Source organism: Metopolophium dirhodum, chromosome 1 (assembly GCF_019925205.1).
Source record: "Metopolophium dirhodum isolate CAU chromosome 1, ASM1992520v1, whole genome shotgun sequence".
Classification (NCBI taxonomy): domain Eukaryota; kingdom Metazoa; phylum Arthropoda; class Insecta; order Hemiptera; family Aphididae; genus Metopolophium; species Metopolophium dirhodum.
Genome location: NC_083560.1, coordinates 75,220,392 through 75,292,480, shown reverse-complemented (window position 1 = coordinate 75,292,480; position 72,089 = coordinate 75,220,392). Strand labels below are relative to the sequence as shown.

General features: G+C 28.9%; 5 protein-coding genes, 1 long non-coding RNA gene and 1 pseudogene across 8 annotated transcripts in view; 4 read left to right on the top strand and 3 right to left on the bottom strand.

The window, feature by feature from the left end:
• Positions 1 to 1,009: 1,009 nt before the first annotated feature.
• LOC132934767 (uncharacterized) lies at positions 1,010 to 4,538 on the bottom strand. Its single transcript, XR_009663078.1, has 4 exons — positions 4,018 to 4,538; positions 3,850 to 3,943; positions 3,710 to 3,787; positions 1,010 to 3,622 (listed from the first exon to the last, which is right to left on the bottom strand). It is a non-coding gene; the product is annotated as an uncharacterized LOC132934767 (long non-coding RNA).
• A 4,953-nt stretch (positions 4,539 to 9,491) lies between these two features.
• On the bottom strand, positions 9,492 to 10,409 carry LOC132941505 (uncharacterized). Its single transcript, XM_061009596.1, has one exon. The coding sequence runs from the start codon at positions 10,407 to 10,409 to the stop codon at positions 9,492 to 9,494; it is 918 nt and encodes a 305-aa protein (XP_060865579.1).
• A 13,310-nt stretch (positions 10,410 to 23,719) lies between these two features.
• LOC132935285 (high mobility group protein 20A-like) lies at positions 23,720 to 31,611 on the top strand. 3 transcript variants are annotated; one of them, XM_061001777.1, is made up of 12 exons: positions 23,723 to 23,996; positions 24,084 to 24,211; positions 24,304 to 24,423; positions 24,516 to 24,640; positions 24,776 to 24,910; positions 25,301 to 25,351; positions 25,479 to 25,529; positions 25,933 to 25,983; positions 26,299 to 26,343; positions 26,776 to 26,869; positions 26,925 to 27,140; positions 31,255 to 31,608. In XM_061001777.1, the coding sequence occupies exons 2-12, from the start codon at positions 24,172 to 24,174 to the stop codon at positions 31,398 to 31,400; spliced, it is 1,074 nt and encodes a 357-aa protein (XP_060857760.1). In that variant the 5' UTR covers positions 23,723 to 23,996; positions 24,084 to 24,171; the 3' UTR covers positions 31,401 to 31,608. The 3 variants fall into 3 exon arrangements, with proteins under 3 accessions (XP_060857761.1, XP_060857760.1, XP_060857759.1); XM_061001776.1 differs by having other exon boundaries at positions 23,723 to 24,012; XM_061001778.1 differs by lacking the exon at positions 25,933 to 25,983 and having other exon boundaries at positions 23,720 to 24,211; positions 31,255 to 31,611.
• Positions 31,612 to 40,805: 9,194 nt separating this feature from the next.
• Positions 40,806 to 48,468, top strand: LOC132941496 (pyruvate dehydrogenase E1 component subunit beta, mitochondrial-like; annotated as a pseudogene).
• A 5,269-nt stretch (positions 48,469 to 53,737) lies between these two features.
• On the top strand, positions 53,738 to 59,540 carry LOC132937185 (ring canal kelch protein-like). Its single transcript, XM_061004009.1, has 5 exons — positions 53,738 to 53,994; positions 56,372 to 56,629; positions 58,850 to 59,028; positions 59,090 to 59,186; positions 59,284 to 59,540. Exons 2-5 carry the CDS (start codon positions 56,606 to 56,608, stop codon positions 59,290 to 59,292), a joined length of 309 nt encoding a protein of 102 aa, XP_060859992.1. The 5' UTR covers positions 53,738 to 53,994; positions 56,372 to 56,605; the 3' UTR covers positions 59,293 to 59,540.
• Positions 59,541 to 64,380: 4,840 nt separating this feature from the next.
• LOC132934239 (uncharacterized) lies at positions 64,381 to 65,454 on the top strand. The gene has a single exon (XM_061000524.1). The coding sequence runs from the start codon at positions 64,381 to 64,383 to the stop codon at positions 65,452 to 65,454; it is 1,074 nt and encodes a 357-aa protein (XP_060856507.1).
• A 5,157-nt stretch (positions 65,455 to 70,611) lies between these two features.
• The window catches only part of LOC132937020 (probable mitochondrial glutathione transporter SLC25A40), a 4,161-nt gene continuing 2,683 nt past the window's right edge, over positions 70,612 to 72,089 (bottom strand). Inside the window, exon 6 of the mRNA XM_061003845.1 lies at positions 70,612 to 70,829. Coding sequence (XP_060859828.1) covers positions 70,612 to 70,829 — 218 coding nt within the window. The remainder of the gene's footprint in view (positions 70,830 to 72,089) is intronic.

Here is a 72,089-nt window from a genome sequence, read left to right as displayed (position 1 = left end):
AAATTTGATAAATGTTGTCAAAATTTGAACTTTAAATGCTTATAAAAAAAAATTGTGCCTATGTATTTTTAATATTTTTCAAATGCTATTATAACGATATCACAGGAGCCTTATATTAAATGTTCACACTTTTTTACCCAACAAATAAAATTTTATTGATATTTATAGAAAAAAAAACTAAAAAAATTGAAAACTAACAATGTCCGTGAACAGCTCAAAAAGAGTCAAAATATTTTCAAAATCTTATGATGCATAGAAACTGCTAATACAAACATTCAGTGAAATTTTAAAGTATCTACAGTCATTCGTTTTTTAATTACAATAAAATAAGAAAATTGTTACATGAGAAATCGAGTGAATATCAAATGTTGTAAAAATATAAATTTCAGACGCTCATAAAAATTTAATTTAAGTTTCTTGTAGACATTTTTTTTTTTGATAAAGGTAAACAAACTTATGAGTGATCTTATATAACATTTTCAAATCTTAGATTTAAAAAAAAATATTTTTATGAATTCTCAACTCAAAATAACTTGCTAATTTTCGTGATTTTTCCGTATTTTGTCAAGATTTGAACTTTAAATGCTTATAAATAAAAACTGTGACTAAGGATTTTTAATTTTTTTCATCTGCCTTTGAAACAATAACCTAGGAGCCTTCTATTACATTTTCAAGCTTTTTTACTCAACAGATAAAATTTTATTGATATTTAAAAAAAAAAAAACTAAAAATATTTAAAACTGACAATGTCCGTAAACAGCTCAAAAAGAGTCAAAATATTTTCAAAATGTTATGGTGTATAGGAAATGCAATTATAAACATTCAGTCAAAATTTCATGTCCCTACGGTCATTCGTTTTAGAGTTACACCAAAAACCAAAATCGATTTTCTCGAAAACAGATTTTGCGTAAAAATTCCCGTTTTTCCTTAATTTTTCTTTTGTTTTTCACGTCGCTTTTGAAAACTACTGGGAAATTTTTACTTTCGACTCCCAAAAGTACCAACTAGATTCACTTTCCTATCAGAAAAGTTACTGTTGAAGAAAATCCAAGCACTTTTACTGTCCTAAAAGGTGATGACAGACACAAAAATAAAAAAAATAAAAAAAAAACACACATCATTGTAAAATCAATACATTCATCGCTTCGCTCAGAATCTAAAAATGTTGAACATACGTTGATAATTTATAATTTAGTATTTATAGGTATTTGTATTTTGTATAAATCGAAGAAAAACTAAATAAATGTTTTTTTACAGAGATAGGTAAGTACAGTATTTTATACGAAGAAGTAGGGGTAGTCCGACAATATTTTCACTATTTATGATTACCTATGCAAATGTATATTATTTGATATTTTTATTATATCTGACATCTATTTATGACAAACGATCGACCGCGACACGGATAAACACGAAATTGACAAAATCAATTTGTGGCCTAATGAGATAATAATTATGTTGTAGGTAAAGATGAAAATATATCAATAATCGTTTACGGGATATCCCACACTACGTATTACTGAATTATAGACGCATAGGTATCAGGTATCTAGTACGAATTGAAACTATTAATGTACGAGTACATAAATACGAACCCACCGGAAATTGCAGCGGACCGTTAAAACATTATAGATTAGTTTCAACATAAGAAATTTATTATATGTGATTTATATTTAGAAATGTGGACTGTTCAACTGTTGTATATTCAACTCGAATTCGAATTCTTTTTCTCATGAAAACATATTTTTACGTATATTAAGCTGACGATACACACTTCACTTTTTAATTATTAAGAAGTTCTCTTCAAACTTTTATGTATAAATATCTTACAACTTTTAAAGTTGAGTTGTTTTATTTTTATCAAAAAATAAAATAGTTTTAATTTATAGTAAATTGAAAAACAGTCCAAAATTAAAACAGAATGCGGAATTTTTCAGAATCATGGCCCCGGTCACACACGCATTATTTTGAATTTATATAGATACCTAAACCTATTACACCTAATTACAGCTATATTATAATACAGATGTGTAGTGTGCGTATATTAGATAGTATTAGATAGATAATATATTATATTAGATACTACCGACTGGAAACGCAATATGAATTGAATAAAAACTAAATACACGATGAAATTAAATAATACAATACATAACTAGGGCTCGAATTTTATTGCTTTAGAAATAGGTAGATATAAATTAATAAGCAGTTAGGTAGGTATACTTAAAAAATCGGAAATATTGAAATTATGCACTTAAAAACATAAAATACAACATAATATTATTTTAGATCATCTAGTAGCCATATAAATTGTTGATTTTGATATAAAAAACATTTTGTTTAATAGGTATTCAGTGTATCGCGTATGTAATTATAAAATTATAAAATATTATAATAAGCAATTAAGTTAACTAGGTATAATATATGACAACTTGCAATAGCACTGAATTGGAAACTGTTATTATATCAAGTAGGTATCTGGTAAATATGATTTATAATACTATACAAAACTCATCAATCTTCTTATATATTGCTGTCTTTTCTCCCCACTATATTAGTATACTTGTACATTTTACCTACAATAATTGTTACACCCATGTGAGAAGTGTGCTGGATTATTCACAGATACGGTATAGACATACATTACTTTTTCTTAGGGGGGGAGGGCCTACATCACCACCAGCTAGTTACCTCCCGATTCAATTAAACATCGATTTGGTACTTAGATTATTAATTAAATAGTACTTAATTTTATAATTTTAATAACTGAGGGAATAATAAAAATTGTATTTAAAAACTTATTTTTCAACCCGAAATGTATTCTCTATAATATACCGAATTAATAATAAAATAAACAAAATCAACAAAATTATATAACAAAAATTGCCTAGATGGTTTACACCCGGTATACTAAAAAAAAAAAAAAATAATAATGATAAAACTAAATTTAAACGTACAATTGTTGAATTTATTATTATAGGGGTCACCAAATAGCTCTCAAGCTTTATCTGGCCTCAACGAGAAATTTACTTTTATATTATTATTTTTGATGGTGAATTAAATGAGGTTTACATTAGTTTTTTGATTTTACCTTTAATTTTTTTGGATAAACGTGTACGTTAAATTGCACGATGGCCCAAGAAAATTTCCCGAAGTCCAACTCCTATTATAGTGTCCCTCCAAAAATATTAACTGGTGATCACTGATACCTATTATATAATATCTATCTAAGCAGTTTTTGGATGGCTTCACAACATACACGTTTCGACACACGCCTTTATATATTTACATCTTATATTATGCTATGAAATAATTTAACCTAAGTTCTCGTAATTACACAATTATTAACAATATAACAATTATTTATTCTTGAAACAGATGTCTTCAGGAGCACATTATTGAGAATAATAGACAACTTTATTATTTCATCGACGTATTATTATTCGATCTGAGCGTTTGTTAATGCTTATTTGCATGGTGTAGTACGCATTTATAAAATTAAACGGTTAATATTTACCTCCAACCAATAGCTGATAGTTTCTTTTTGCATTGTTCCATATTTTCCCTTAACTGAATACGACGACCAAAAAAATAATTGTTGACAACGGACGTAAAATATTACCTAAATAAATTAAAATAAATTAAAATCCATACCAGTTCATTTAAAGTTAAACGGTTAATTTACATCCAATCAATAGCTGATATTTACCTTTTGCATTTTTCCATAATTTCCGTTGACTGAATACGATGACCAAAAAAAATCTTGTGAACCAGCGTAAAAAAATACCTAAGTAAATACAAATAAATTAAATACATACCAATTCATTTAAAATAAAACGGTTAATTTACCTCCAATCTTTAGCTGGTATTTTATTTCACATTGTATAATACTTTCCGTCGACAGAATATGATGATCAAAAGAACAATGGGCGTAAAAAAATATCTAAATAAATAAAAAATTAAATTAATACTTATACCAGAAATTGTAAAACAACGTGTTTAATAATGTATAAATACCTATATTGTAATTTTATTCTTTGAAAATTCATAACGGAACTACTGGACGTCTAAGACGTAGTTATACGTCCTAATATATTATATTTGTTTTAATCACGATTTCACCAGTTATATTATTTAATACAACAAAAAATGGCTTACTGCTTGGATTAACGAAACTTGTGCTTATAGGTGACAAATTCATATTTCACACGCGTCTCGTGTGGCCGCTACTCCAAATCTGACGAAAATAATTGTTTCGTTCTCGCGAACACTGTTACGGACATCGCTTACCGTATATCATGATGTATAGGTAGGTTCCAATATATTATTGTCGTGTAGGTATCAATCATGAAAGTCGACGTTGACAAAGAATAATTAATAATATATTATATTATTGTTATAATTAAATAATATTATTTTCCCCGTGTTGAGACGGCGTCGATCTCACCACCGGAGCAGCTGCGGAAGTAATGTTGCTTGTTCACTGTCGCACGATGATGGCGAATTGTGGAATTTTTTTTTTTTTTTTTTACCACACAATATCGTTCACACCCATATATCAGACAACTATAAACCGGCCTGAAGTTTCCAGTCGTTTATTGAGACATTTTGTTTATCTCCGGCCGCCCGTTGAATATCACACAATATAGGCAATATCATTTATCTTATGTTATGTACATCAGGGCTGCTTATTATATATATATATACATAAGTATAAAGGTTTATAACGTTATATTATGTGCAGCGTTCGATGGCCGTGTAATCTGATGCATGTACAATATAATATGTTCTATATAGATATGTATACTACACACAACTATACTGATAATTGATAAATATTTGGTCATGTTATATATTATTATACCTATAGTTACATTCGGCACGCCGCCTGTATATCAATACAATTACTAATAATAAGGTATAACCTACGAAACATCGCATATCATGTTTTCCTTTGATTATTACCAAATGACAAATATTACCTATATAATATATGATATTACCAGTTTTATATACTGCAGTGAATTCTGAGTACTTATGTCAAAACTCAAAATAAACAGATAACAGTTCAAATTTCGAAATAGTCGAGTTATCGAGTTCTTTATTGCAATGGTAATTATTTCTAAAGGATTTCAAACGAGTTTGAGATTACGTAAAATTCGAGACATCGACGATCATAAAAAATTTAACTAAAAAAGTCCACCATCAACATTTACAAAAGAAATTAGTTGGAAAAAAAATTTGGTACCTACTTAATTTTAATAAAATAAAAAAAATAGTAAAAATTATTAATTTTAATACTACGGAAAAACTAACAAAAATAATCGGAATATTTACGCGACACCAGTATTCTGTTTCATAATATTAATTTAAAGAATAAAGTCCGAAGATATTTAAAAAAAAACCATATTACAATTATCTGAACATGATACAATTTTTAAATTATTTTGGATTATTTTGAGCTGTTTATAGCTATTTTAAATGTTTTTTTTTATTTATGTTGATCAAATTGTTACTGTTGTTGATATAAACAAGATGGCAGCATGTCAAAAGAATTTTTTTAAATTCTTTTTCCTTAGACTATTAGGTATAATATATGCGTAAGGATTTATAATTAATACCTGCAGTTGTAAATTATTAAAGTTTCAATATCACTACATAATTTAATTTTCCTAATATGTATTTTGGTAGGTAACGCTTACAAAATCCGCAATTTACGCATGTGAGTCATTTTAATACCATTATTCATCAATTGTTACTATATAAACACCTGAATAATTTGCAACTAAAATGCCGAAATGTGCCAAATTACAGTATTGGTGTATTAGCTGGTATTTCTCGTATCAGAGATTCTAATAGAGAAGAACAACAACTTTTTTAAATAATTTTTCATTTAATTCATAGTTAATATTTTTTAGGTACAGGTGTATAAATTGTAAATCATAATATATAATTTACTATCATGTATATTTGACATTCCCAAGTTTATTACGGTATAGACTGAAGTGTACCTATTGGCTATTAATATTATATAATTGCCGTCCGTATATCGGTCATATTCATATATCATGGTAGGCGGTGGTCGTTTGGGCAAAGGTAATAATTTTTACCAAAAAATTCATAGTCTATTTAATTAATAGGCGAGTATTATTTATTCCATTTGGACGAGTGAAATTATTTTTACCTTCTCGAGGTAAAAACCTAGATACGGATGACATCGTTGGTACCTAATCATTATTAATCACTATTATTGAAAACAAGATTACGATTCAGACATGCTGTACAAGCTATAATGTGATGTGTTATGATGTGAACCTTATTATAATATTATATTATTATATGACGACATGACGTATTGACATGTTATTTTAATTACTGTAAATGACTATATAATAATATAACTATATCTATATTTATAGAAAAAAAAACAATTTCAAATGTCTATAAATCGCTCTAAATGAGTCAAAATATTTTGAAAATAATAGAATAAACATTTGGTGAAAATTACAAGTATTAAAGTAAGTAATTTGTTTTTTAATTACAAGTTACAACCAAATAAGAAAATGATTCGATAAGAATTTGTTAATTTAAAGCTGAAAATCCAATAATATCAAAAAACATTAAACTTCAAACGCTCATTAAAAATTAGTTTGAATTCCAGTAAACTTTATTTTATGTTAAAAGTAGAAAAACTTATGAACATTTTTTTATTAAATTTTCAAATCTTAGGTATACAATGTAATACTATACATAGAACAATTTGTATGAATTTCTAACTCAAAATAATTTGTAATTTTTCAAAATTTTGACAAATGTTCAGACAATCATAAAAAATTATTGTGGATTTAAGCTCAACTTTTTAGATTCTGAGCGAAGCGATGAATGTATTGATTTTACAATGATGTGTGTTTTTTTTTTTATTTTTGTGTCTGTCATCACCTTTTAGGACAGTAAAAAGTCTTGGAATTTTCTTCAACAGTAACTTTTCTGATAGGAAAGTGAATCTAGTTGGTACTTTGGGGGGTCAAAAGTAAAAATTTCCCAGTAGTTTTCAAAAGCGACGTGAAAAACAAAAGAAAAATTAAGGAAAAACGGGAATTTTTACGCAAAATCGGTTTTCGAGAAAATCGATTTTGGTTTTTGGTGTAACTCTAAAACAAATGACTGTAGGGACATGAAATTTTGACTGAATGTTTATAATTGCATTTCCTATACACCATAACATTTTGAAAATATTTTGACACTTTTTGAGCTGTTTACGGACATTGTCAGTTTTCAATTTTTTTAGTTTTTTTTTCTATAAATATCAATAAAATTTTATCTGTTGAGTAAAAAAGCTTGAAAATTTAATAGAAGGCTCCTAGGTTATTGTTTCAAAGGCAGATGAAAAAAATTAAAAATCCTTAGTCACAGTTTTTATTTATAAGCATTTAAAGTTCAAATTTTGACAAAATACGGAAAAATCACGAAAATTAGCAAATTATTTTGAGTTGAGAATTCATAAAAATTTTTCTTTTTAAATCTAAAGTTTTAAAATGTAATATAAGATTACTCATAAGTTTTTTACCTTTATCAAAAAAAAAAAATGTCTACAAGAAACTTAAATTAAATTTTTATGAGCGTCTGAAATTTATATTTTTACAACATTTGATATTCACTCGATTTCTCATGTAACAATTTTCTTATTTTATTGTAATTAAAAAACGAATGACTGCATATACCTACTTGAAAATTTTACTGAATGTTTGTATTAGCATTTTCTATGCACCATAAGATTTTGAAAATATTTTGACTCGTTTTGAGCTGTTTACGGACATTGTCAGTTTTCAATTTTTTTAGTTTTTTTTTCTATAAATATCAATAAAATTTTATTTGTTGGGTAAAAAAGCGTGAACATTTAATATGAGGCTCCTGAGATATCTTTCTAATAGCAGTTGAAAAATATTAAAAATACATAGGCACAATTTTTTTTTATAAGCATTTAAAGTTCAAATTTTGACAACATTTATCAAATTTATAATTTATTAATTATTTTGTAGTTAAAAATGTATAAAATGTTTAACTTTTATGGCTAATGATTGAAAATTTAAAACAAGGCTCCACGTAAATAGGTTATATATAAATTACTTTATTCGCAATAGTATCATCAAATATACTTGGCAATATCATAGGCTGACTGACTATTTTCGCTCAGAATCGTTTTTCTTATACAATGATATTATATCATTGAATTCAAATTTAACACCATCCATTACAGTAACCCACTTGTAACCTACTGTACAGCAGAGCGACATCCACTTATCCACCTTTTTTTATTTCCATTAAAAAAACTTACGAGAAACCTATTAGACATTTTTTATTGAAAGAGTAATTATTTTTTATAAATATTTTAAGTTCAAGTTTTGACAAAATTCATCAAAATCTTGAAGATTTGCAAATTATTTTGTAGTTTAAAATTATAAAATGTTCAATTTTTATAGCTAAGGATTGAACATTTAAAAGGAGCATTCTCATAGATAGTTCATACTGTTACTAAGAAATATAAAAAATATATTAATATCTACATTTCTTTTTTTACAGACATTTTAAGTTCAAATTTGGACGAAATTACATATTTAAACCAAGAATAACAATTTTAGATATTTTGTTATATTTTAAAAATATTTTTCAGATATATACTTTAAACTTTTAAAGAATATTATTATATTTCATACACACAATGACATTTTTAAATGGAATTTTTTCGGCAAAAATGAATTTATTCTTCTGTAGTACTAGCTAATAGTTAAATAAAATACAATATATTACAATGAGTCACAATCCAGAAAAAATAATTTTAATATATTAATAATATTCAAATATATTATATACATAATAATTATATATATATACATACAATACACCTATTGTTTTTATATTGCATTAATTTCAAATTTGTATTCAGTATAATAAGGCATCTTTTTTTGTTGCTACAGGGCGGCTTATACGGTCCTGCTACCTGTAATGTAAAAAAGTACAATATTTTTAACAGTTAATAATAAATAAAATATAAGTATAACATAATAATGAAATAATAATTTTTATTCTAGTTCTTCAACGTCGTTTTCGCTGTCTCCGTCAGTACCGAAATCACTGTCATCAGATGCAAATGTTAAAATCATTGGCTCCGTCAAACTGTCTCTCAATATTTCCTTTTCGTTATCTTCATCTTGAATCTTCTCAGCATGTTCAACACATTTCTCCCAGTCACTTTTTGATACCGAATCCAACGCCTCGTTTGTAAGTCTTTCGACGTCCACCATTTTAAAAGTGTTATTTTTTTTTGCCACTTCACTTTTGACTTGCGCCCATATGAGTTCGATAGGGTTATACTGGCAGTGATACGGTGGTAGCCGAATTACTTCATGGCCCATCGAACTCGCGATTTCGTCTAACTCGTACCTTTTAAACGATGACGGTATTAACAATTTAAGTCGTTCACGCAATTCAGCTTATGTTTCTAGTGGTGAAAAATTAACGCCCTGATTTTTCAGCCAATTCTGCACATCAGCTTTCCGAGCATTACATTTTGGGTAGTTGTTAATATACGTGGAATGATATGGTGCGTTATCCATAATAATAACGCATGGTTCGGGAAGTAGCTTTAACATATTATCTACAAACCATACTTTAAAAACATCGGCGTTCATTGACGAATGATAATCAATAGAATTTTTCGCTTGACATTTAAAAACTAATTTTAACCCTTCTATGAACCCGTATCGAGATGACCCAGCGTGTGTAATAATTAGACGACCTCCTTTACCGATTGGTACTTTTAACCCTTCTGTTCCTTCGTTATTTTGCCAAATATGAGATCGTGAATGATTCTGATTCACCCAGGTTTCATCTAGGTAAATCACTGGTCGACAATCTTTCATTTGTCGAAGTGTACAAATGTTACGTATAAATTTACAACGTAAAGCAACAATATCATTTCGTTCCAATAGCATTTTTCGACCATCATTACATTTTTTAAATGAAAAATTCAAGTTTTTTAATAGCCTTCTGACTGACCTAACTGATCCCTCATAATTTGGCATTTTTTTTTTAAGTTCGTTTAAGATTAATAAAGCAGTTGGATATTCACCTTTATCGTAAAACGAATGTACCGTTCGACGAACTACGTCAGCATCAAAATCATCCATTTCTGTACATTTCTTTTGACGCTTATATAATTTTCGTGGTGATTTAAAAGATGGTCCTTCCTCAACATCCTGCTCTGTAGATTTTTTGGCTTCTACACATATATGCCTCAGCGTTATATATGAAACGCCACAAGCTTCAGCAGCGACTTTTTGGCTACTTTTGAAGAAGTCTGGTGTCAAATCTTTTTTTCTCCGACAGCATTTTAATAAAATTATAAACATTATAAATTATTTTTTTGCTCTGGCTATGAGTGTCACGATCTTTAAACGATATTTTATATATAAAAAAACGGTTTATCAAATAAAAATATTCACAATTTATAAAAACGTGGCACGTACAAAATATATGTTTAATACAGCACAGTGTACAAACGACAGAACAGACAAAACATTGTACGACTGTACAACTGTGCCTGCAGTTCCCCTCCAATATTTAATGTCTATTTTTTTATAAGGGATATAAGGAATACAAAAGAATTGAAAGAACTACTGCTGGCCTACCCTAAAAAACCGGTTACCGCTCATTATTCGTGCCCGTGAATATACGGCAACGTGATGGTACAAAGTTGAGAACCAATGGCCACATGAGTAGGTACGAACAACGGGTCGCGGGTGCCAACGCTCATTTTTCGTGTCCCCGACTATAAATATTAATAATAATAGTTATTATTATTTGGAGCCGTTTTTACAAGTTATTTAATATGCAATATTTAAAATATTATAAAATTAAAATATTTCAAATGATCGATACATCAGATTATAATACAAAAAATTATCAAACAGTTAAAAAAATAGTTAATGAATGTAGATATCTATTCTTTTAAAATAACCATTAACATATTATTATGTTGTTTCAAATCATGATATAAAACAAAATAATATTATTGTTAATGTTTGAAAATTATTTATTACATATTAATTTTTTAATAATAAGTATAGGTAAGTGCGACCTATATTAGGTATAAATGTATAAGTATTTTTATGCATAGTCATAGTAAGTGTAGGAATTATCATATACAGGATGTATCGTATGTCATTGTATGCGGGGTTTTTTAACGATTATGGATCAATGACATAGAATTTCGTTAAAACGAAAAAAGACGTGTTTCTTTATTTTTAGCAGGAAATTTTTTTATAACAATTTCAAAGTTTTTAAGCACGCAGGTATACCAATAGCAAAATCAGCTTTATTTTTTCAAATGGTAACTACTATATTTTTAATGGATTCTGGTAAAGCTTTTTTTTCTGAAAATGTTGATAATCAAATCATCAATTTTGGTTCGCTAGTTTATTAACTATGTTCCTCTAAAGTTTAGTAAAATATGCATTAATACTTTTAATTGAAATAATTAGTAAAGGTTTAATTTACAAGAGCTAAATAATTTTTTCTTATAACTACCTTTTTATACACTTAAGTAGTTTAATCGGTAATCTAATGACTCTTTCAAAAAAAAAAAAAAACATAAACAACATTGTTGGCAAACAGTTCATTATTTTTATTTCAACATACAATCATCAAAATCAGTATTATTATTTTAATTTGTTATTATAGGTAATCGTAATTAATTACTTCACACTGAAGTTACTTTTCTTACAATATCATAAATTTGTGTTCTTTATTAGGTGGCTAAAGTATTAATGGTAAATTGGTAAATTGTATTCGATTGTTGATAGTATTGTCTTAGGTATGTATGGGTGTTAAAAAAAATTGTGTAATGAAAAAGTGTAATGTTTTGTGGGGCTCTTCTCATAGTGGGATAAACTTGAAATTTGAACCATATAGGTTCCCTATATTGGTAGGTATCGCATGCAAAGTATGAATTTAAGAGTTGAAATACATAACCCTTCATATTTTTAGTTTTGGACATATACATTTTTTTCTTACTTTTCCTATCATACTTTTCTTACAATAGCATTTGTTTGGATTCCTTATTAGGTTGCTAAGGCAGGGCCGTTCAGAGGGGGGGGGGGGCAACGGGAACATTTTGGACCAGGCCCTATTGTTGGAATATTTTTAGGGGGCCCCATAAAGTCTTGATGTATAATAATTAATAATAAAGAACTATCACCGACCACCGTTATTAAGACAAAAATTATCTTCTTTGCGTCATCCACATAATATTATAATGTAATACTTATACAGTCATACCAGTTGCGCAGTCAAAACAATTTCCTCCACCGTTTCTACTTAATAATTTAATATATTAGTATAATGTGTATAGTATATGTGTGTAGACATATTATGTAGTATAATGTGGATAGATTGCGATAACAAGGCTCGATTTGCTACGATAGATGACGGTGCACGCCGCACGTGATATTTTTAGACCAAAAACCTATAACCGATACATTGTAGAATAGACTATTCTGATTTCTGAATAGTAAATCACAGTCTGCACGGCCGCACCAGTCGGTTGCTAATTACTTGACAGTCGACGTATACCATAGTGTCACTGTATTTTTATAATTACTAGCACAGTAAAATATAGCGAATAGCAGTAACACCAATATTAGTAAGTAATAATTGATTAAAATATGTACATATATTCTTTATTTTTAAAAATGATTAATTTTTGATATTTCTATTAGTCTATAAGTAGTATATCTTCGTATTGAGGCATTAAGCTATAGTCTGTATCATAATAACAATATAATATCATAATATCACTTATAGAATAATACTAAAAATTGTAATTATACCTAATACGGTTATACCTATTTACATACATAATTACATGTTAAATTTATTGAAGATATAAATGTTTTTAAATTTTTTTTACATGTTATCTAAATATTATATATCATTTTTTACACACCATAAACTCTTCAACATATTTTGACTTCTTTTGAGCTGTTTACGGACATTTTAAATATTTTCGTTATTTATTCTATACATGTCTATAAAATTGTTTTCTATGATTATCATAGTGATTTACCCCTGGTAAATTAATTAAAAATGGAATGAAATATATCTTATAATAATACCTATTATTTAAAAAATATAAAAACATATTTATTTATACATCGACGCCAAGTTCAAAACTGCAATAACTCAAAAACACTATTATTGAGATATTATGATCTGTAGTTGAATTGTGCTTTTATCATTAATTATGAGTTATGACGTCAACAACTAATAAGTTGGTAAGTTGATAAAGTATAATTAGTATATAAATTATTTATAATTGTTAGTACTTGATGAAGTGCGGTTGTTTTATACAAATAATTTAACTTAGCTTGGAGGTTACTCATAGACCAAAGTATTTACATTAACATTTTGTTATGGTAGTATTATAAAAATACAAGGTTGGGAAGTAAATATTCATGTAAGCCAGTGGTTCCCAAAGTGTGCGCCGCGGCGCCCTCACGCTCTTTATATATTTTGTTTTAGGTTTTCGGGATTCATTTTGGAATATATGTAACAGGAACTTATGTTGTGATCGTGATGCCCGGTGAGCCGCCGCCGACGAAGTGGAAACTGATGAAAGACTACCGTCTACCGAGTAGCAACTAGTCCATACACCCCTGGTACTCGGGATCTCGTCCAGGCAACAAAAAAATACAAAAAAATTCAAGTAAAGAACCATATAATCCAGTCCTTGTTAAATAATATAGGTGGGTTGCTCAATGAATGTGTAGATAGTTAGATAGTATTAATTAAATATTAATTATTAAATAGTTTAATAGTATAGTCATATCATAATACAATTTAACTGCCAGAATTTAATTAAATACATAATAAGTTATATTTTGTCTATTAATATACATAATTTGACTCACCTAAAAACTGTAATATTTTATTATATATTTAATATTTAACCACATAATCGTTTGACATCGCTCGAAACCTACCTATATAGTATAGTCATATCACTCATATCATTATACATTACCTCAACCAATTAACTCACTTGAACTGTAATAAGTACAATAATAATAATAATAATAATACTGTACGTTAGTTATGTTACTATTGTCTATTCGAGTAATTAATTAATTATGTATTAAATAGTTTATTTCATATAATACTCATAATTAAACCTACCTATATAAGTTGTTTCAAATAGTATATAGTCATATAATCATACAATTTAATTTCCAGACCTTAATGAAATACATACATTTTTACTATGTTTATTTATATTGTATTATTTAAAATCTGTAGCATCGTTTGTATTTTACATCAAATGTGACTCACCTAAAAACTGTAGTACTACATAGTATATTATATTTTTAATATTTAATATTTTACCACATATTCGAGCCCATGTCAAACGATTTAGGAGCGTTGCTTTATAAACGTAGATAATAAAAGCAATAGCTGTGTATATTTGTTATTTATTAATTTGATTTTATGCTAATGATTGAACCTATCAAACGATGCTTAATAAATGTAGCTAATTATTTATCAAATAGTTTAATTGATCACTTAATACTCATAACTAAACCTACCTACATAAGTAATATCAAATAGTATAGTAATAATACCTACATAGTATACATGTAGGTAACTTATATTACTATTGTCTAATTCAAGTATAAAAGATCCGTCCCATATATTCCATAAGTTCTATTTTGTTATTGTATTAATATTGTATTATTTAGAATCTGTTGCAGTATATTTTGTATGCTACACTAAATTTATGATTACCAAATTTGACTCACCGAAAAAACTGTAATATATTAAGTACCTACTACATAGTATAGGTATTACATATTTAATATTTAACCACATAATCGAGCCCAATAAATATTGCTCAATAAATGTATAGACAATAAAAGCAATAGCTGTGTATATCAATTGTATTCAATTGAATAGAAAAATGTCTGAACAGATTTTTAAAATGTATTTTGTAATTTTATTTGCATTTAAAGTTTGTGAAAATTGCATGAAATCGGCAAATACAAATATCAAAATAATCTTTTACAGGAATGTTCAGTATAAATGTTTGTTTATACTCATGTTTGTTTTGCTATAGAAAACGATCGACTACTATTGGACAAAAAAAGCATGTGTTTGGTAAAAAAAATTATAAATTTACACCGATAAATAAATTTGTTTATAAATCTGTGATTTACACTTTAAATATGTGTTTTATGCCAAAATAATAAAACCTGGTATACGGTACAGGTACTTACATACCAGACCCCAGACTGTGTGTGTTTTATGTTTGATAAATTGTGTGTGTGCGCTGTATACCGATCACAGTGTATTGCATTCGTTTGTTTACTTACAATGTCATACATAATATATAATTTGAATAAATTCCAAACAAAATGTTAAGTCAATTAAGTATAGGTACCTACGATTGTTATCAGGAACATCTAGGGCAATGCAGCCAGTACGGCCCCACGAAAATTTATATAGGGCCCCCAGTGGCGCAACTTGATAATAAGGGGCCCATGTGAACATTAATTCTAGACCGGGGCCCTTACCTGCTAGCAAGAATTAAATACAGGGTTCTAGGTCACTTTGTACGGTCAAGCATTAAAAGTGCGAAACGTGGACATTTTGTACGGTCGGGTAAAAAGGTACATTGTAGAACGCGGACACTTGATACAGTCGGGTAAAAAGGTACATTGCAGAACGAGGACACTTTGTACGATCGAGTGAAAGTATTCATTTTAATTTTTAGAGCGCGGACACTTTATACTATTATATACATGAAGTATAATATCATAAATATCAGCTATATATTGTTATACAATATTGTTTATTAATAATAATCAAAATGATCAAACAATCAATAATATGATTATAAATCTTAATTGTATTACTTATATGTAATCAAAAGTTATGTTTAAGTAAATTAAAAATGTGTACAATATAAATATGCCAAAATGACAAATAAAATATAATATTGAAAAAATTTTTAAAAACTACATGTATAGTATAATATTGAAATATCTCAAAATCACAAATAGAATATAATAGTACAAAGTGCCCGAATTTTGTAATCTAAAGTTTTACCAGACCGTACAAAGTGTCCGCGTTCTGCCATGTACATTTTTACCCTTCCGTACAAAGTGTCCGCGTTATGCATTTTAAACAATGGACCGTACAAAGTGACCGTTCACCGAAATACAGTCATACCTTATTGTAACTCTGAAAAATATTGTTTTCTCACATGTAATAGTTAATAATTATTAGTTATAAATTATAATATAACATATCTAATTTTACACAGGTTTCTCGCATGGGTGGTACTCGTAATTCGAATTCTCCAATCTTAAAAGAGTAAAGACATTATTATTTAGTGTTGTTATATTAAAAATAATAATATAATTTGACATATTATATGATTTGTATTATATTATAGTAGCTGTCCCGCCCGACGTTGTACAGGCCAACGATTTGTATTTTTAATAAATATATTTGTACAAAATGTATATACCATATTTCATCTATTATTAGAATATTAATATAATATATGACAAATTGTAACCATTTTTTTTTTAGATTAACAAAAAAAATGTCTCTTTTCGTATTCTAAAAAAAATCATGTGTGAACTACCCTTTATATCTACAATCTACAGCCTATATGAGTTGAAAAATCAAGCTATATACACCCTCAAAGTTTCAAGTAATAATCTATTGAAATAACTTTTATTGAACACGGTCATTTTTTGAGGCTATTAACTTCGGATAAACCAACATCCAAATTTAGTTGTACCTATAACCCGGTTTCGCCCACCAAAAAATGAAAAAATATAAAATTTAGATTATATAAGTGTATCTTGGTTTTGGTGTACCTACCTAGGTATCTCAGTTCACAGATAAATTTGGGTAGCTTTGCGAACTAAATCGACCTAGATGGACAATTTATTTGTGGTAGATTGGGTATAGCACTTGGTATAAATCGAACGTGGTTCAAACTACTCTTTAAGCTTTCCCGATATCTCCAAGAACAATTTGAAATTTTCACAAAATGGGTCAAGTAGTTTTTGAGAACCTATATAGTAGCTAAAAGTATACATTCAACTCTCATATTTGTTTTAAGATATAATTTCTTTTTTCGAAACCATAAGCGTGCGGTGATTTTATGGATCCTATTGCCGCATCTGCTTAACTAATGGAAAACATTTAAAATACTAATTTTAGATTCTGAGCGGAGCGATGAATGTATTGATTTTACAATGATGTGTGTTTTTTATTTTTATATTTGTGTCTGTCATCATCTTTTAGGACAATTTAGTGCTTAGATTTTCTTCAACAATATCTTGTTTGATGGGAAAGTGAATATTGTTGGTGCATTGGGAAGGTGAAAATTTAAAATTAGTTTTCAAACGTGCCGGGAAAAACAACATAACAATTAAGGAAAACCGGGAATTTTTACGCAAAATCAGTTTTCCATAAAATCTATTTTGGTTTTTGGCAGTGGTGTATTGGAGGATATACGCGGGTATACGATGTATACGCACGTATACCTTTAAAATTAATCAAAAACTTAAATAAAAGTGCTTGGATTTTATTAAACAGTATTTTTTCTGATAGGAAAGTGAATCTATTTGGTACTTTGAGGGGTCAAAAGTAAAAATTTCCCAGTAGTTTTCAAAAGTGCCGTGAAAAACAAAAGAAAAATTAAGGAAAAACGGGAATTTTTAAGCAAAATCTGTTTTTGAGAAAATAGATTTTAGTTTTTGGTGTAACTCTAAGACAAATTAACGTACATGAAATTTTCACTGGTTATTTATATTTGCAATTTCTACACACGATAAAATTTTAAAAATATTTTGATTTGTTTTGAACTGTTTAGGAACATTTGCAGTTTCCAATTTTATTAGTATTTTTTTCTATGGATGTCAATAAAACTTTATTTGTTGGATAAAAAAAGCTTAAAAATTTAATACAAGGCTCCTACTATATTGTTACAATGATATTTGAAAAATGTTAAAAAATCCTTAGTCACAGTTTTTATTTATAAGCATTTAAAGTTCAAATCTTGACAAAATACAGAAAAATCACGAAAATTATCAAATTATTTTGAGATGAGAATTCATACAATTTTTCTTTTTAAATCTAAGATTTGAAAATATAATGCAAGATTATCCATAAGTTTGTCTACCTTTATTACATTAGGAGGAGAATATGAAATATTCTGTTGTTATGTTAAAGCTTAACATTAGGAGGAGAATATGAAATATATTATGTACATGTGTTTTTTTTACAGTAATTTTGCTAAGCATATGTTTGAGAAAAAATTATGTATGTTTTAGAGTTCTCTTCGTCAAGTGCTTGTTTCATCATTGATGGTTTTCGGAGAATTTGTCTGGAGCTGTTGAACTTGGAGCGTTCTAGTGTGATGTGTTTGATCGTCAGTTTTTTGTCACAAAGTTCACAGGCCAGGCAGTCTTCTTTAGGTATGAGGTGCAAGTGTGTTAGACGGTAGTGTCCAATCCGAGTCCTTGTGATAACTTCTTTCTCATGCCTGGATGGGGATGAGAGGGTTTTCCATGGGTCGATTGATATTTTGATTTCTTTAAGTTTGTTTGTATTTGGAGTCTCCTCCCACGTGTCTTGCCAGTGACTTTTAATAATTAAAATTATTAGATTGTTGATTTTTATGAGTGCGTCTTGATATTTTATTTTGTTTATTCACATTTATATACCTTCTCGCTGGGATGTGTCCTTGTATGTGTGGTTAAATTGGCTACAGTAGAAAACCCCATTTCACAAATATCACATTTATATGCGTTTCTGTGCTATGTGTTTTTGTGACTTTGTATGTGTTGTTAATTGTGATTTCTGAGTAAACAGTCGATTACACAGTGAATCCAATTTTCTGTAAACAAACTTCTATACCATTTGCTTATAAAATAGCTGTTGAAACGGAATTAGACTAGTTAGAAAAAGCTGGTGTAATTAAAAAGAGTGAAGATTGCCAATGGGGAACACCCCTCGTTCCTGTGCTTAAACCAAATGATGAGATAAGGTTCTGCACAGATTATAAAACCACTATAAACAAACATATTCAAGTCATACATTATCCTTTTCCTAAAATCGAGGAACTATTTGTAAGTGTACAAGGTGGTGAAAAGTTTTCTAAATTAGATTTCAAAAATGCATACAATCAAACTACTTCCATTATTAAAAATGTAATTTGCGCCACTTTAAAATAACTAAATAGATAATCAAGTTAATTTTAATAGAAAATCAGTAATATTATAGTTATAAATATACGTACTCTATGTATATTAAATAAATATATTATTAATATTTTTGCGATTAATATAGGACTAACTGTAAATATCATTATACTGTTGAGCAATATTGTTCGATATTTTTACAATTGATAATTTTTATTAGATTAGACGTAATCGATCTCGTTTCTACTTATTTTTAATAGAACACAACAATATTATATCCGGCATGCGTTGGTAATATCGTATTTCCGATGCGATATCAGTAAATTTATCTGCTGGTAAATGCCAACAATTAAAGTTGAAAGTGTGGCGCAGATTACATATTCCATTTCGTTTTCTGTCGTGGCGCAAATTACCAAAACGAATTTTTAGATGTGGTGCAAAATACATGTTTATTTTTTATATTTTGGCGCAAATAACATACGTGTTTGAATGTACCTATTGGTGGCGCAAATTACAAGTAATTAAACTGGCGCAACATACCATCTCCCGTCAGTCTGCATGCGCAACAGAGTATAATTTCTAATGTATGCGTAATGTGTTTCCTAAAAACCACACTATATATAGTGATATACAATAAAACCTCCTTATAACAAACTCCCCTATACGATGAATATATACTTACAAAAGAAAACAAACAGTTCTGTATAACCTATAGCAGGCGTGCCCAACCTTTTTCAACTTACGGGCCACATTTGAAATTTATATTTATTTTATACTGTGGGCCGTATATACTTCATGGTTTTTTTTGTTAATTTCGATAAAATGTACAGTAGATATATTAGGACATTAGGTATATCTATTGTATATTTTATCTGATATAATATTATCTTTGTTCACTTATCGAAATTATCTAGATAAATATTCTTTTATCTTTTATCTCATCTAGATAAATAGAGATTATTAATTTACATAGTTATCTAAGATAAAAATCACCGTTATCTCGATAAATTTCTCCAGATAATTTAATTTATTAAACGGCTTTTACTTATTATAATTTATAGGTAGACAATTAAGTAATTTATTAAGCAGGTAGTACTTACTAATAACCATCGACATTTTCGATAACATACTATTAAGTTATTCTATATTGCTATGAGCTAACAGAGAGTGCCATAAATCAATATAAAAAAAATTATCCCATAATTTAGTTATCTTTATCTAGATAACATTATTATGATTTATCTTTATCTAGAAAATTATATTTATCTCGGCTCAACACTGGTTTTAAGTACTGAATATTTCTAAGTTTGTTAGCACTCGCTAAGTTGGCAAAACACTGCTAGTTTGTTTTCGTCATTCGAAACTGAAGGTTCACATTTTTGTTTGCAAAAAATAATAAATTAAATTTTAATTATTAAAATGTCTCTAAATAAATAGTGTAAAATTGATTCCGAATGCTGTGTTTTCAATGCTAATTAGAGTCTCAGTTATTTTTTTATTGAGTATCATAATAGAGGCATGTGTTTGATATGCTACGAAACAGTCGCGGTCTTAAAAGAATTTAATATTAAAAGACATAGTTGCGGATGGCTCTTTGCTCGTCACACATATATTAATTACGCTCCGCTTAATTGTCATGATTCCGTCTACTTTTCGTATCTGATTGTGTCGTACTTAGTACAAAAAAATCGCAATCGTCTTCCTTATTTAGTTATACAAATTATAAAAACTGGAAGTCCGCCTAAGTGCACTTTTTCTTTAATTATTTAAGTATTTATTTTTTATTTTATTATTATATACATAAAAAAAAAGAAATTTTATTAGTATACTTATGGTAAAATAACAGTATTGTAAATGCATGTTTCCCAACGTTTTAAGAAATAGTACAAACAATTTTGTATCTCAATATAAAGATTAATGAGCCAGAATTCGGATCAGAGTCAAATTCCAGGGGGGCTAACACCGCAAACCCTCTTTCTCGCAACCCTCTCCAAGAATAAGTTTGCCCATATGGGGTGCCAATCCTAATAATCCTGATTCTGAGCGCCCAGTTAATGACATTTCAGTCGACCATTTATTGGTTAGGGAAGCTGATTTAGCCACCACGACCAATAATCTTTTATCAGAAATTAATCAGGAACTATCTAACGTAGACCAGAGTTTAATTCGCTTAGGTCAAGAAACAAGTTTAACCGAAACTCAAGAAAATCCCAACATCTCAATAGAACAATTTAACAACTCAGAAAATCAAGTGAATATCATTAATTGGTAAGCGGATGATTCAATCCCGCAACCGAACTCAAACATTAAGTGGTTTTTGAATCAAAGTTCTATAAAAATAATGGGAGACGATAAAGATCAGGGATCGAGTGGTATCAACAACCAGCAACCAAATACAGGGAGCGTAGACAATCTAGGATTGAACCGATTAATTGATCTTAAGGTCCAAGAGATAATGAGAACTAGGGATAATACTTGTTCAAGATGAAGTGATTCAATGTCGAATGACCAAATTGGATTACAAGATGCAATTAGGTTACTACCAAAATCTTTCGAAAGAAAGAATACTGAAAATGTAGAGATTTTTCTGGAAAAATGTGAATTTGTGAATTTGTGGTATGTTGCGTGGTAGAAAATGCAATACCGTGGTTACTACAAGCGATACAAACAAAGCTAACCGGAAAAGCACGGTAAATAACTAAATTCAAAACCTTTGCTACGTGGGAAGAATTAAGAGAAACACTCAAGACGAGTTGGAACATCAAAGGAGACCACCCAACATTTATTTCTAGAGTTGTATGCCATAAAACAAAAAACGGGGAAGATATTTTTTCTTACTCAATGAGAGTAGGGACACTACAGAACCTCATCGTCGAACAAGAAACCGTAGATCTTTCACCCTAAATAGCCCAGGCTATGGTAAAGTCTATCAATCGATAAGTGATACAAGTCTTTATGGAAGGGCTAGGAAATTTAAAGGTTTTATAAAAGCCAGGAATCTCCCTACTTTAGAGAAAGCCATACAGGCCGCCAGGGAGGAAGAACGGATTAGATCATCCGTAGAAGAATCCAAGAAACTGTACAAGGGCAACTTTGCGAGTACGAAAAAAACAGTTGGTTCTTGTAATATATGTAACCTGGACACTGGGCTTGTGACTGTAGGTCCGCAAAACATAGTTATCAAAACAATCAAAAAAATTCGAGTACGTCATTTGGAACTTCTAGAGGCGTGTACGTTGTTACATGTCAATATTGCAAGTACGTGAATTCGAAAAGAAATGATTCAAACCAACCAGAGAAATCGGAAAACTACGAAGCAAGGAGCACCAGCGGTGGGCGCCCGGCAGCGAGTGTAAAAACAGCCGTTGTTTCGTTTCAAATCGATCAATATTAATTAATTTATTTATTTTGTCGCTACCTACAAATTACAATCTGATTGGTGATTATTAAAATATCAATTATGATTATATTTGTTTATTTATATTATGATAATGATTAGTGTAATAGTGAAGTTTTTGTCCTGGGTCCTGTCCAGTGACCAAATGTCAAATCAGTACAAACTACAAACACTAAAAAAAACTATTTGTAAATATATATTTATTTTTGACTTATTTTACTATAAAAAGTGTAAAAAAAAATATGTAATAATATAGTCTAATGTTTACTTTAATATGATATTTTTTTTTTACATTATATTGTACCTACATTAGATGATTTGAAATTATATTAGGCGGGAAGAAGTTTAGAAACCCGTACCGTAAATCGGCCGGTAGGCGCGTGACGATCGCGCCTACTTTTCGTCGACCGCACTATAGTTTTCAATATGAACATTTTTAAAAATGTAGCGAAAAAGTAGCGCGCTACATCTAAACAATAGCGTTAGAAGCAGCGCGCCACATTTAAAAAAAGTAGCGATAATGGTAGCGAGTTACTTTTTGGGGGAGTAGCTGTAGCGTTAGCGTCCCGACCACTGATCGTATCTTACTAGTTACCGTGTCCGTATTACGTGTAGTTAATCCCTTACGGCGTTATCACAATATACCAAATTGTTGAGGTAACATGGTATCGTAAACTATAACTAGTGAAATCGTTTTACCTTTAACAATATTATTTAATTAGCGAACAAGAAAATTCTGAATACGAACCACACGGTTACGGGGATTACACTGACAGTCCGCGATCCTTTGTTTTTACCATGAACATAATTATATACTAATTAGATAGGTACACAATTATAGTACATATTATATTATACTGGTCCTTTCATTTTATTATCATTGAGTACCTACATTATATTGTAATACTATTTTTTTACTTATATTTTACAATATTATAAAGATATTATACTCTATGATATTATTATTCTCAATAGGTTATCGGTGAACAATACTACAAAGACTACATCGAACGATCGGGGAACAGTTCCCAAAAATTCTTAACAAAAAAAAGATAAGCTAACCGTTGTGAAGATAGGAATGTCGTAAAACGACACTGACCTAACCTCATCTTATTCTACGTAAATACGAATATACGATCACTATGGTCATATTATTATCTACCGACATTTCGGCGATTTCGTGTTAGTGTACAACACTGTGTATGGTGGATCCATAGAGTAAATCTCCGTGTGTGCATCCGCGTGAGCGACGTTCGCAGACAATAGATAACACGTACCACATTATTAGTCATTACTGGTATTTCCAATATTCCGTCGTTTTACGAGTGCGTTAATTCTTAGGTACTTAAAACGTTTAGGTGTTTCACGATTAACATTAACTCATTATCATCCGTTATTTTGAATTTTGTCAGTACGAGAAATGTCGCAAGCCGTTGGCCTGTTTGAATACGCCTGTTTCTACGCTTAGTCTTTATAAGGAAAATAGCTCGATTAAGAACAATGATGAATAATAAAAACACTTGGTGTATGGACAAATCGGGTCGGTACTATTACGCTTATAATTTAGTATTTTAATAATAGCTATGTCGTATGTACCATTGCGTACTTATTGTCTACATTTAAATGTTGCAGGTCAAGATAAGGAAATCGATAAAAATGGCACGTCAAAAAAAAATAATAAAAATAATGTTGAAAGGAAAACACGTAGAACTTATTTACGTGACAAAAGAGCTCCAAAACCGCCATATAGTGGTAATTAATTAATATAATTTGATGTGGTTAAAAAAAAATAAATTATTCAAGAGTATCAAAAATAGATTCATTGTTTATGTCTATATTTACAGGATACATACGGTTTTTAAATGATAGACGTGTACAATTTTCATCTCAAAATCCCAATTTACCATTTTCTGAAATAACTAAAGTATTAGCTACTGAATGGAACCAAATGCCAGCAGAAAAAAAACAAGTACCTAATCATTTCATTATATATTATAAACTATAATCAATAAATACAGATATTAAGATTTAGAAAACAATCTAACAATTATTTATTATTAAGAATTTTAATTATTCTTCTATAGAAATATTTTATTGTTTTTAGATATACCTTTCAGCCGCTGAACAAGAACGAGTAAAATATGATGAAGAATTGGAGGCTTATAAAAAGACTGATGCATATAGAAATTTTCAGATGTTCAAATCGAACAGAAAGAAATATGATATCACTATCAAAAAAGTTAGTTGAAAAATTAAATTACATATATTATTTTCTTAAAAAGTTTATACATTAAAATTAATATAATATTTTTGACCTATAATTGACAGTAAACAAAATATTAACCTTATTATGTTTTAAAAACAATTTTTTTTTTTTTTTTAATGTAAAATATTATTCAAGAAAGTCTTTATTCATTAATCTGTTGCATCAATTCTTTATTTTAAATAATAAATAGTGATTGAACTATACACCAATAATTTCACTATATCAAATTAAAAAAAAAAGTTATATTTTATTTATATTAGAGCTTTATATAAAGATTGTTGCATGAAAAATATATATTACAGATAAAGATTTTTATAAAATTACAAACTCGTTATTAAATATTTGTGTATTTATTTTATTTAGGAACAAAAATTGAATAAAGAAAAACCATCCAATACTGACAAATTTAAAAAGGTTATATTTTATTTATATTGGATCTTTTAATAAATATAGTTGCATGAAAAATATATATTACAAATTAACATTTTCATATAATTACAAATTCATTGTTATTAATTATCTATATATTTATTGTATTTAGGATCAAGAAATAAAAAAAGAAAACCCATCTAATGATAACAAATTTAAAAAGGTTAGATTTTTTTTTATATTGAAGTTTTTAATGAATATAGTTGCATGAAAAATATATACAGTAGAAATCACTATTACGAGCATCGCTTTGAACAACAATCTCATGTGAGCCATCAGCAGTTAATACCGAATTGTGTTCTGATTGGCTTACTAACGTTTGGCCATCCATCTGATCCAATTACTGTGATGATTGAAAGGTTACATCAAACGCTTGTTATAATGCATATAATAAGTTACCAGTTACAACGAGAAAAACAAGTTGGCCCTTAAAACTTGTTATAACCGATTTCTACTATATTTTAGCTTTATATAAAGATTGTTGCATGAAAAATATATATTACAGATAAAGATTTTTATAAAATTACAAACTCGTTATTAAATATTTGTGTATTTATTTTATTTAGGAACAAAAATTGAATAAAGAAAAACCATCCAATACTGACAAATTTAAAAAGGTTATATTATATTTATATTGGATCTTTTAATAAATATAATTGCATGAAAAATATATATTACATATTAACATTTTCATAAAATTACAAATTCATTGTTATTAATTATCTATGTATATATTCTATCTAGGGTCAAGAAATAAAAAAAGAATACTCACATAATGATAACAAAATTAAAAAGGATATATTTTATTTATACTGTAGATTTTAATAACATATATAGTTGCATAAGAAATATGTATTTCAAATTAACATTTTCATAAAATTACAAATTCATTGTTAATAATTATTAACTATCTATATATTTATTCTATTTAGGTTCAAGAATTGGAAAAAAAGAAACCATCTACAACAAACAGTGGCGTAAGTATAATGCAAAAACCTTAAAAAGCTCTTTTTTAATGTAAAAATAAAACTAATTGTATGTCTTTTTAATAATTTTCATTAAATAAATAAATACACTGTGTGTTCGTGGAAACTGGGTACACTCTATAAGTCTTAACAGTTACCTACAATACTTGGTACCCTATACATATTATTTTTGAATTCTGTCTATGGGGGCTGATGATCCAATAGTCTAGTTGTAAGTGCCCGCAAATAGATTTCAAAAATATGTATAGGCTACTGAGTAATATAGGTGATTTAATTATACAGTTTACCCGGTTTGTGCGAAGACGCGGTATAAAGCTTTAAATAAAGATATTAGTTGCATGAAAAATATATATTATAGAACAGATTAAGATTTTTTTAAAACTACAAATTTATTGTTATTAATTATATGTATATACGATTTAGGATCAAGAATTTATGAAAGAAAAACCATCTACATCTAGTGACAACAGTAATGACATACCTATATTTACTGAAGAATTCTTAAACTTTAATAAAGGTTGGTTTTGTTTTATTTTTATTTATTTATATATTATTATTATTATTATTTATAGCTAGAGATAGTGAACTAAGGAACCTTCGTAAAAAGGTAACAGATCAAGAACAAGAAGTATGTGTCTTAGATAAACATATTGAAAACATGCAAAATGTTAGTATCAAATTAGTGGCTAATAATGAACAACTCAATGTTGGATGTTCAAAGTATGAAGAGTATTTAGTTAAACTACGATCTCGACTTCTGGATGCTTTTGCTAATACTGCATTCCCGGGTAAATATTTTAAATTAATTTACTAGTTAACTGATCAATAATGATGAAATTAAATATGCCAATATTTAGATCATTGAAAAATGACAAATTACATCTAAATTCTTTTAGTTTGTCTTGTCATTTATGCAAAAATATTAATGGTTGAGAGTCAAAAGATCGGCTGTCTAAAGTTCTAACTGCTTATAATACTTCTAAAGTTTTGTATTTTTAAGTACCAAAATGTTGACCAATGTACAATACATGTATTTATGTTACCATCCCCATAATTAATAACAGTTGTGGAACAAATGCACATTACCCGGCCATTAACAAATAAAATTTTAAAAATGATTGTGCAAACAAAATTTGCTGATATCATTAGTTTTAATTATTAATAAGACATTATTTAAATACACAACTTTACCCATAAAAAATACACATGGGACCCATTATTAACTTGAAATATAAATAAAATATAAATGTATTTTGAGTTGGAAACAAGTACATCTAGTGGTTAGTACTTATCGCGTCACTCTTCAGCGCTTCTGCTCCGCAAACTGAATACATCACTAGATTTGTACGCCAGAAAGACATAGTTCGCACGGTTAATACCAATTTTTAAATTCTAAATATTCAGATAAATTTTAAGATATTTTTAGGTATTTTTGAATTATTGATAAAACATTTTAGGCTCGCTAAAAGACTTAAAATTTGTATACAAGATCCAACGGTTTTTTTTTATGCAATTTAAAATACATTAGCTATACAAAACACAGCAAATAAAATATATCCAAAATACATAGTCATTATTTTTGTCTAAGCGTTTGAAGTTCAAACTTTGATAAAATTCATGAATATTTGCAAATTTAATAGTTCAAATATAATATAAAAGGTGGACGATTGGGTAAGCTATGAAAGGAAAAACTTTTATGAATTTCTAACTGAAAAATAGATTGATCATTTTTGAATTTTTGATGAATTTGTCATCATTTTAACTTAAAATGTATACTAAAATAATTGGGCCAACGTATCATTAATATTTATGAACTTCCATTAAGGAAACTTATAAGGAACCTAGCATTAAATTTTCAAACTTTTTTACTAGATGAAAAAGTTTTTATCAAGAATAATTAACATTTAGAAAATTTGAAAAATTACTCAAGGCTATAACTAGCTTAAAAAGAGTTAAAATATTTCGAAAATGTTAAAATTTATGGAAAATTCTATTATAAATATCTTATGTAGAATTAAAGAGTATACTCTTATTAGTTTTTGAGTTATACCAAAAATAATAAAATCTATTTTTCCAAAAATTGGTTTTGTGTACAAATTTTCGCTTTTTTCATTATTTTTTTTTAATTTTACTACACTTTCTAAGATAACTAGAAATTTTGGTTTTTGACCTTCCAAAAGTACCAACTAGGTTTACTTATCTATCAGAAAAGATGCTGATCTCGAAAAGTAATTTTTACTACACAAAATGTTGCTGACAGACAAAAAAAACACACATTGTTAAATCAATACATTCTTTCGCTCCGCTCCGCTCAGAATCTAAAATGTTCAATTTATATACTTAAGGCTTGACAATTTGATATAAAGTTCTTCATAAATATTTTAATACCATTTTTTTTATAGACAGTTTGAAAATGACAATTTAAAATTTGGATGTAATTAGATATTTGAACTAAGAATAACGATTCTAGTTATTTTGTTGTACCTAATTAAAAAATTAATATATATAGCGACCACAATTTGAGAAATATTATTAGGTAAGAATGTAGTATATATGAAATAAAATAAAATACATTGTATTTTAAGGTCTTAAAATTTACTGAAAATGTTTGTAATGTACACTGTATAATGCATGCCACAATGATTGTTATTTTGTTTTTTACCCGTTGGTGCCTCTATAATATTGCACATAGTCCACTCGGAGCGCTAGGTGCGCTAACACCAGTTCCCTCAAGTAATTCAAATGTAAAATTATAATTATTTTAATGATCCCTTTATTTTTATTGTTATTATTGAATTTTGTTTATAAGAAATTAATGCAATTTTTGACATAAACTTAACAATAATCTATAATTGTTGTACATTAGGCTATTTTATTTGTATTCCATAATTTAATATTTATTTTAAGACAAATATGTTGCATTGTCACTGTTATCCAGGTCTCTTTTAAGGTGATTAAGTTATTCTACTAAAATAATTAAATTGTACTATTTTTATTTTTGATTCTTAAGCAAAGTAAGGAAGTGTATTGGTTTTATTATTAAATATTATTCTCTTTTTCTGTAAACATTTTTGGGTAACAGTAGTACTACAAAACATTATCATGTATCTCTTTTAAAAATAAGATAATTATAGGTACCGCCAAACAGCCAAACTTGGGCCAGTTTTGAGATTCTATTGTAAATAACTTTAAGATTAATTAATCTAGGCGTTTTTTCAATTTAACTTTTTTTTTTAGTTGAGGTTTGATTTATTGATTTCTGTAGTATTTGAATCATACAAATTATTCCTTCTAAGGTTTTTTTTTATTTTACTGCTTGCCCCACGTTGTACTGAATTTTGGCATTCATGTTTTTCTTATGAAAACCCTATTTTACTACCTATTACTTAAACTAACTCGGGACACTGTTAAATTTTTAGAAAAATACTAGACAATTTTCTAAATTTACCAAATATATTTTGTACCTGGTGAGTATATATTAATATAAAAAATAAAATTTTTCTTGTTGACCAATTAAATAAGTAGATATTATAATATGTAAATTAAATTAAAAAACCAGGGTTGAATAACAGTGGCCCAAGTTGGACTAAATAAGTAAAACCCAATTTACAGAAATGAATGCAGGATTATAATAATTTATAATATAGAGTAGTAATATTTACACACATCCAAACATATTTTTTACTATCAAGTTTTATGTAAAACGTCTAATTCAATGAGTATTAGTGTAAGTTTTCGGACCTTTTCAAAACAATAGATATTAAACATAAAATTAATTAATAAAAATTAATACTTACGTTTACAATGTGATGCTGCAACACTACCAAAGTGATGTTAAATACTGTTAAGATATAACAGCAGAATATGACGGTACCATTTATTTCTTCATATAAAAGAGCCAACTTCCTATTACCTACTTCATTCTGTCTCTGGTTTTTTTTTTTAAATATTTATTATTAATATTCTATTTTACTATTAAACTTAATTATTATTAACAGTCTATAAAAATGAGTATGTACCTTATTTAGATCATCAAAGAATAACAAATTACATCTACATTTTTAATAGTAAATTGGTAGATATCAAAGGATTGGCTACTAAAGTTTCTTACTGTTCATAGTACAGTACTTTAACAGCGGCAAAATATAATAATATTATGTATAGTCATAAACCAACATAAGTCATACGATCTTAGTGTTGGTATTTTTGAACATATAATGTTGAGGTTTTAATAGATTTAAAAATTATTGAAAAGAGCTACGTAATATACTTAGAGATGGAGAATTATTTAAGTAAAAAAAATATCTGTATATTTACCAATAAAGTAATAAAAATGGTAAAATAGAATCTAAAGTTAATAATAACATTTCTTAGAGCTATCTTTTATATTAGTAAATATGATTGTTATTTTTGTTATTGTATTTTTGATAAATTAAGTTCTTTCTATTAATAACAACACAGAACTAAAAATGGATCTGTATAAGTACATATTATGAATATTCATAATACAATTAATAACTAATTTAAATTAAATTATCAAAATTATCAGAGCATTTCCTTTATTTTTTATGTTCAAAAGTCAAAACATTTATATTTATTTACTTTTAACTATTACTTATATACAGTATCGAGAAAATAGAAAATATGATTAGTATAATAATTATTGTATTGGTGTTTATTATCAGTTGATAAAAAATATCTCTCTGCAATTCGGGATAAGCCTTTTTGATTGCATTTTTTAGATGGGCTATGCAACATATTTTTAAGTAAAAAATAACTTACAGGTAAAAAAAAAAATTGGTAAAATGTACAGCACTCACATCTCTAAATATACTATTTTATTTATAATCTAAAGAACCTTGTTTATTATTTCAATAATTAAAGCATAATTTTTTTCTTTAGACAACACTGAGCAACCTACTCACGAGAATATTGACGCATACATGGTTAAATATTTCACATATCAAGCAACTGGTACTGATACTGATCCGTCCTGGATTACATATTTCAAGAAAGCTTTATCTAATTTTGATCCTTCACAGTGTTAAAATTAAATATATTTTAGTGTATTTAACTATAAGTCATAAATTATCCGAATTTGTTTTTTTTTTTATATATATACTATTTAATGTAATATATATTAATGTAAAACAAGGGTTGCAACTTGTGCTTTTGCAAAATGTGTAATGAAAGTTTTAGAAAATAGCACATACCTGTAATAATATGTTGATAGGTACTTAGAAACATTATTAATCAGAGTGATTGATGTATTAAAAAAAAATCATTTTTTAAATCAGATATTTATTTTATTATTTTTAATGTAACACAAGCAGCATTAACTGCATCCATAAATATATTTTTACCTATAAAAATTTAAAATTGTATGCAAGGTCGTATTAAGGGATAATGCGTATGGGGGAGCAAACATAAATATGACTCCCTTAATTCAAAAAATTGTCTTGTTACGCGCTAAGACTTATATATAGCCATATAGGTAGTTAAATAAACAAAATAAAATGCTTGACCACGGTAGCATGGCGCCTGCCGACCGAACTCGGCCAAGACATTGTGTAATAAAATTCTCTGTATGCCGAATGCTGATTTATATTCCTTGTTATGTTTTTCTTCGTTTACACAATTATAGTACATAATACTGTTGATTATAATCATAATATTTATAATCAATGATAATACATGGGCCCTTAGTAATATTACGACAGTATTACTGTGTAATAAATTATTAAGATAAACGTTTATCATAAAATGAGATTGTCTGTTGATACCATTTAATATCAGACTCTACTACTCTTGCACATTGGCGCAACTAGGGGGGGGGCTTAGCCTCCTGACTAAGATTTAGCCCCCCCACAAATATCCCTTATTGATTAAGATATAATCCCCCTATAGGTTATTTTAAATAAATAGTTTTGTTAGCCCCCTCAGAATTTGAACCCTAGTTGTGCCTATGCAGTCTTGCATCATCGCAAAAAAATTATTAATATAAAACAAAATAATATATAATAGTAATTTTACGCGCAACGTGATCCAAAATTATTAATAAGGTGTCACGCATACCTATGCCACAAACGGCACAAACGAAAAATTGGTTCGTGCTCTTAACAGTAGATTGGAATACTGGATATACCGCTGAACAGGCGCGCCTTAAACCCTCTGAATAGGCAACTCTAAGTGGTCTGTGCGCAACACCCGGAATACGCATGACGAACGAGGAGACGACGACGACGGTGATTATAAACAGACTTGATGGCAGGTGCCAAAGGGCGATACAGAGGCACATAATGAGAATTAGATCGAGAAAAGGATTGTTATAGCGGTAAGATAGGAACGTAGGCACAACGTACAAGTTAGTTATAGGGCTGGGATCCACGTTTTTTTTTCAATTTTTACTACCCTATAATATAGCCTTATACAATTATTGAACTATAATATAATAGCTTATGACATTTACAATCGAACGAAAATTAATTATAATTTTAACAAAAATATAGATTCAATTAATAATAATATCCAGTAAAAAAAAACCGATTATTGATCAAAAAATTAGATATATCTGTTAAAATAGATACTATTGTTGACAATTAATCATCATTGTTGATTTAATGTTTAGAGAAATCGATATGTCATTTTCTCTAAAATATTATTCTCTATCTTTTTTTGTAATAAGTGATTTTACTCTAAGATTACTTAAAAACATAGAAAAAACAATTCGCAAATGTGCTTTGTCTATGTTGCGCGTGGGCCTGAGAGAGAAAACAAATAGTACGCTGACATCCTCTTAATTCAAATCACTTTCCAAACGTATACTCGAAAAACTAAGTCTATCAATTTTAAATCCCTTAAGGGGCCTGTGCGTGACCTATTTTTTTTCCCAAAAAGATTCTTAAAAGTAAAAAACTCTCATGACTCGTAAGTCGTAGAGTGATCCAAAATCGATAATTTGTTTTTATTTGTGGAAAGAGAAGCACTTGACAGGGCGTATTGGACGTAGATTTTTAACATTCTATTTTTAAACCATATAAAAAGATTTTGAATATGATACAATTTTTCAAGCTTGATGTGATGGTGGAGCTGTTGACATTTGCCTGTATACAGACATACAACGAGTGCATGCAGCGTGTGCGTAGACAGCCAGGTACAGAGGTTAATTGGATAGCTTTAAGGAGTTAAAAATAAGAAATTTTCATATTGTATGCATGTGGGTCTTGTAAATGTATGCGTAGTAAGTGATTATTAATGTGTACTGTGTGCGTAACGGTGAATACTATAATATTTTATAGCGTTCTGGTTACTCCATATGGCTCGAGCCGTGCTATCACGTACGTGCGCGGCCTTCCACATAACCTATGAAGTCTGTGAATTACCCCCCTCTATACTGCTAATGACGATACCCCTCGACAAACCATGCTATGGGTAGTAGTGCAGTGGATATTTTAACTAATATACTAGGCGACAATGATTTTTTGTAAAAATTTCAATGTTTGAAATTAATATATAATTAAATAATTTTATTTATTGATTATTTATTATGTTTAATTTTGTTATTTATTTATGACGTATATCATTTTGTTTGACAAATTATTATTGAGGATGGAAAACCCATGTGACCGTTCACCGTAGCGTCCGTAGCCCGTAGCCTGTACCTATGCATAGAATAATACAATGCAAGAAAGCAATTTATTTCACGCAGCACGCAAAAATGCGACATGTTTCATCTATAAAAAAAAAATAGTCATCAGTCGTCCCGACAAATATCTACAAATTGATTATTTTTGATTTTTTTTAGTCCTTGTTCCTACCATTTATTTTTTACGTTCATATTGAGTGAACGATACGTGAACGTCACTCGTTTTTTTTTTTAAATATAATGTGAACGTGAACGACGTTTATATATTTAATGCATTTGAACGATTTTTAAGACGTTAAAATGTATTTATTATTTAATAAATATTGATTGATAATACTATTATGATATAATATTATATTATATAATATAATACGAATTATAAAAATTAAATACATGGAATTCCAGTGGGTACGCCTGGACATAAAACATCAATAATATTACGATTTCTACGATTTTGTATTCATATTTAAACAATACATAAAAATAAAATACAATAAATTTAATGAACAACAAAATTAACGCATTCATATTTTTAAAGAACGTGAACGTGTACGTGTTCAATTGAAAAAAATATGAATTTGATCGTGAACTAGTTCCTTTTTTAAGCACTGAACGTGAACGTGAACGTTCATTTTTTTAGTGAACGTTCTGAACACTGACCTACTGGCTACTGTACAGCAGAGCGACAACAACTTCCCCACTTTTTTATATTTTTAAGGTAGGTACTGATAAAACATTTTTTTTTCATCAGTGGAACGCATGTAGTTTGGAATTTTAATTTACGTTGCACGAATAAAAAAAATTAATTGCAGACGAGATTTGAAAAATTTAATAGTTAAATAAAATACCAAAAATTTTGTGGAGGTCGAGTTTTTGTGGACAAATGTGAAGAGACCCTCGATACACATCACAGATCTGTGGAAAGTACCGAAATTTATTGGTATTTATTGTGACGGCTTGTATATTTTGGACTCGGGCCCGGTGTGCCTGGGTCGGTGGGCAGCCGGACAGAGTTTCGACCCAGTTTGGTGTTGATAGTTGTCATACGACTTTTTGGGACATTTGTCACACAACAGACCTCCGATGATGGAGTGGATTACCAGTTGTATATATATAAAGCATTCGGTCCACATCCGAAGTAAGGCAGAACAGAAAACGTCTGTACTAAGTTTAGCGATCATCGGACTATAAGGACGTGCACCGGAACGATAGATGGCGCTACCAGATCCTGTTCGTAAACTTGACTGTTGCCATCGCGCCTGGTCACGATTTCACAAATTCCGTTTACCGGAAAACGCAGGATTATATATGTTAAGGTGAATGACGACATTTGGTGAATGTTGACATTCACTGCTGTTTTTGGTGAATGTCAACATTTTGAATGAATATTAAAAATTTGCCAACAGTCACCGGTGAATGTCAACATTCGCAACGATTATCGGTGAGTGTTGACATTCACAATTGAGTTTTAGTGAATTTTAGACATGTTTAGTTAAAATTGGAGTATAGACGTTATCGTGTCGTACGTTAAGATAGTAAATGTTTATAGATATGATATTGTTCACACAATATTTAATCGAACGGTGTTTAATGATCTATATAATATTATCATAGACATTTAGGCATTTAACGTTACGGTATCTGTCTGTCTGCCTGTACCCACTACCTATCTCTCTCTCTCACACACACTAAGCCTTTGCTTAATCGCATAATTGGCAATACGTCAGTCATCGTACCTAATTTAGTAGGTAGTGATGAAAAATACGTTTATATCGACCAGTGTCAACGTATTTCATTTACCTTGCTTACACGAACGAAAAGGTAGACTGTTGTGACTGATTGAATTTGTGATACGTTCGAGTTACCTACTAATTGTTCACGTGTATAATGGAGAACATACGAGAAGTTTTTTACGAAAAATTTAACGCTATATTAAGTACAAAAAGAGAAGACAACAATTTTTATTTGAGTACTGAAAAATATAACAAATGTGTTGAAGACGTTCTCAAGTTTAAGGGAAAAGAAAGTAAGCAACGCGTGTGCAAGTTATTGAAAAGATATGATGTCGTTAAAATAATGTCTCTCAACCAACTTATTGTTCCATTGAAACCTGGTGAAACAAAAATAATTTACTTCGTGAAAAATGAAGATTTATTCGATATTATCCATGATGCCCATATCAAAACAGGCCACGGAGGACGAACCCGTGTAATTAGTGAATTACATAATGAATTTTACACACTAGGCACAAAAGAGGGTGTATAATAAATCAATTATACGCCCGTAATCAATTTGCTGTATGTAAAGAACAACTATTATCTCCTGAAGAAGTTGCTACAGACCAATCCGTGTCCTTAAGGAAAGCTTGCACTTCAATTTCTCAAACAGGTGAACAGGGGTACATGAAATGCAATTGTAAGGCAAAGTGTGTATCGAAGAAGTGTAGTTGTAGATCCTCAGGCATTTTATGTAACTCAAAATGTCATAACAGTTTATCTTGTTGCAACAAATAATTTTTATAATATAAAATAAAATAACTTATGGTTTGTAAAAATTATTTTATCACTAGGTATTCATCTTTTTTTACAACATGTCAACATTCACCAAATGTCATCATTCACCTTAACATATACACAATTTAAACTTTAAATTAAAAAAAAAAATAATCATGGAAACGTACCTTAAAAATGTTTTAACTACTACTATAACAACTTATGAGGAAAATCGTGTCAAATTTTCAAGCCTTATGACCGATTAAAAAATGTACTATCGTCAATAATTAAAAATAAGCTAATAAAAATTGAAAATTGCTTATGCATAATATAGATTATAAATGTATCAAAAAGTGTCAAAATATTTGAAAATTGTATGAAAATAATAAAATAAATATTTGCTTAAAAGTTAAATATCTACGATTATTCGTATTTGAATTAGAACAAAAAAATAAAATCGTTCAATGATGATTCTTTACCTAGTTTACCGGCGTATATTTTATGTCGAAAAAATTTGTACTTTCATTGGCAATACTAAAAGTTACAAATTCCCATGAATAATATTTTCAAACTACAACAAAATAACTAAATTATACATCGTTTAAAAATCTAATTTCAACAAAATTTGTACTTAAAATATCTATAAAAAAAAATCGGTATTAATACATTTTTAGATTTGTTAGTTACAGTAAGAATTATTTATGAGAAACATTGCATTCAATTTTCAATCCTTTACTATAAAAATTGAACATTTAATACATTTTAAACTACAAAATTATTTGCAAATTTTAATGATTTTGAACTTTAAATGCTTATAAAAATAATCGTGAAAATGTACCTTTAATATTTTTGAACTGCTATTAACAACTTATGCGGAAAATCGTATTACATTTTCAAACCTCATCTTGATCGAGTGAACAATTTGTCTTCGATAATAATTTTAAAAAAAAAACTAATAAAAATTGAAAAATTCTCATGTTTATAGGCTATGCTTATAAGTTATAAATGGATCAAAATGTATCAAAATATATTTTTTAATTGTTTTATGTAAGGAAAATAATAAAATAAATATTTGACTAAAAATTAAATATCCACGGTTATTCGTTTTTGAATTAAGAACAACAAAATAAGAAAAATCGTTCAATGAGAATTCGTAAATTTACGTGTGAATATTTAATGTCAACAAAACTTTTTCTGTACGCGATTGGGGACAGGAAAGAACTGATGCAAATATACTTCGTATTTAATATTTAATTATTATTTTCGTAATTATTTGTTTTAAAATAGCTAACTATTTACGTACATACTCTTAAAAACTTGAATTTTAATAAAGTTGTTATAAACGCATTTAGAAGTATATTGACATGAATCAATTTCATTAATTGATATTTTTATTAAGAATCACTTATAATCTTTTTTAAACTGTTAGTTTTTTGTATTTTATGAAGTTGTCATAACTCAGTTATAAATTATAATATCAATAAAATCCTCCTAGATGCCCTTAATTCACTCTGATTTTAAGAATAACAGAGTAAAATAGATTAATTTTTAACGTAAAATTTGCTATATTGTACGTTTGTAAGACGGAGAGATTAAGAGGATGTGATACCTGCATGTGTTGTCTCCGTCTTACAAGTGTGTAACATAGCAAATTTTACACACAGCAGAACACGTGTAGCTCCGTTAGTTTAAAAATTAGAGCGAGTTGACCTCTTATAAAATCTAAAAGTAAGATTATTATCTGAGGAACCTTATGGGATTTTTGTTATATTTTAATTTTAAAGTGAGTTATAAGTATTTTAAAATTGTAAATTGTTTGTACATCTTAAAATACTCAAATATTGCCGACAGCTGTAGATAATATTATAATATTATGTGTTATGCGTGACAAATTAAATATAATTTGTCATGGTGTTATGTACAAGTACAACTATTGATTATGAGTACTAGTAAACATAATCAATGGTACTACCTATATAATAATCATAATAATACCTAATTATTATTATTAGCTTATTACGCCAAACACAGTATGACATGGTTACAAAAAAGTTATAATAATTAATGATATAGTGATATGATTATAAACATCAAATTATAAGAAATTAATTAATATATAATATAATATACAATAAATAAATAATATAATATAAAATACAAATACAAATAAAAATAATATTATATAATATAAAATTCTCGTATTATATAATATTGATAGAGACACCTTAAACGTGAGGAACGTGGACTAATTAATTAAACTGAATTCGCAGCTCTAAGCATACTATGTACCTATTGTACCTAGTATGTGGTTATGTCCGTACGATGTTTTATGTGTTGGAATGTAGAATTGCGATTTGCGACTGGGTTCTAGATGGTTTGGAATTCTGAATGGTTGAAAGGAGATTAGCACGTCAAGAGAACCATTTAATAGAGCAGATAGGAAATCTAACTCCGCATTATCGCGGCGAGAGGGGGGGGGGGGGGTCGTATAATTCCGGAATTGAAATGTAATTGTACAGACCGTAAAAATCCGGAAAATATAAATAGCTGACCGTAATGAAACAGACCGTTTTTCCTGGAAAATAAAATACGTAAACCGTATTTCTACCGACCATAGATGTCCAGAATGTAAATACTCCGACTGTATTCTATATATAAATAATAATACGCGGACCGTATAATCCCAGAACGTATAATTCCGGAATTTGAAAATTTGAACCGACCGTAAAAACCCGGAAATTCATAAACCGTTTAGTTCTAGACCGTATTTCGGTAGAAAAACATTGTGTACTATGATTACGGAATTTTGTTGTTGTGATCCGTATATAATCCTGTATCTGTATCTAGATCTGTATCTCACTAACGTAGTAACGAAAAATGTTCATGTGGAAATTCATTAAAAATAATAATTCATTTATGAACACTTTAGCATAGGTTGTTATTTGAAAATTAAAAGTTTTATAGTGGTTTAACTAATAAATATAAGGTTGGATAGTTTTAGAAAACATGTATCTTATTTTATTTTTTTTTTTTTGAAGCCAATACTTATTGATAAAATAGGTAGAAGTATACTTAAATAAATACAATTAAGAGGACGTGATACCCGCATGTGTTATCTCCGTCTTACAAGTTCTTAACATACCAAATTTTACGCAAAGCAGAACACGTGTAGCTCCGTTAGTTTAAAAATTAGAGTGAATTATTGACCTCTTATAAAATCTAAAGGTAAGATTATTATCTAGACAACCTCATCAATAAATATTATATTTAAGTGTTGAATGCGTCACGTGTGTATGCATATATATGTTCCCGTGATTTTATCTAAGTATAGAAATTTTATATATTACACAATTATGAAACGGAAAAACGGGAAGTTTACGCAAAACCAGATCGTGTTTCTTTTTGTTTTAAATTAAAATCAAATAACCGTTATACTTAAAATTTCAACCAAATATTTAAATAACCATTTTCTAGACAAGATAATATTTAAAAAATATTTTAGCTTTAATTTTTAACTATTTATAAACACTTGGATTTTAAGACAATCGTGTTAAACTGTTTTAATTTTAAATTTTGACATTTGTGTATGTTTCTATCGTAAAATAACGATTTTACATCAATCGAGTTTTGCTATTTTGTTGTAATTAATTCCAAAGATTATAGAAACTTGAAAAATTCTACTGACATTCTACTTACTTAAATTCTAGGTACATAAATTTACATTTTAATTGTAATGACATTTAAAAAATATTAAGAGTATAAATAATACCTTTTTTATTTACTTGAAATTGAGAGCCGACGGAGGGACTGCTGTTGGCAAGTCCTCCCCCACCGTTTATTTTTGACAAAAAAAAAACAATTATGAACAACAATAGAGTCACATGGATGCGCCCTCATGACCTGGCCTTTGCAGACTTTCCTTAAAAAGTTCTAGTAAGTATATGTCTGCCAAGGAGCCAGCGAGGAGGGCTTGCATTTCAAAGATATGACTTGCTCAAGGTGACAGCTTGAGACGTTGCTGCTACCTGGATTTCTCGACCCAGCTCGCCAGCTAGCTGGTCTCGAATACACGTACCTCCTTCTTCACGAACGGGCTCACCAGCCAGTCAATCTCGAAGTCACGTTCATCGCGTTTATGCTTCGCGACCTGGCTCAGCACCCAACAGTCTCGTTTTCCCGTTCTCCATTCGTATTCTCCGCCCAGCTAAGCCCGCCAGCCTGGAGTGCTCGTATGGGTAGAGGAGGTGACGTCTGTGATAGGTCCCCGTCATTTTCCCTCAGCCACCTGCCTCACTCTCTCTTCAGCTTCAGACACGATGGACTCCACCATCTTGTACAGCAGACGGAAGGTTTCCTCTGCATCCCTAAGGGTATCTGCTTCCTCCGTGGCGGGGAGACCCTTAAACTCTGATCCGCAAGGCTCGGACGACGGCCAAGGCGGGAGACTTTATTGGCCAAATCTTAGTCGCTGTCACAGTGGTGACAGTGCTCGTTGGAAACCCTGCCCATCCGATGCAGATATTGCTGGAAGCTATGTTTCTTATAATAAACTGTTCTTACAGCAATTAAAAATAACGAAACTACATATTATCTCACAATTTTTCTTATAAAAGTTTAACGTTCTTCATGTGATGTTTTTTCTAAATAAACTATGAGTGTTATAAATTATATTTTTCATACAATAGGTGTAAATATGACGAGGTAGGTTTTTAGTGGTAATTTATTGTTTCCTTGAATTTATTGTAATAATTAATAAGTTAATATAATCTAATATATTTGATTTTGTTTTATAAATTATCTATAGGTAACTGAAATTGATTTATTATTAGTTATTACCTATTCAACTATTATGGACTGCGAACTTGACAAACAAAAAGAAATTCAGTAAATAGCAAAGCGATTGATGAATGCCATTTGGAAGATTATAGAATATGGTAGGTACCTATATAATATATATTTTTTCAATATTAAGGCTTCGGCAACTGATGTCATAGCCTGTTAATGTGGGGGAGGGTGTGATTGGTTGGAACACGCGTATGTGTTGCAAAGATTTGTCACTTTAAACCCGGGTAGTTAGGTACACATCCGGGAACTAGTGAAACCAGCCGGTGCGTACACTGAGAACACGTTTCGTGACTGAATGCTAACACATATATATATATATATACATATACATTATATGTGATGGCGTATTCACATATTGGTATTCAAAATAACCAACGGTATAAGTGCTGGGAACTGAGCGCCGCGAATTCAACGTTATTTGAACTGTGTCATTATAACGAGACGTTATCATATGTAAAAAGTTGATTATAATAATAATATTGTAGCTGGAACACGTACCCGAAATACGCACTTGTCGTTCCGATAAACACGTCTCGTTGCGATGCTAGTATCGACATTCAACACACATTTCCCGGGACCCGGATAGGTGACCACCCGGACTTGTAGTGGCAAAAACCTTTCCCCACATGTGTCATACAGTTGTTGCTAATCAGCCGTTTCAACCGCACCAATTTTACCAAACGTACCAACTCTACCAAATGTAATCCCTACAATAGCTAATGGCAATAGTTTTCGGGCTCAAATTAAAATTAAAAAAAGGTGGGCAAGTGGGTGTCGCTCTGCTGTACAGTATATGTGTGCATTGTCCCTGTACATTGTTTTAAATTCGAATTCAACGATATAATATCATTGTATAAGAAAACGATTCTGATCAAAGACGGTCAGTCAGCCTATGATATTACTAAGTATATTTTATGATATTATTGAGAATAAATTAATTTATATATAATACCTATTTACGTGGAACCTTGATTTAAGCTTTCAATCCTTCGATACAAAAGTTGAACAATTAATACATTTTTAACTACTGAATAATTTTCAAATTTTGAATTTCATAAATTTAATAACAATTTGAACTTTAAATGCTTATAAAAATAAACTGCAATCTAAGTACAAACATAATGCACCAAAACAGTCGATTGCAATACGCTTAAACGTATACTTAAATGCTGTGCAGAAGAAAAGCTTATTTAACTGGCTGTTGACAGTAAATAAATTTAAAAACGAGAGTGTGTGAGCCCACCATTACACTCTGAGGAAGTAAAACTTCTTTCATAAGTATTGGAGTCCGTAAAAATATAACTGAATTAAGGAGAGAGTGAGAAAAATCAATACAATAAAAATAAATGTGCACGCCGCCGCGGTCGTGCATGACTTGCAAAATAAATAAATAAACAAACGAGTAAAACAAGAAGTTTTACTTCAAAAAATTGTGCCTTTGTATTTTTAATATTTTTTATCTGATATTGTAACAATATATCGGGAGCTTTGTACTACATTTTTACGATTTTTAGCCCAAGAAATAAAATTTTATAGATATTAATATAAAAAAAAAAACTAAAAAAATTTAAATTTGAAATTGTCCGTTAATAACTCAAAAAGAGTCAAAATTTTATGGTGAAATTCACATTTTCCAAATAATTATATCAGCATTATTGGATTCCGGTGCGTCCATTTCCGCGATCTCAGAACAGGTTTTTGCTAGATTGAAGGTCAAGCTCCCATTCAAAACTCTCTCCGTGACTATTTCCACCGCTATCTAAGGCGAAGTAAGAAGTATATTTACCACTCATTGTTTTTGAATATGAAGCCCTAGAGATTTTTACACAATTTTCGATTATCGGTTGTGTAGTAGGTATATTGTTATTTGATATGCACTATTCACCATCATCATATATATAATACTTTATTATATACTTGGTTATCTCTCCATACAGTTCTGAGGACACTAGAGGATTGTTAAAGGCAACAATCCGAAATCCATATCCAGTTGTATTTTTAGAAAATGAATTATTATATGGTAATCAATATCCAATTACAGATGAAGTATTAGATAAAGATTTCGTACTACCTATTGGAAAAGCAAAGATTGAAAGAAAGGTTAAAACTTAAATTATTATATTTTTTGGTTAGAATTAATATTAGTTTTATTTGTTTTAATTGTATTTAAAGGTAACCATATCACATTTGTGGCACACTCCAAAGGAGTTGAATTAGCTTTAGACGCAGCAAAAGAATTATCTTCAGTTGGGATTGATGCAGAAGTTATAAATTTACATTCATTAAGACCACTTGATATTAGTACAATTATAAAATCAGTGGTTGGAACAAATCATATTATATCTATAGAACAACTATGTCCATTATGTTGGTATTGGATCAGAGATATCTGCTCAAATTACGGAGAGTAAGATATAAAACCACTATTATCATGTTTATATTTTTTTTAAATTTATTTGAACAAAATATTGTTCAGCCTTCAGGTAAGGTTTTGTATCACTTAAACGCACCAACTACAAGTGTGACCGGTGAAGATGTTTCAATGCAATATACCAAATCATTGGAAATTTCTGCATTGCCTCAAATAAATAATATAGTTGATGCTGATAAAAGGTTATTAGGTTATTAAGTGCTTATACTTTACTTAAATCTATTAATGCGTAACAAATCAAATCAAACTGTAAAAAAATATTTTTAAACATACATTTGGTTTGAATAGACTTCTGAGTCTGTTAAAATGTTAGTATAGTGTAGTACTTGTTTAATTAACAATTAATATTAGTATTCACAAGGCCGTATCTGGGGGGGGGGGGGTTTTGGGGGTTCAACCCCCCCCCCCCCCGAAATTGTTCGCGTTATTTTATGTCGTAATAAAATAACTATTTCAGTCTAGAATAATCGATAAACATTGATACGTGCATATACGAATGACAGCTATGGTCTACGTTATAAACTTAAAAATAACAATTTGTACCAGATAAATTCACTTCGGGTATATCAGCCGGATTTCTTGATAATATTATAGGTACATACTGCATAGGTATATATATGTATAATACATTACCACCAGAATGTGTAATCGACAAAGAACTATTCACTAACCATAAAAAAATAATATCTTCGCTGTGCTTTTTACTTCCCAATAAATGTACTAATTCCGAATTAGAAGCAAGTGATTTCGAATTTATTATACTCAGAGTTTTTAGATTTGGATGCACTTTCGAACGAGTTAAGACTTTGGAAAAGAAAATGGTGTGATAAACCAATATTAGAACGATCTCCTGAAATACTTGAAGCATATTCAAATTGTAACAAAAATTTTTTCCCAAATATTTCATTTTTATTAAAAGTTTTGGCAACTTTACCAGTAACTACGGCGACACCGGAAAGAATTTTCGACGCTGAAAAGAATAAAAAATTACCTAAGGAATGCAACTGGAGAAGACCGATTGACTGGCCTAGCATTACTCAGTGTACATAGGAATATCGTTGTAGATCCAGAAGAAGTAATCAATCGTTTTTCAAATGAAAAACAAAGAAATATAGAGTTTGTCATATAAAATATAAACCATTTTTCAAACTAAATGTATAGAATTAAGTTAAATAATCTAATTAATATTAAGTCTAAAAATGTTTTAATGTGAATTTCATTAATAAATACTATTTATAATTCTACAATATTATGAATTTTTAACCATATTTAATTACCTACACAATATTATAATACAATTAGAACACACATTTTTGGATTAAAACCCCCCCCGAAATTAATTTCCAGTTACGGCCTTGAGTATTCAAACCATGTAAACACGCGTGCGTGTACATTGTCGTTTTCTAATAGATACTTATGCAGTGCTATAAGCTATTACTATCACTTTTTATATTATATACGGGATGACCTCAATAATTGTGCATATATATATAGAGTCTTTGATGTATGTAATACTCACTTACACGGCCACCGTCATACGGTGTGTATAGTCACAGATAATTGTCCAAGTTGTACTTTACTTATATATTATACTTATTTTTAATAATACATATTATATAATCATATTGTCGTGTTATTACTTATTATATTACTACCTACTTAAGTCATCAGTTCGTCAAACTTCACTTTCTACAGTACTTACCAAAAAATATTAGTGAACAAACTAGTGTAATACCTAAAATAATTGGGCACCTAACTAGTGTAGTACCTGAGATTTGCACCTAGTACTTAGGACCCAACTCGGGTTAGGTTAGGTTAGCATTACTACATTACTCTTACCTCATTTATTACAGTAAATTTGTTTTCGTCGATCCTAGTCGATCTTCATATTACAGCTGAAGTTGTGTATAGTGTTATTGTAGAAGTTTGAACAATGAATATCAAATGAACTATATGTGTTATATTTCCCGACACGGTTACGAATAATTGTTATTCGTAAATCTCCCTGACGACGCCGGTTACAACGTCGCTTATTAATAGCCAGTGAGTTCATGCTGTATTCTGCTTAATTTTTCAAAACACCGCATTATTATTGATATATTATCTGCGTAAATTATTATTATTTTAATATTAATATGCTACTATATATTATAATATTGTAAAAGTGATATTGTCATTATATTTTTTCATATAGGTATATTTTTATATGTATAATAAATGAATAACAACTTCAATGTTAGTTAAACGCAATAATAAGTGTGATAAAATGTGCAAAATATAATATTATCTATATATATATAAAAATGGAGTGTGAAAAATGTACGTTACCTCATCAATCGAGAACGGCTGGTCCGATTTGGCTCAAATCTTTTTTAAGATGTTCGTAATTGCCACGAGAAGGTTTTTGCAAAAAAAAATTTTAGGAAAATCTACCGGAAAAGTAGGAAATCTGGATATAAAAAATACAACAGTGGTGTAACAGTGTATTATATATTGGTTGCTATTGGTCAATCGGACATGTTTGTTGATTTGTATTATTATTTTTTGTCAATATATATATAATATATATACTAGCGCTGATCCCGCTGGCACTTCGTTGCCCGTTAAATGTACCAATTCTATATGACTCAAACTTTGTTCAATTCGTTATTTAATATTCGGTGTATGGTGTATGGTGTTCAAAATTTATCTTAACGTTTCTGTTGTCCGGAATAAAAATTCTGATTCACAGCAGTATATTAACAGGTACGCAATCTACCTTTGGTAGATTGCGGACCCCGTGCTGTTTGTACGTAAGTGTATGATTTAACTCTAAAGTATCAAAATTGTACCAAGTTTGTCATTTTTACTTAATTCCACCTACGGAGGATTAATATAATCAATTAATACAAAAGCCTAACGCAACCGTACTAATATCCCTTGAATAAAAAAAACAAATTTAACACTTTTTAAATTAGCCTATCATCTGCCCAGAAGTCTAATCTACACACAAACATTCATTTTTATCTATACTAATAAGTCTAATATATAAAATGATAGCGTTTGTTTGTATGTTCGGGATAAACTCTGAAACTACTGAACCGATTTCGAAAATACTTTCACCGATACAAAGCCACATTCTTTATGAGTGTCAGAGGCTAATTTAAAAAGGGAAGTGATCACAATCAAAATTTTTGTTGGTATAAATCTAGTTTATTTTATTTTATGTTAACTGCGTAATCACTGCCCATATTCTATGACATAACTTACCCTGTAACTTACTTAAAGTGGCGTTGCATAGCAAGTCGGGGGATATTTTCGATTTGCGGAGCGTAGCGACGGCGGCGAGGAGTGTACCGACGAGTGCCGCTAGCTGTGTAATCACTGCCCACATTATAAGAGCGTTAAAATAGTGATTTAATTAAAATATATTCTCAATCTAACAATATTATAAAATAATTTGTAACCATAATATTATTTTTATTTTTAGTGATTAATTCTAATTTTTAATTCTAATTCTAATTTTATTTAATTTTTAATTTTATTTCTAATTTAATTTTAATTTATGTTCTTAGCATAACTTAAATTCACTATCTGGATCTGATTCATCTGACGTCTGATTATCTAAAATATGTATATTCATACTCAATTGCGCCTAACGGATTATACAGCTTTCCTGTATAAGTAAAAAATTCTTTCAACGGATCTAATTTTAGAATTTTGCAACTTTGTTTGTGTGAGCCCCAGTATCCGGATTTTTGAACTCGATAGAATGATTTACTGTTAGGTGTTTAAATCCCTCTTCTTCTAAATAGAAAACAAAATTTATTTTTGCACCATCGTTCTAAACTTGTCGAATTACATATGTTGCCGAAAAAATATTTAAAAATTCGTTATTAAGAGCGTTAAAATAGAGCGTTGCGCCGTTGCGCGCATGAGTAAAACACCAAAAATAGCTCCATAACTTCAAAACTAATCATTTCCGCAAATTTATTTTTGCACCATTGCTCTAAACTCGTCGAATTACTTATGTTTCAAAAAAAAAGTCGAAAATTCAAGGAGCCACTAAACTAGATTTGTTCCTTTTTGTTTTTTAATGGTTTCTATGGGTTATATATATAGATAAAAATAAATATAAAGACGTTGTTGTTGTTTTTGGCCATGTCACCAGGTGTGCACTTAAGAGGCCATAACTCCGGAACCACTTATCCCACAGCGTACATACTTCACAAAAACCATCTACATATCAATTTTAATATGTCCTGAAATTTATCGAAATCGGTTTGGTGGATCTTGAGTTATAAAATTTATTCAAAATGTACACTTATTTTTATATATATAAAAATATATATGTATATATATAGTAATATATATATATATATAAATTAATGTTTGTGTGTAAATTAGACCTCTGAAAAGAAGACAGGCTAATTTAAAAATGGTTAAATTTGGTTTTTTTATTTATCTGATATTAGTACGGTTAGGTTATGTTAGAATTTTGTATTAATTGATTATATTAATCCACCATAGGTTGAATACGACAAACTTGGTATAACTTTGATACTTTAGAGTTAAATCATACACTACGTATAAACAGCACGGGGTCCGCGATCTACCGCAGGTAGATTGCCTACCTGATAATATACTGCTGTAAATCAGAATTTTTATCGCCTGCAACGGAAAAGTTAAAATAAATTTTGAACACCATACACAGAATATTAAATATCGAATTGAACAAAGTTTGAGTCATATAGAGTTGGTACATTTAACGGACAACGAAGTGCACGGGATCAGAATATCAGATAGTTATATATATAATTAGCGTGTTGGAAATAAAATACAAATCAAAGTTAAATACGTAAATATTTTCTTTTTTTTAACCATCATTCAATAAATATTGAATAACGAATCGAACCAAATGTGAATAATAATATAAGAAGTGTCGTTTTTTACAAGTATCGGAGTGCTCGAGTACAGCTATTAGTATTATAATATTTTAACTAGGATTCCAGATACAGTAGTCACTCGATAATTCGAAAAATTATTAGAGTATTAAAGTATTTCAAATTGTGTTATACTGGCACTGTTAGGGTAGCCCATACTCGATCATCATCATATTGGTACCTACACCTATTATAGGTATATAACTACTGTACCCATATAACTATTATAGTAATAGTCATTTGTCCGTCGTTCAACATTTTTTTTATTTGAAAATATAGACTGTCTCAGTGCCTCCAACAGCATATTGTACTTTTTTTATTTTCAGCACTAATAAACTAATAATATACACATTAATACCGGCTTCTTTAATTTCTGTCCACTTCTTCATTTTAAAAATATCTATAATCACAGAGTTAGCCAAACTACATTACAAACGCTTCAATTACTTACCGATTATATCATCATCCCAATCCACCTAATCCTCAATTTGCATCCATACCCGTACCTGCTAATCTCCAAAAGAGATAAAAAAAAAGATAGTTTAGTCGTGACCTACTCACATGAGTATATAATTGATTAGCTATTATATATAATTATGTAAAAAAAAATGTAAATGCAAGTGCATATAAGTTCGGTATAACTATCTATTGACGAAGTGCCTCACTAGGTCTGAGGTCTCTTTATTCTGTGTCTCCTGTGTGTATTAATGCTATTATCAATTAAGCTCTAATTTTAGTGTTATACTATTGTAACAGATTGCCTAGTAAAAAGTTATGATAAATAAGTGGATGGTAAAGGATTCTTAATATTTTTCAAATACCATTGTAACAATATAATAGGAGCTTTATATTAAATTTTCAAGCTTTTTACCCAACAAATAAAGTTTTTTTGACATTCATAGAAAAAAAATTAATAAAATTGGAAATAGAAAATGTTCCTAAACAGTTCAAAACAAATCAAAATATTTTTAAAATTTTATCGTGTGTAGAAAATGCAAATATAAACAATCAGTGAAAATTTCATGTATATACGTTCATTTGTTTTGAAGTTACACCAAAAACCAAAACCGATTTTGTATAAAAATTCTCGTTTTTCCTTAATTTTTATGTTGTTTTTCGCGGTACTTTTGAAAACTATTAAGAATTTTAAAATTTTACCTCTTGAATGCACAAATTAGATTCACTTTCCCATCAAACAAGGTACTGTTGAAGAAAATCGAAACAATTTTACTGCCCCAAACCGTAATGACAGACACAAAAAAAAAATTTTTAAAAAAAACCACATATCATTGTAAAATTAATACTCCGCTCAGAATCTAAAAAAGTAATATAAACACTTTTAAATATTATTATGGCAATATAATAATAGTTACAACTTAACAAGGTATTATACAAAATAATATAATATTTTAGTTAATAATTTTTAGTGATAATCTCTACCTATGTCGCATCTTAGTAAAACATAAGTGTTTTTTTCTTCAAAATTCGTGATCAACACTAATCATACATTCATACGATATAGGTAATCTTATGGAAAACATTGCAAAGATTAACCGTATAAACTTATAGAATGAATATACCAAAACGAACATACTTGGGTGTTAAGACTCAAACGCAATTAAAATATATTACGCAATATAAAATAATATTAGGTAACCATACATTCCTTACGATTACCATTTCCTTTCCTACGATTACATTATCATTTAAAAAAACAACACATTTCCACAATAAGCAATTAACATAACGAGACGGACACACACTAAAAGATACCCATATTTGGGAATAAAGAAATAATAAAAATAAAAGAACGTTATGCAACACCAATACATTATTACGCAACCGGCTTTCTATCGCATTAAAAAACAGCATATAATATTTACACCTACATATGCGCACTATACGATATTTGGTCAAACAACCAAATATCAGTGCCAAAACTATGCGCAACAAGAAGAATACAATAGCTCCTAACACACGAAATACTTTTCTCGTACCAATACTGCCAAAAACCAACGACAATGTGCAAAATACAACATAAGATGTACGCATATGCGCATTGTTCGACATTCGGTCAAACAACCAGATATCAATGTCATAACTATGCGCAAAAAGGATAATACGATGACATGCAAATTCAAAACAAGTTTTTTTGCAAAACTATGGTGGGATCAAATATTAAAAGATATATTACAGGGAACATCATAAAATAACATATAAGTAATAGATGGATCAGCTCCTCCGTTACAGGTAATAATATAATCGATCTATAATTTCATAATTTAATTTTTTTATATATTTAATTAGGTACTTAGTTATTTTTAGGGTTTTATTATTAGTTGGAAAGAAAATATTAAACTGTTCATTTTTAATCTTTAAACTTGAGAAGAATATTACTCGTTTTGAGCGGTTATAAACATTTAATGTTCAAATTTTGACAAAATTGATCAAATTTTAAAAAGTGAGCAAGTGGGTGTCGTTCCGCTGTACAGTAATAAGTTACAAGTGAGTCACTGTAATGGATTGTTACATTTGAATTCAATGATAATAATATAATATCATTGTATAAGAAAAACGATTAAGACGATCAATCAGCCTATTATATTACCAAGTTTATTTAATGATATTATTTTAAATAAAGTAATTTATATTTAACCTATTTTTGTGGAACTTTGTTTTAAATTATTAATCCTTAGCTATAAATGTTGAACTTTTTATACATTTTTAACTACTATTGTTAATATTTTTCATTTTCTATTGTAAAAATATATCACGAACCTTGTATTAATTTTGCACGCATTTTGACTCAACTAATAAATTACTAATTAAATTGTACCTACCTATTGATATTTAAAAGAAAAAACTTAAGTTCAAAAGAAAACAACATTTTTTGAAAACTTTACCATGTATAATTTAAAGTTACACCAAAAACCAAAATCGGTTTTGTCATAAACCTCTTAGTCCGACCACGGACTATTTGTCTACTCCGGTATACGAATAAAAAACTTCTTGGACGTTTTTCGATATTTTGAAATTTTTTCCCAGACATAAAACCTTATGGTCGTCCGTGAAAAGCAATTGGAAAATCGAAATTATTATCTATAATCATAAGTGTATCTTTCCGAGAGGTTTCGAAAAACCGAGGACCTTCACGTCAGTCCCATTTTTAAAATATTATTTTGTACTTAGAATAATTTGATCAGCGAATGACAGCGATATTTTTGACTTAGAAAATAAAGGAGTGAAATCGTATACAATAGTCAATAATATAATAAGTGTATACTTATTACTTAATCGTACGTCCTTAAGTCTTTTGTTTGATCTCCGTCACTATTCTTATTCTCATGTTACTTAATTAACCTATGTTGGCTACACTGATAAGGGGAACTTCCCATGCCGCCACTGTCTCCAGCCAACTGAACTAAATACATGGAATGCGTATTATGTATAATTCTCATTTATGTAAAATGAGACCATACTGGAGACGCCATATGCGAGCCGTCATCATTACATATATGTTATCATATAGTTCAATGGCCGCCATATGCATTCCGATTTGATTTTTAACATTAATATTATGATAATGATAACAATTTTCATAGATAACATAACATTTTACCATGTTTTCCCTTGACTCGAAATAGTCGAAATGCATAATATGGCGACTTCCTATGAGGTTCATATTTTGAACAATGCGCGCGATCCATGTATTTAGTTCAGTGCTCCAGCTAGACGGCGTCGGTGACCATTAACGGCCGTATCGAATAGAAAATTCGAGATCGCTTTCATTGTTGTTTTTCGTTGCTCTACGAAATAGTCAACGACTCCACTAGTAACAAAGGAACGTATGATTTATGTCTGTTCCTGTTTCTATGCTTTATTATTGTATATAAATCAGTTCGATTAAGTTGGAGACGGTAGCAAAAGAGCGAACTTCATTAGGCCATAACTTTGAAACTGAGTCTGACTGCCAAATTCTGAATTTACCATCGTTTTCGGTATAGTAACTACATAAGTCTGAAAAAAAAAGGTGTCGGATAGAGTAACAAAATACCAAACCGTGAAAGACGTGATAAACGTAGCGTTGCGCTCATGCGTAAAAAACGCTAAATTGCAAACTTCCAAAGGCCATAACTTCGAAACTAAGACTAACCGACAAATTCTGATTCCATCATTGTTCTTAAATAGTTAATATGAGTAAGTTCCAAAAAAAAAATCAAAAAATTTACATGGGGTGGTATTGTGGTAAAGTGCATTTTAGCCAATAATACATTTTAACATTACATAATAATTTTGAAACTCTAAGCTATGTAATAATATTTATTTGGATGCTTCGTGCTCGTCGTAATAGTTTACAATTTTCAAATATAATTACGGACTTCGATAATGAACGAGTGAAAAAAATAAATAGACTTTACATAGTATAAAATTATTATTGTTGTGGTAACACTGCGGAGTATTGATGTAGTGATAGTCAGAGTTCATGGTGATAGTTAAATAAATAATCTCAAATTCTCAACAGTTACTTATTCCTACAATCCTACGTGATGAAACCACAGATATTTATATACCACGGACTAAGTTATAAATATATTCCGTGCTATATACTAACTATACATAAACTAATAAACTATATATAAATTATATATACTATATAGATGTCTGTGGGTGAAACCGGGCATTAGAGAGCCCAGATAATATTATCTAGGCCACGGACTAAGATTAAAGATATACAGGACTGGACACGAGATGAATATTGTGGTTACGAAATATAGTACAACAGGCGGAGTTCGAGGGGATATTTTCCTTTTTAGCATTACTAGTGCCGTCTTAGTGGATACTTATGGAACTAGAACATAATATCATACAAATGTCTAGTTCCATAAATATCCTCTAAGCAGAGCTAGTAATGCTAAAAGGAAAATATCCCCCCGAACACCGCCGGTTGTACTACATTTCGTGGTCAACCCCCCCACACCCTTCAACCTTGTCGTGCCCAGTCCTGTATATCTTAGTCCATGATGTACGCTCTCTAGTGATAGTCATTGATATGGACTTGAGTTATTTTTCCAGATTTTTTTCTCGTGTATGCTACTACTGTACACTGTACACATGTTTTTTGTCTACCAAAAACGGTGTATTCTAGCTACTAATTAAATACAGTTTATTAAACTAAAACTCTAATATCTATTGCTAACGATCATCATTTTTTAGTATTTTGAAAAGTGTATAATATATTGTTATATACATAACACATAAGTATACATCTATTTACCATGTCGTCGTTTTTACGTCATCTCAGAAAAAGTAAGTCATTTAGTTATCGTTGTCTTGGTGGATAAATTATTTACAAGTAATCAAATAATGTGGTAGGTAAGTAGGAACTAGGCACAGAATAGATTAAATTTAATCTATTCTGTGATGTAGGTATCTATTATTTAAATATAGTTTTCTATGACATCAAATATGTTAATGTTATTTGTCGTAACTACACAAGTCGCAGGTACTTTCCTGTAATAAAATATAATAAAAATTCATTTATAAGAATATGTCATATTTATCGGTACCTAGTTAACAATTTCTTGGTAGGCCTTAAGTATTATACTATATACTGTACCAAACCAACAACGCAGCGGAAGGTAGCAAACGACACTAGCACCTTTATAAGTAATGTAAAAATGTATAATATACTTAATACTATCTCTAAACAATATTATGATTGTGATGTTACGATACAAATACAATTTTATCAAGTTAGCAAAATTATTATTTTTTGTTGATATTGTATAAATATTTAAATAACACCTAATTATATTAATCATTAATAAATATAAATATATTACACTGTCTCCAGACATTGACAATGATGAATTAACTTAAAAACAATTTTAAAAGTGTTTTAAAATATTATTTATGTAATTACTATAAAGAATGTTATCCACAGTTATAATAGTAATTACTAACTATATTACTTGGTATTTTATTATTTGTAGCATTAAGTCTGTGCTAATGTCATTATCATTACTAGAACGCAAACTTTTATGCAATTGCATATTTTCCTTTTCACATTTTGGAATTTTTGTCAGTAATCTTTACGAATTCTAATAGTAATAGTTAGTGCTCATTTTACTTTCTTGATTTTTAATCAAGTAAGTAGGTATGGTAATTGAAATGAAAAGTCTGAATTTTGAAAACTTCAAGAATTTGTGTTAACTAGGAAAATAATAAAAATGTAACTCAGTAATGATGAGTAGGTAGGTAATTTAGCTAGTTTTAATATAAAATATTAATGAGAGAGATTTGCTATCACACCCGAGCAGTATAACCACTTGAATTCATAAAAACGTCGACGCGAACAGTCCCAATATAAATATAATATTTTTTCAACTTTTCTCCTAAACTATGTTAGCTAGAAAGTCGGTTGATAACTCATTAAAAAGGGATTATCAAGTAGATACTAAATGCAGAATTAGAATTTTTAAATAAAAATTATTTAATTTTTCACAGATAAAAAAAGAGTTATTTTTTGCTAGATTTTTATTTAGCGAGGTAGATTTCCGAAACTAGAGAACGGATTTTGCTGTTTGGGGTCTCGTTAGATTCACATTGGCTAGGATAAGTGTAGTAGAGATTTTCAAAACTTTATCTCCAATTATTAATTCACTACATAGCTGTAAAGCTGATAAACATCAAAAAACACCCAATAAAATTTGTTTTAATTTTTTTAATGTTCTGTAATGAATTAACTACTAAAGATAAAGTTCTGAAAATCTTCACTGCACTTCTCCTAACCAATGTGAATCTAACAAGATCCCAAACAACGAAATCCACTCTCCGGTTTCAAAGATCTATCTCACTAAATGAAAATGAAAATGATTTTTGTGAGGCTGTTCACACCGACATTTTTCTGGATTCAAATTTTTATACCGCTTGGGTATGATATCAGTTAAATAATTTCTAAAAATTAAAAATCAAGAAAGTTTACATGCCGATCCCTGATTTGGCAAGTGTTTTTTTTTTGTTATTACTGCATATTTTGACAAAATTCAAAATGTATTACATATTGAAGCAAAAATTTTAAAAAAATGTATAAAATAATACTTTGTCAAGCATGAAATATAATAATACATTTTGTAGGCACTAAGTACTTATTCATATTAATTATTTTAAATTATAAATAAGAAATGTTTTTGTTTATTAAGTAGGTAAATACCAATAATTATAATCATAAGTTATTTAATTTGTTTTAAATTATTTTTGAGTCATACTTTTATATTTTATAAACTGCAACATAACATAACAACCAGTGGCGCCAAAATATATATTTACCTATGACAATTGTCATAGATGATTTTAGTAGGTAGGGGTCACCTTTGTTATTCTATAGTTATTTTATGAACATTTGTTTAGTAGACAACATAAAACTATAAATGTTGTATGGTAGGGTAATTATAAGAAATAGGTGGGTGTCAACATTTTATGTGCAGGTGTTTAATGTCATAGGTAAAATTTTGGATTTCAGCGCCAATGATAACAACAAATAACCAAACCCCTCCCCCCCTGATATAGAAATGTATAAGTATATTAACTATAGGAATTATTTTATTAGTCCCTACTATTAAAATTTAGTAGCTAATCACATACATAATATAAATAATTTATCATTATTAATATATTTTTAAAGGTGTTATGTCCATAAAATAGATGGATTCTGTATAACATGTTGTACCAAGGACAAGTGGCCAAGAGCAAGTTCTAATTAAGGATAAAAATTGTTTGTGCAACAGACAATATTCTTATCAATCCAATTTCTGTGTTATCAAACCGATAACTACTTATCGATCGTTTATGCGACCCGGCATTAGACTCCAACATCTGACAACACTTGTTATACTAGCACATTTATACTGGTGAAATCATGGTCACCGAACAAAACGTAATGGTAGGTATAATTATTTAATTGTAAATAGCCATATGCTATATGTCAAATAAAAGGATGTGGTGATGAAACAGCCACACAATATGGATTTGTATGTGGTGTTTTCCGTATACCTACCATAGGTAATAAAAGTCTCGTGGGTCACTGTAATGGATGTAATAAATTTGAATTCAATGATATAATATTAAAGATAGTATATTGTCATACTATTCTTAAGTTTAATTTATATTATAAAATAAATTAATATAATATAATCATTGTATAAGAAAAACGATTCTGATTCTGTCAGTCTATATTATAATAGAAAGTAATTATTTTTTGAAATTTTAAAAAATAATTAAAATCGTTATTTCTCTGTTTAAATTATATCTAATTTTGTTAAAATATTCATTAAAAAGTCTGTTTATATAATTTTTTTAATTTTTAGTTACACTATGACAGGTTCTTATGAAAAATCTTGTTTTAAAATTTCAATCGATACTGGTTTAGTTAATCCCTGCCACTTATATTTCTCATATTTTCGATGTGCCAATCATTTTTTATACAATTTATACCGCAGATAAAAAAGGTATAAAAAACCATGGTATTAAAAATGATAATAATAAAAACAAATGGTTTTATCGAAAATAAGATATATAAGTGGCGACGTCAACTAAACCAGTACCGATTGAAATTTTAAAACAAGATTTTTCATAAGCACCTATTTTATAGTGTAACTATGAATTTTGTATGCTTAAGAAACAAAATAACCCCTGTTCTTTTATTGATATTTATGGAAAAAAAACTTAAAGAAATTGAAAATTGAATAAGTCTTAAATAGTTCAAAAACTGTCATTAATTGACAGAAAGTTATACTGTTTATAGAATATGCTAAATTAAACAATCAGTAAAAATGTCAAGTATCTACGGTTATTCCATTTTAAATGTCAACAAAATAAGAAAATTGTTTATAATTTGGAGAAAAATTTTTATGAATTTCTAACTAAAATAATTTTCAAATTTTTTACAGTTTTAATAAAATTATTAAAATTCTAACGCATATAAAAAATTATTGTTAATTTACGCTCAACTTATTATTAATTACACTAATTACAAATTATTAGAAACCTATTGTATTACATTTTCAAGTTATTTGACAAAGCAAAAAATTATTCATCGACAATAATTGAAATAAAACTGTAAACATATTCTAAGAGTCAAATATTTTGATAATTTCATCAAGTATTGACAATTGTTGAATAAATATTTGATAAAAATTTAAATTACCTACGAGTATTGGTTTTGAGTTATAAGTTGACAACTAGTTTAGCGTTAAAATCCCCGTTCCTTAATTTTATTTTGATTTTCTGGACGCTTTTAAAAACGGAATTTTTACTAATTACCCTTCGAAATACCATTAGAATTAATTTTCCTACCAGAAAAGATGTTAAAGAAAGGCGATGAAAGACACTAAAAATGAAAAATAATGAACACTTTATTGTAAAATCAAAATATTCATTGCTCCACTCAGAATCTAAAGTATATGTTTAATTACTCAAATATTGTATATTTATTTATTTTTATTAACAAGTTAGGTAAGCTGATTATGCGAGCATCCCGGTTTATAATTGTAAATGTATTTTAATTAGAATATAGTTTCATATTATATATTTTAAAAGAATATATTTTTATTTATTAACAATCATATAGTAATATGTAATTACTGGTAACTAATGGATGAACGGACACAACGGGGATATAAGGTTCTAATGACCAAACTTATGTTTATAAATCAAAACTTTAAGTTGATAATTTGCATCAATTAAATGGAAACTTTTAGGAGAGTCAAAATATTTAAAGATTTAGTATCGGAAAATTTTAGTACAAAACGTTAATTGAATGGTAAATTTATCAGTGATATGATGTTAAGTGCACTGCTGTTGTTAGCGAACTGTTCATTATCTTCTTTAAGTCGACCAAAAACAATTGTAATGACATAAACAAGAGTAAATGATTTACCAGTACTTCACGTATCTAAAAATGAAACGCCCTGAAAGATGATAGTGATGATTTTATTTATATTTAAGCTTTATACAAATATTCAATAAAATATTTCAAAGTTGCAAATGTTGCATTAGGTAAAATAAAAATGTTCCACCCACATAGAATATTTAAAACTTGATAACCCTATTTTAGATTATAATCAAAATTATTTAAATTAATTATTATTGTTTATTTGTTAAGGTATGGTGCCCAGCTGCTATTCTCTTACAGTTGGATTATAATATAAAAGGTGTATGTGTTGAGTTTTTACTAAAACAACTGAATACTTCAAATTGTCTTGGTATCAAAAAACTTGCTGACTTTTATAACTGTATGGAATTATTGTTAAGTTCTGAAGAATACATAAAAACATATTTTTTGTAAGATTTATTATAACTGTCAGTGAATATTATTTATAAATATTATTTTCATGATTTTCAGAAAAGTGGTTGAAGCTGATGAATTTCTATCTCTATCTTCTGAAGAAGCGATTTATCTAATCTTCCGTGATTACATTAATGGTCCATTTGAAGAAAAAGTATGCATTCTAAAATTCATAAATGTTTACATTGCATTTTTAATATAAAAGTTGACACATTTAATGGTTTGTTGCATATTATTGGCGAATTTGATAGATCTACTAATTTGGATTCTGTGGAAATATACGGCCCCAACAACATCACGTGGAGTATGGAATCATTTCCAACAAGTGTAACAAGAATTTATGGTGCACTAGTCATTAATTTGCCATCAAATTTGAGAACTGATTAGCTTATACATGGTTTCATTGTTGGTTGTTGTATATTATATTCATATTAATTTATAATACATGAACACATGTTAAGTATTTTATACATTTTTGATTTTGTGAATGTTTGAATAAAATGGTTTTTAATAACGTTAGTTGTCTATTATATTATTATCTCTCAGTAAACTTCTGAATAAATCATCCACATATTTTCTTCAAATATTCTAGTGAAAATAAAGTTTATTTATTCGCAGAGTAGGTAATAGTGTAATACCATTGATTATAAATACTATAGATTGCTCACTGGCCGGTTTTTCGGTGTCACAAAATATTTACTCCCGGTAGATGGCTAGACGTGACTACTAGCGATTACAACGTTATCCAATCTGACTAAACTGGGCAGCCGTGTTAATGGGTGCGAAATTGTGGTTAGTAATGTCGTATAACGTTGTAAATGCTAGTAGTCACGTCACCTCGCCATCTACCGGGAGTATATATTTTGTGACTCCGAAAAACCGACCAGTGAGCAATCTTTGGTATTTATATTCAATGGTAATACTATATAATTGACAATTAATAGCAGTCTTTTTGCCCTAAATAATTTACTGTAAAAGAGGGAAGGTTCTCATTTGAAAAACAGATATTTGTATCGACACAAGATACTCCTTTAGTAGTACAAAAAAATGTATGAATTTGAAATAATTTCGTTTAGCCAGTAGATGCTTTAGTATATACAAATTACCATAATGTATCGGAAAATAATAAGCTAGTGTTGTCTACATAGTTTATGATCGAGCCATATATTTGCAAACCCCAAATTATGTTATATTATATGAACGTATATATAATAGTTTATACAATAAACAAATTATGTTGGATCAACTAGTCATAACTTTAAGGAGTTCAACGTATTACCAGTTTTTTACACGTAATTGCTATACTGTGGGTGGTTAAAAACTTAGATCAGTGGGTTGATAAAAATTAAATTAATAATAAAAGAGATTTTCCATCCTATGATGCTAAGATATCACTATTAAAAAAATCAATTGGTCAAAAATTTGTTAATTATCTTGGTTCTAAATATTACAATTCTACGCCTTTCTCTATAAAGAAAAATATTAATATTAATAGCAAACATAAAAATATTAAAAAAATAATTGTAAAATGATTATTTGTTTCTTTAAATATAACTTAGGTTTATTTTATTTATTTTTGTTTTTGAAAATGTTCTTTTTCATTCTTTTTTTCTTTTTTCTCTCTTTCTGTATTTTATGATTACGTAACAATTGTATTTAGTTTTAGTTTTTAAGTATAAGTATTAATTTTGTAACCCTATCTTCGCCACAAGCACAGCTTACAGAAGATAGATAATTCAAGGTATAATCAATGCCGTAATTACCCCCTAAAGGGCTCCATTATCATATTTAGGGGGCCCTTTTCAGACATAAAGGATTTTAGATTTTAAAGTAATATTAACTTTTATTCACGTATGTTTGGCCAGCCCCCCAAAGGAAATTCTATAAACAAACTACAGATATTTAGCACGTGATTCGCACCAGAATTGTAGGCAGAAAATCCTTCAATAAATCGAAGGTAAAATTAATTTTTTTAATAAAAATTTAAATAAATTATAATTAAAATAGTTATTTATACTTTTTATATGACAACTAATTGTTCAGAAAGCTTCCATCACACATATAACGGCCAATTTTATCACCATCACCCACATATTTATTTAGTTATAAAAGTATTGATGGAATTTCAGTCAGAAACCGAAACTAAAATCAGATCAATTACTTTATATAATGATCGGAAAATATTGTGAACATGATAGAAAAAGAACGTATGGAATTCACCATCAATGCATTATGCATACTGTAAGTATGAAACAAATCAAATTGATATCATTCAATTTTGATCACAAATTGGTCCTCGATATCAAGGGAAATAATTGTGATTAACTACTTATTTTTATTTTTTTTTTAACTAATTTGACTATTTTTGTATTATTTTATTTTTACTATTCAACAATAGAGCAGGGGCGCCATTTCAGTTTTAAAATAGGGCTGCCACATTTTTCTACCACCAGGCCACAGTAACTTATAACAATGAAAATTGAAATGTAGCCATGTTGAAGTTATTTCTAACCTTACTATTAGGGATGAAAAATAATTAATATTTTAAGTGATAACACTGATAAAAGTATAATATCATTATTCATTAATATACATTTTTTTCTATATCTTTAATATCCAAGTATATCTATGTATATCCCTTTATTTATAAATTATGTTTATCTTATATTAATTATTTCAATTAATTAAATTTAACTAATACATCGGGCATCGGCGGCAGGATAAAATTAAGGCAGGCCAATATGATACGTCGAAAAGAAGGGCCGCCTATGTATACCCTGCAATACCCCAAATGGCGCCCCTGCAATAGAGTATATTTATTTAATATTTAAGCATACAAATCAAACTTCAATATTATTCACGATAGAATTGAAATACATTTTTCTATTATTTTTAATTATTAATTGTTTTATTTAATATTATTATTATAATTATTTTTCGTCGTAACTGGCAACGTCGCAACAATTTTTATGCAAAATCGTGTTAAATTTGGATTAAATAAAAAAAAAGGTGGATAAGTGGATGTCGCTCTGCTGTACGGTAGGTTACAAGTGGGTCACTGTAATGGATGGTGTTAAATTTGAATTCAATGATATAATATCATTGTATAAGAAAAACGATTCTGAGCGAAAACGGTCAGTCACCCTATGATATTACCAAGTATATTTGATGATATTATTGTGAATAAAGTAATTTATATATAACCTATTAACGTGGAGCCTTGTTTTAAATTTTCAATCCTTAGCCATAAAAGTTAAACATTTTATAAATTTTTAACCACAAAATAATTAATAAATTATAAATTTGATAAATGTTGTCAAAATTTGAACTTTAAATGCTTATAAAAAAAAATTGTGCAAATGTATTTTTAATATTTTTCAACTGCTATTAAAACGATATATCAGGAGTCTAATATTAAATTTTCACACTTTTTTACCCAACAAATAAAAATTTATTGATATTTATAGAAAAAAAAACTAAAAAAATTGAAAACTGACAATGTCCGTAAACAGCTCAAATAGAGTCAAAATATTTTCAAAATTGTATGGTGTATAGAAAATGCTAATATAAACATTCAGTGAAATTTTCAAGTATCTACAGTCATTCGTTTTTTAATTACAATAAAATAAAAAAATCGTTACATGAGAAATCGAGTAAATATCAAATGTTGTAAAAATATAAATTTCAGACGCTCATAAAAATTTAATTTAAGTTTCTTCTAGACATTTTTTTTTTGATAAAGGTAGACAAACTTATGAGTAATCTTATATTACATTTTCAAATCTTAGATTTAAAAAGAAAAATTTTTATGAATTCTCATCAAAATAATTTGCTATTTTTCGTGATTTTTCCGTATTTTGTCAAAATTTGAACTTTAAATGCTTATAATTAAAAACTGTGACTAAGGATTTTTAATTTTTTTCATCTGCCTTTGAAACAATAAACTAGGAGCCTTCTATTAAATTTTCAAGCTTTTTTACTCAATAGATAAAATTTTATTGATATTTATAGAAAAAAAAACTAAAAAAATTGAAAACTGACAATGGCTGTAAACAGCTCAAAAAGAGTCAAAATATTTGGAAAATTTTATGGTGTATAGAAAATGCTAATATAAACAACCAGTGAAAATTTCATGCATCTACGGTCATTTGTTTTAGAGTTACACCAATAACCAAAATTGATTTTGTTAAAAATCGATTTTGCGTAAAAATTCCCGTTTTTCCTTAATTTTTATTTTGTTTTTCACATCGCTTTTGAAAACTACTGGGAAATTAAAATTTTGACCTCCCCAATGCACCAACGATATTCACTTTCCCATCGAACAAGATACTGAAGTCGAAAATCGAAGCATTATTTCGACTACTTATCGTGTACACAGACACAAAAATAAAAAAATAAAAAAAAAAATAAAAAAAAAAAAAAATAAAAAAAAAAACACACATCATTGTAAAATCAATACATTCATCGTTTCACTCAGAATCTAAAATCTTTTGTATTACAAAAATGTGCGGAATCGTGTGCTGCCCGACACTGAGTCATAACCACCTATATACAATACGCATATCGTATCGGACAAGGTTATATCCCCCCCCCTCCGGCTACTCGTGTACCGCAAGGTACACTGCCCGCGACAATTGGTACTACATGTGGATTGTATACTGCAGTATATAATATATACTACTACCACCCTGCATGCTCTATACAAATCAGTCGGTCATCTTAGCTCAACCGTTCATAACGTCCCTGTCCGGTTTCTTAACGATTTCATTTTTAAACTGTGCTAATTAAATTTCCAAAAATGTTTAAATGTGTAACATGTGGGAAAGTGTATGTTCTTATAGACGATCTGCTCAAGCACGCTAACACTCATGGCGCATCCCCTATTTCATGTGATATATGTTTCAAAATGTTTACACGTCGAGACAATTTATCCCGACATATTCGAAATGCTCACAGTAAGTACACAGATTGTTTAAATTAACTCAAGGTTATTAATTCAATTATTTAAAAAAAATAGATTCCGCTAGTCATACTCGTCGATGTCACAACGCCACGCAAATGGGTGTCCCACTCCCACCAATAGGTAAATCAATTTTTTCTCTTACAATATTGTAATAATAACAACATTTTAATACTATTAATCCGTGTTAGGTCGCTCCACGGTTATACACTGGACACCCCCCGCTCCAACACCAGACGTCCAACAACTAGCTATACAGCCTTTGACGGTAGCCGCAACATGTCAAGTGCACACAACCACCGCGTCCCGCAGTGCTCCAGCACTCGTCCAGTCACCGGATATCACAACCACCTCTACTGCTACAGTTTATGGAGGGGCGCCGTCTCTGATGCCACAGCGTTATTCCGAGAATTTGGTTGAAAATAATAAGATACAAAAGGACCGTATACAATCGGTGAATACGCGCGGCTTCGTCGAGAGCGATTCATCGCTTCAACGCACGACCGTATGGTATTTTAGAAAAAATTTTGACAATATCACCAATAATCGCGCTTTTCTACACTCGATAGAGTCGGAATTGATTGGAAAATTACGCGAATGTGTGAGTGTTCACCCAATTAAATACGATCTCAAATTGGAGACCACCTATGTCATATCTGCAGAAGTGGACAATATCACCGAAAACCACACGTTCACCTCTCCAGCTAGACAATTATTTGTGTACAGTAACGTCGTGGGATTAGTCGATTGCGATCTTACTCTTCTTCTCACCAAAGAAAAAACTTTCGCTGGCAAAGATCGCAGGTTCGCCTTTATATCGTATATTGGTGGACTGACCTTAGGCGTGCACCAGTACAACCCACCGATAGACAGTTGGTCATACTTAACGTTGCCGGAAAATATTATAAATCGAAAGGCTGTAGTTAACCCACAAAACATTGATCAGCTGTGCTTCAAGTGGGCTATTCTGGCAAAACACGTATCAAAATACCGTAGTCGAGTAGGTACGAATTATTTTAACGAGGCGCACCGTTACGACTTTTCCGTGTTATCCGTCCCCACGACTGTATCGGAGATAACATTGTTCGAGCGAGCGAATCCAGGTACGTCCGTAAACGTATATGGTCTTAAATATAATAGAACATTTTCGGCACAATTGATGGTGTACCCGCTGCGAGTGACCGACGAAGAGATGCCGAATCATTTTGACTTGTTGTTGATCACTGGCTCGGAAAACAAAAATCATTATACATACATTTCAAATTTCTCTCGGCTCGTTAGTTCACAAATAAATAAAAGTCAACGTCGTTTAATTTTTTGCAAAAAGTGTTTCAAAACTTTTAACTTCCAGCCTAGGAAGTATAAATTGTATGGTGCCGATGCACTAGCACAGCATCGCTTGGTAGGTAACTGTGTTTTCAATCCAATTACTGCTTTAATGCCATTTTCACGTCATTCATGAGTCACGACCTTTTACGTGTAGTCGTCTACATTTAAGACTTTTTACTTTACAATTGTTATCTAAATGGTTATAATTTACTTATTAAAACATATATAATGGAAAATCTATTCTTGTAATTGTCTGTGATTTTGATAATACTTCTACATTTTTATATAATAGTAACAATTATTAAGCATAATTATAATTAAAATAATAAGTAATAACGATTTTGTGACTTTTTTTTATTATAAAATAAAATATCATTACTACTCTTGCAATTGTATAAAAAAACATTTTTAAAGAAAAAATAAAACATTATTTTGTATGGAATAAAAACATACCTAACTAACTAAATAATTGTTTTTAATCATTAACCCAATGTAAAACTGTCAGTAGGTACAATAATACATGTCTATATCGTGAATTATTGGTTCTCAAACATTCCTTTTTTATTTCCTTAGACTCTAAGGCTTAGAGGACAATTGAATTGACAGATGCGATTTGTATTGGTATTGTATTATCATCTGTTGTTTTTGAAAAAAACTAAAGAAAATAAAACATAATAAAATCTATCTATAATAAAAAATAATTGCATTCTAAGAGATGAAAGAGTTCCTTTATACTTATAATGTTATATTTATTAACATATTTTACAGCAAACTAGATAATGTATAGACAGTTTACAGTTAATATAGTATTATGTTAACTAAAAACAAAGTTAAAAGTATGAAATTAAATATTTAAGTAATAATTGTTTTTTTAAAACGTCTGAAGTCATTGCAAACGTATCTATGGCTTCATGGTAATTGATTTCAATATCCTTTTCCATCAATAAGCTTTCAATTCGGTCTTGTCTAACTAACCTAACCTATGACCAATTCATGCAAACTACTACTGAAAGCTATAAATACTCTACTCTCAAATTGTATAAATTGATACCATGTATCCAGTTTTCTAATTGGTCAAAAGCATCTTCAGGCAATTGTCTATTACACATTTTACAATCTAAGTCATTTTTACCAAAAACAAAATCATTATTGTAATTATCTTTCATTGATACATTATTATTATCATGCTGAACCTGAACTTCACAGCTAATGTATAGATTTGTTTCACCTTTCAAAAATAATTACCTTTATAATTTTATAATTAAATTAGTACCTTACTTATATTAACTAAATTAAATTACTTATTTGCCTATAAGACCACGTTCGTTTTGCCACCGAAATAGGTACGAACTATATAGTTGGGCCAGTGTGGACGAATACACGTCCGGAATATTGTCTGTACGAGTAGATACTAATACAAAAAATCAATTTGGAATAATTGGAAATCATAGCATATTTGCGCCACAAATTGGTGTCATTATAAAAAAATACTATAGATTGATCGGCCGTAGCCATTTTCCTCCAAAACCGAGATACCGTTTTCCTTCACTGTCCATTTTCCACCAATAAATAATAAATAATTTATGCATATCAAAAGAAATAAATAATGTTATTTATTAGGATTAATCGACAACTGATAATATAGATATAGCCGATACCAGAATGTATCAACCGAAAATGTGATCCTAACCAGGCTTGTAAAAAAATTCTGTTTTATGTTATTTACAATTAAAACGTTACGAAATTTTTGCGTTTATCGTTATTTTGAATTAAAACGTTATTCAACTTTTGCGTTTATCGTTGTACAGAATTAAAACGTTATCCAAGTTTTGCGTTTATCGTTATTCAGACTTAAATGTTATAAAAGTTTTGCGTTCATCTTTATTTAAAATAGTGTTAATACTTATATAATTTAAAAATAATAACTAATTCAGGAAGGTAATGGCCCGGATACAAAATATTATATAATCAATTCTGAGATTGTCGCATGAAATAAATGTTTCTATAAAACCAATAGACCTTTTAAAGTTTTAAATAAATAGATTTTAAAATATTTCGTTTTGCATTATTTTTCGGTCAATGATATTCTATAAATTACGTTTTGTGTTATGTTTCGTTTAATGATATATAATATATTTTGTTAATAGTTATGTTTTGTTTTGCGGTATTTAATTATTTTTGATTATCGTTTTCCGTTATAAGTACGTTTACAAATTGCAATCGTTTTTTATAAAATATAACGTTATTATAACGTTTGCAAGCCCTGGATCCTAGCCTTACTCTATCTTTATAATACGGAATGTAATACTACAACACTGGCTAAAATATTGGAGGAAAATACACATAATTTCACTATTTCAGCCTAAAATAATGTGGAGAAAAATGGAACCGCCCAATTGATCAATGGCTAGAAACCAAAACAAATTTTACGGTTTTGGTTTTGAAAACCAGTTATGAACTACTAAGGTTTTGGTTAACCACTCATATACAGGTTTTTATATGTAAAAAAAAATGCACAATACCTTTTTATTTGGGTTTATAGTAACTAAAAAATGTTTATATTAATTTAATAACCACTTACTATATTGTAATCAGGGCCAAAGGGAGAACAGGTTTAAGAGGTCGTGACGAACCCATCACTCATTGAACCATATATTTTTCAGTCGGAACATTTTAAAAAATATAAAAAGGTGGGTAAGTGGATGTCGCTCTGCTGTACAGTAGGTTACAAGCTGGTCACTGTAATGGATGGTGTTAAATTTGAATTCAATGATATAATATCATTGTATAAGAAAAACGATTCTGAGCGAATGTCAGCCTATGATATTACCAAGTATATTTCATGATATTATTGTGAATAAAGTAATTTATAAATAACCTATTTACGTATAGTCTTGTTTTCAATTTTCAATCCTTAGCTATAAAAGTTGAACATTTTATAAATTTTTAACTACAAAATAATTATTAAATTTGAAATTTGATAAATGTTGTCAACATTTGAACTTTAAATGCTTATAAAAAAAAATTGTGCCTATGTATTTTTAAAATTTTTCAACTGCTATTAGAACGATATATCAGGAGCCTTATATTAAATTTTCACGCTTTTTTACCCAACAAATATAATTTTATTGATATTTATAGAAAAAAAAACTAAAAATATTGAAAACTGACTATGTCCGTAAACAGCTCAAAAAGAGTCAAAATATTTTCAAAATTGTAGAAAACGCTAATATAAACATTCAGTAAAAATTTCATGCCCCTACGGTCATTTGTTTTAAAGTTACACCAAAAACCAAAATCGATTTTCTCGAAAACAGATTTTGCGTACAAATTCCCGTTTTTCCTTAATTTTTTTTTTGTTTTTCACGTCGCTTTTGAAAACTACTGGGAAATTTTTACTTTTGACCCCCCCAAAGTACCAACTAGATTCACTTCAGAAAAGTTTCTGTTGAAGGAAATCCTAGAACTTTTACTGTCCTAAAAGGTGATGACAGACACAAAAAAAAAAAATAAAAAAAAAAAACACACATCATTGTAAAACCAACACATTCATCGCTTCACTCAGAATCTAAAATAACAACAATAATTACAAATGTCACAAGTGCCGGCCCATTGGATTTCGGGGCCCAGTGCAGAATTTTTCGGGGCCCCATATATAAATCTATATTTATCTATATTTATTTTAATTTCTAACGGACTTGATCTATATTTATAAACTTTAAGGGCTTGTTAGAAATCTAAATTTGTATGTATAAACTAATAAAATCCAATTTTTTTTTTCATATTAGACACAAAATGAGTAGGTACAAACAATATACGATGTATAAAGTATAGTTTTTTCAAATAAATGCCTGTAAATAAAATATTACCTATCGGCTAACAGTCTTGATTTTAAAATTCAGATAAGTATTAATTTAATGATTCTAACATAGAAAAAAATGTTGTAATCCATCTATAAATTTGAAATTTGGTTTGATACAAAATAATATTATTTTTTTTTTAGAGTAAAGAGATTCGATTAATTTATTGTAATGTGTATTGTGTGCGGTACATTATGCGTGTATTAGTATTACTATCGGGGACATACGAACGTATAATCAAGTCAAGATATCAAAAATAATATAAAAAACATAAAAATATCAAAATATCGTACGCATATTCAGTAATCCAAGTTCAAAAATATTTATTTTATGTAGGTAATTCAAATAGACAATAATAAATATATGATTGTTATAGAAGCTATAGTTAAACAAAATAATGATGATAGTTAATAATTGGGCTGTTATGTGTATATCATTAACACAGTGTCTCGTAGTAAGTTGCGCGCGTTACCCATGTAGCCATGTAGGCTGTGTAAAGATTATATTCGAGGCTCATTACAAAAAGAGTTTAACAATTAAATTAATTATGAAAGCAAAATAATATCTTTATACTATTTATACTATGTTATAGGTTAATGCTATTTTAGTACCGTCATCAGCTGTCGTTTCAAGCCCAAGCTATGCTCTCCCCCCAGGCTTTAAAAAATGTTTAATTTCTTAATACATATTATATTTGATATTTCTCCTAATGAACATTAAATTATTATATTAGATAATTGATTTAGATATTTAACAATTTGAATTTGCCTGAAAAGAACATATGATATTAATATGTGATGTGTATCATGTAGGAACGTATCGCCAGACCCTAGACCGTGAACTAATTAGTAATTTGTGGAAAATACCATTGTTGGTCAATAATCATAAATCATAACAATGTAATTTGTAACATGTTAAATATTATTTTGTCGACAGACGGTTTACGTATATATTGACGTATCATATGACGATGGTCGATAGCATATTATATAGCATCATAACGACATTGTGACGAAACACGAAAAATTTAGTTATAGCTAAAAAAAATGCCCCCGCCCCCTCCCTTGGTAACACTCTGAAGCGCGCCGGGTTCCAAAAGTACATAATGGTACTAACTAATGTTTCTTGTACTATGTAATTAAATTATGAATATAAAATATGATGGAATATTTTCAAGCCAATAACAATGTGTATAGCTAAGTATAATTGGTACAGTTATGATTTTCGTCAATAACAACCCGTTTCCTAAGAAAATATCACGTCCACACGGGTCGCAATTTGCGTAATATTACGACCCCACCGCTTGTCCACCCCTCCCACCCCCACCACCAACACCAAGGGCCGGTACTGTTATGCAAATATGTTTTATATTTCTATAGTAACCATGAACAATATTTTACAAATAATTCTTTTCCACATTCTTTTTTCTATTATTTAAAAATGTCTTCATTCTTTTTTTTGTGTGCTTGCATATTCATATTTTGAAAAAATGTTTTTCCATATTCAAATGTTGATACCATTATGGCACATGCAGGTGCTATTTTGCTTATCCGAGGAACTAAACCCCTAAAAATTCCACGTATTCCATTTGTTTGATATATTTCGATAATTTCTTTGACTGTCGATTTGGAAGCTATTTTAGGAGGTTCTGAAATAACTACTAAGTATTTATTTATTCAAAATATAATTTAATTATTATATCATCATTAGGGGCCGGAATTATATTCTTTTAAAATAGCCAAAATAAGATGCTAATATTCTCTTAAAAAGTTGAAAATATTCTTCCAATATTCTTTAAAAATTATAATAAAATATGCAAAAAAAATATGCTTTTTTATTAAAATATTCTCTTGAAATAAAAATATTCATTTATATGCAAAATATTACAAAAAAAACTGATATAATTAAGTATATGATAAAAAGTAATATGCAAAAGTATATGATAAAAAATAATATGCAAAAAATAAGCAAAATAATACATGTTAAAAAAAAATTGATTAAATTATATTAATAACAATAAGGTATTTTTAATTACGAAAATTTTTGAAAACAGTTAACAACTATATTTTGCTCCATGTGTTCTGGTGTCATATTTGTACGACGGTCTGTTAATATATTTTTATACGTGCTAAATGAACGTTCGACGTCAACTGAAGTCACGGGAGCATTTTTCAAATCAGTAATCATAGCCGGTGAAAAATTGTCTATAAGTAACTTCATTATTTCCATTCAAAACTTTAGCTACGTTTTTCATAATGATGAGCCCTTTATTTTTTTGTTGAAGTTGATCAATTTTTATATTTATTTTATTTCCATTTTCTCCGGGTATTCCAAACTTTTGATGGATGTTACGAGAACAAAAAAATGGGCCTTAATAAATATTAGATCGTTTTCTATGGTTTCTATGTCAAAAACTGTTTTACATTTAAGTACTGACTGACTGGGAGATTTTTTACTACTTAATTCTTCAACAATTTTTTTTAAACCTTGGAAATTATTACAGTTAAAAATAGCAGCTTCCAACCACGTTCCCCATCTGGTTAATACTGGTTCGGGGGTAACGGAATATCTGGTAATATTTTTTTATACACTTGTACATGGTATGGAGATTTTAGGAATACTTTTTTTATGTTATTAATTAATTAATTTATGTCTGGGTACATTTCTCTAACCCTTTCTGCAACCCTATTAAACATGTGAGCTACACATGTAACATGAATTAAGTTGGGATAGAAAACTGCCAAATATTATTATCGCTTATTTCATTTTTTATATTGGATAAAGTCTTATTATAACAATGTGATAGATAATTTTTTCTTAACAGACTTTCATTGGGTATATGTTTGCCAGTATACTTTTCTAAAAATGCCCGAAATTGTGGATTTTGCAATTTATACCACGGAATATT

Coding starts and splice junctions, on each gene's coding strand:
- LOC132941505 (XM_061009596.1), bottom strand. CDS start 10,409: ATGTTTATAATTTTATTAAAATGCTGTCGGAGAAAAAAAGATTTGACA.
- LOC132935285 (XM_061001777.1), top strand. CDS start 24,172: ATGATGAATAATAAAAACACTTGGTGTATGGACAAATCGG. Junction 24,911..25,300: donor ATGATATCACTATCAAAAAA/GTTAGTTGAAAA, acceptor TATTTTATTTAG/GAACAAAAATTGAATAAAGA. Junction 26,344..26,775: donor CATCTACAACAAACAGTGGC/GTAAGTATAATG, acceptor TATACGATTTAG/GATCAAGAATTTATGAAAGA.
- LOC132937185 (XM_061004009.1), top strand. CDS start 56,606: ATGGTCACCGAACAAAACGTAATG. Junction 56,630..58,849: donor TCACCGAACAAAACGTAATG/GTAGGTATAATT, acceptor TTATTTGTTAAG/GTATGGTGCCCAGCTGCTAT. Junction 59,029..59,089: donor TACATAAAAACATATTTTTT/GTAAGATTTATT, acceptor CATGATTTTCAG/AAAAGTGGTTGAAGCTGATG.
- LOC132934239 (XM_061000524.1), top strand. CDS start 64,381: ATGCCACAGCGTTATTCCGAGAATTTGGTTGAAAATAATAAGATACAA.